The sequence below is a fragment of the Malaclemys terrapin genome, chromosome 21, assembly GCF_027887155.1.
Source record: "Malaclemys terrapin pileata isolate rMalTer1 chromosome 21, rMalTer1.hap1, whole genome shotgun sequence".
Taxonomy (NCBI): domain Eukaryota; kingdom Metazoa; phylum Chordata; order Testudines; family Emydidae; genus Malaclemys; species Malaclemys terrapin.
The window spans coordinates 15,445,720-15,515,108 of NC_071525.1; the positions used below are offsets into that span (position 1 = coordinate 15,445,720).

Here is a 69,389-nt window from a genome sequence, read left to right on the forward strand (position 1 = left end):
CAGTGGCCTACATGGTATTCTGAGGCTTTTTGGCTACACTATGTGGCTCAAAGTCAGACCTTTTCCCCTGTCACTCCCCACCCCCCACTCCCCTCCACACACACTCTGTCACTCTGTACAGTGTGTACAATGTAAAACTTTTTTTATCTTCTTACCAAGAATCCACCTTTGACCTTAGGTACTCCATCCTCCACGAATGGGTTCTGAGATCTTAACTGAATAAAAATAGAGAAATGTATATTAGACATTAGGGAAATCTTCCATGCATTTAAAGAGAGATGATCGGGCAATGGGAGTATCTTGTCTTCTGAAAGTGACCAGTGCCAGGTGCTTCAGAAGGAATGAACATTACTGGGCAATTTCAAGTGTTGTACAGTCCCAGCTTCTAGCACGAGAGGTTTAGGATACCTGGAGCATGGGGATTGAGTCTCTGACCAACTTGACTAATAGCGACTGATGGATCTGTCCTCCATGAATTTATCTAATTCTTTTTTGAACCCAGTTATACTTTTGGTCTTCACAACATCCCTTGGCAATGAATTCCACAGGTTGACTATGCATTGTGTGGAGAAGTACTTCATTTTGTTTTAACTCTACTGCCTATTAATTTCATTGGGTGACCCCTTTTTCTTGTGTTATGTGAGAGGTAAATAGTACTTCCCTACTTTGATAGGTGGATAGAGAGATGTTATGGTGATTGGTGCTCTCTCTCTCTCTCTCTCTCTCTATATATATATATATTTAGGATCACTGGCTAGACAAAGGATTATTATTGACTTGTGAAGATAGGGCTGTTTTTCAGGTTGGTACTCATCTCATTAATGATAGGGCAAAGGAATTAATTAAACAATGAGGTGATCTCTGCAGTTGAAGATGGCCTTAAAACTGTTTCCATATCTCATACAATATCCCTCTGTTTAAGAGACTGATTAAGTCCTATTTAGGTTAAGATTCTTTCAGGCTTTTCTTTGTTAGCTTTGTTTTCATTTGGAATCCTCTAGGTTCAAAGTTACAGGAATAATCTATATAATGCCCACTGAGAACTAGGCTGAAACCCCGGTGGCCCCACAACTCCATTCATAAAAAAACTCACACAGTTCTATTATATTGGGTACATGGAAAAACTCACTTACTTCTGAGGTCTGAATGCCAAATCTTGTATGTACCAAAAACTCAAAATTGCTACAGTATAGCACGGCACCAACTGTCTCTCTCTGAGGCCAAGTTGAGCACTGACTTTTGTTCATTGCCTCAAGAGCTTTGCTTGGGCTAGAGGATGTCACAATGAAGGCTGTGGTGCAATTGCCATGACAACCAGGTGTTAACTCACAAACAGGGGGTGATGTAGTGGCTGTTATAGATGTGTGCATCCTGCCTGCCCCTGCCCTGCCCATTTGTTTATGACTATGTGCCCTCTCTAGAGACTAGCCCAAAAAGAAAAATAAAACCTTCAAGTTTAGGGAGAACTGGTGGTAATTCTCTTTGTGCTCAAGTGACAGAGGCCTATTTTTGGAGCTGAAGATCCCGAGTTCTGCTTCCCATGCTTGGCTAACAGCCGGCGTCTCTGGTGTCTGTCTGCAGTCAGCCCTGGTTCAGTAAAAGTAGTCCATCACAGAAGGTGTAGTTCATCACATGACAGGTAGCTAGAGAGAGGAGGATAGAACAGGTGAATCAGGAGATCTGGGTTCTTTTTATGGTTCCGCTTTGACTGACTGTGACTTGTAGAAATTGCTTAACATCTGTGCCCCAGGGACTGACTCCAGAGAATATTTTGTAGGGATATTAAAGATGGTACTAACAGTGATTCTCCCAAGTGACAGTGACCCCCTCATAATTTGTCCCGCACACTTTGAAATCCAACAGTTTCACCCAGTACAAAAATGTCTTGGGTCTTCTGTTAAAACTTGTAAGCTACTGTCTGTAGAAACCATTGATTATATCTAGGGTGACCAGATCACCCAAATCAAATATCAGGACGCGGGGGGAGGGAGGAGGGTGATGCGGGCGGGGGCGTGGCGGGGGGGCGTGGCAAAAACAAAAAAACAACCCTTCCTCCACAAGCGCTGGAGGGAGGCCCAGGCTACTATCGCGCGGCGGCCCCGGAGTGAGGGCAGCAGGCCCCAGCCCCCCCCCCGCCCGCTGGTGTCCCGCAGGGGAATGAACGGGGCTGTCCCTTCCCCCACTGCCATGTGCTGCTCCTGCCCTATGCCTTGGAGCTGCTCCCAGAGACTCCTGTTTGCTGTGCGGGGAGGGGAGTAAGGGGGGCTAATGTCAGGGTGTCCCCCTCCTCCCTGCTGCTGCACCCCGCTTACCCCTTCTCCATGTAGAGCAGGGAGGGGACACCGGCAGAGAGAGACAGAGTGCTTGGGGCAGCAGCTGCTGTCTCAACTTCCTGATCCACTTCAAAAGACAATGCACTTAAGAGTGGGTCAGCTTCCTGAACGGGGCAGTGTGCATCTCTCTCTCTCTCCCCCAAACAAGGTGTGTGTCTGTCTCTGTCTGCTGTGCTGTCTCCCCTCCCTCCTGTTCGTGCTGCCTTGTGTGAGAGGCTACATTAACAACAATGTGTTAACCCTTGAGGGCTCAGCCGAGTGCTAGTTTAGGGTCACCATCCGGCCGGGTTTCCTCGGACATGTCTGACTTTTTCAGCTGTAAATGGCCGTCCGGGGGGATTTCTAATAAAGTAGAAATGTCGGGGATTTCCCCCTTCCCCTCATGCAGAGTGCGGCGCGGCTGATTGGACGGCTGGGCCTGATTGAAAGCTGCTCGCAGCCACTGGGGCCTCTAGCAGCCAGAGTCCCTGCCCCGCGCCCGCTCCCTCCTCCCCCGCAGAGCAGCGCCAGTGTTTGGCTGCACGTGGAGCTCGCAGCTCTCCCTCGGCCTGGGGGGGGGGCAGACAAGGGACAGGGAACGGGGGGGTTAGATTGGTCGGGGGTTCAGGGGGCTGTCAGGAGAAGGGGGTGTAGAGAGCGGTTGGGGCAGGCAAGGGACAGGGAACGGGGGGGTTAGATTGGTCGGGGTTTCGGGGGGGCTGTCAGGAGAAGGGGGTGTAGAGAGCGGTTGGGGCAGGCGGGGGACAGGGAACGGGGGGGTTAGATTGGTCGGGGGTTCGGGGGGGCTGTCAGAAGGGGTGTAGAGAGCGGTTGGGGCAGGCAAGGGACAGGGAACAGGGCGGTTAGATTGGTCAGGGGTTCGGGGGGGCTGTCAGGAGAAGGGGGTGTAGAGAGCGGTTGGGGCAGGCGGGGGACAGGGAACAGGGGGGTTAGATTGATCGGGGGTTCGGGGGGGCTGTCAGGAGAAGGGGGTGTAGAGAGCGGTTGGGGCAGGCGGGGGACAGGGAACAGGGTGGTTAGATTGGTCGGAGGTTCTGGGGGGGCTGTCGGGAGAAGGGGGTGTAGAGAGCAGTTGTGGCAGTCGGGGGACAGAGAACGGGGGGGTAGATTGGTCGGGGGTTCTGGGGGGGCTGTCGGGAGAAGGTGTAGAGAGCGGTTTGGGCAGTCAGGGGACAGGGAGCAGGGAGACTTAGACAGGGGGTGGGGTCCTGGGGGAAGTTAGGGTGGGGGGGTGTCTCAGGAGAGTGCAGTCAGGGAACAGGTAGGGGGTAGGGGAATTCCGAGGGGGGCGGGAAGTGGGAGGGGGCAGGGCTAGGCGGCACCCCGTGTCCTCTTTTTTGATTGTTGAAATATGGTAACCCTATGCTAGTTCATCATTTAGCAGCAAGGCATTCCCTGGGAAATATCCCTCCCTCTTCCTCCCTCTAACTTCACCACCTCAACCAAGCTTCACAATCATCATAGCTGTGAACAGTATTAAATTGTTTGTTTAAAACGTATACTGTGTGTATATCTATATAATATATTGTTTCTGTCTGGTGAAAAAAATTTCCCTGGAACCTAACCCCCCCTATTTACATTAATTCTTATGGGGAAATTGGATTCGCTTAACATCGTTTAGCTTAAAGTCGCATTTTTCAGGAACATATCGACAATGTTAAGGGAGGAGTTCCTGTACACTTTGCGCCTAGAAAGTGATGGCCATTCATATGTAAGCATTTGTTAACAGTTATTGCATCATGGCATCTGAGATTATTTCTTGGCATCTGTTAACTTTTAGTACCTTCTTGGATAGGTAGAAAAATAGAAACAATAAAAAATTCTATTTGGACAATTCCTAGCAAGGCAGCAAGAAAATGGAGGATTGTGAACAATCCGGACAAGAAGGGCAATAAAGAAAGCAGACAAAGAAATGCAAGTGTGATGGGGTGTTCACCCCACACTTTCCTTGAAAGGGTTAATGCAGACTGAGAAGAGGGCTAATTAACCCACTAGGCCACAGCTGAGAGGAATCAGGTGACTAAGCAATCCACTGATTGAATGAGGAAGCCAGCTGAGGAGGGGATTATAAAGGCTGGAAATTGGCAGCAAAGGAGGGGAAAGTCTGTAGTCACTCCCTGGGAGAAGGGGGGGGTGTTTGGGCTGGCAAACCCAGTGAGAGGAGAAGCCAGGACAGGGCTCAGGGAAAGGCAGTAAGGCCGAGAAGGGAACAGGCTTTGATTGCTGGCTAGAGGGTCCCTGAGCCAGAACCAGTGTAGCGGGCTGGCCCGTGTTTCCTTGCCAGCCATTGACGGAGTGGCACTCCAAGAAGCGGCGGCTCCGGACACCAGCACTCCAAGCGCGTGCCTGCCGGTCGCCGTGGGGGCAGCAGTCAGGCTGCCTTCGGTGGCATGCCTGCGGGAGGTCCGCCGGTCCTGCGGATTTGGCGGCAATTGGGCGGCGGGTACGCCGAAGCTGTGGGACTGGCGGACCTCCCGCAGGCATGCCTCCGAAAGCAGCCTGCCTGCTGTGCTTGGGGCGGCAAAAAAGTTACAGCCGCCCCTGACTACAAGGCAGTGAATGGGAAGACTGCTTAGGACTGCTGAAGGAAGACCGGCTCTCTTCAATATCTTCATTAACAACTTAGATATTGGCATAGAAAGTACGCTTATTAAGTTTGCGGATGATACCAAACTGGGAGGGATTACAACTGCTTTGGAGGACAGGGTCATAATTCAAAATGATCTGGACAAATTGGAGAAATGGTCTGAGGTAAACAGGATGAAGTTTAACAAAAACAAATGCAAAGTGCTCCACTTAGGAAGGAAAAATCAGTTTCACACATACAGAAGGGGAAGAGACTGTCTAGGAAGGAGTACGGCAGAAAGGAATCTAGGGGTTAGACCACAAGCTAAATATGAGTCAACAGTGTGATGCTGTTGCAAAAAAAGCAAACATGATTCTGGGATGTATTAACAGGTGTGTTGTGAGCAAGACACGAGAAGTCATTCTTCCGCTCTACTCTGCACTGGTTAGGCCTCAGCTGGAGTATTGTGTCCAGTTCTGGGCACCGCATTTCAAGAAAGATGTGGAGAAATTGGAGAGGGTCCGGAGAAGAGCAACAAGAATGACTAAAGGTCTTGAGAACATGACCTATGAAGGAAGGCTGAAGGAATTGGGTTTGTTTAGTTTGGAAAAGAGAAGACTGAGAGGGGACATGATAGCAGTTTTCAGGTATCTAAAAGGGTGTCATAAGGAGGAAGGAGAAAACTTGTTCACCTTAGCCTCTAAGGATAGAACAAGAAGCAATGGGCTTAAACTGCAGCAAGGGAGGTTTAGGTTGGACATTAGGAAAATGTTCCTAATTGTCAGGGTGGTTAAACACTGGAATAAATTGCCTTGGGAGGTTGTGGAATCTCCATCTCTGGAGATATTTAAGAGTAGGTTAGATAAATGTCTATCAGGGATGGTCTAGACAGTATTTGGTACTGCCATGAGGGCAGGGGACTGGACTCGATGACCTCTCGAGGTCCCTTCCAGTCCTAGAATCTATGAATCTATGCAATAAGGACTGAGTAAGGATGTAGTAAGAACTGAGTAGGAAGGACTGAGAAGGCATCTAGTAAAGAATGATTAACCATGTAGTAAGGACTCAGTAACCAAGTAGTAAGGACTGAACAGCCACATAGTAGGGACTAAGGCCCAGCTTTATGAAGGTATTTAGGTGGCCAATGTTGCAGAGAGGCCCAAGTAGGACTTACCAAGTCTTACACAGGTTAGGTGCCTGCAGCTCATGGCAGGTCAATGGGAGTTAGGCACCTAGCTCTGGCACTTTTGTCAAGCCCAAGAGGCACCTACCTGCATTCAGGTGTCTAAATACCTTTGGAAATCTTGGCCTAAGTAGACGTGTAGTCATATAATTATCATCCCTAGCTCTTAGTAGCCTTTGTCATCAGTCAGTCTCAAAGTACTTTACAAATGAGGTATGGTGGGGAAACCGAGTCACGGGGAGGGTAAGGGACTTGCCTATGGTCACCCAGAAGGCCAGTGGCAGAGTTGGGAATAAAACACAAGTCTCCTGAGGCTCTGTCTAGAGGCTTTATCCTCTCGTGAATGACAAGCCAAAATACAGAGACTGTAGTAGAGTCTGTGGGGTCACCATGTGGTAGGGATGGAGTAACCGTGTAGTAGGGACTGAGTAACTGTGCTTCCCCGCTCTTTGAGCTGTGGTCAAGTGAAAAATTCTCTTAGTTCTCCAGAATGCAGCTCCTGGCCAGTAACATGTTATGCCCCATGGTGTCTCGGCAGATCACAAAGATACTCATGGGCATTGGGCAGGTAGCTTTCGGCATCATCTTCACCCTGGCGAAATGAGCACCAGCTAATAGCGATACATGTGGGGACCCCCTTTTGGACTGGGATCCTGGTAAGTCCTAGTGGTGAGGGCTTCGGGGTGTGTGTGTGAAAAGAAGGAGGACATCGTCTCCAAATCCTCACTGTAGCGTGGTTTAGCCAGCCAGCACCGTGCCCTGAACCCGGCTTCCCGGAGCATAGCCAGTGGTCTTTGGAAGCCCAACTGGCACAGCCAGGGGTGGCAGAGTGGTGACTGAGGCACTGGCTGTGGGGCTTGGAGAGCCCCCTGACCTGCCGCTGACCTGCTGGGTGAGCTCGCATGTCCCTTCTGTGAGTCCTCCGGGTGGCCACTGGCTGTGTGTCTGTGCAGAGCCCCGACCTATCACAGGGGCTTCTTTGGTCCCCATCCCGCAGCACCTGGACCCCTCCCCCATCTTCAACTGAGTCCCTGTGGGGCAAACAGAGCCTCTGGCATGGGGGGAAAGGGAAGAATGTAGAACCCAGAAACCCCCTGGCATGGAAGGGAGGGGAAGTGGGGGACACATAAGGCCTTTGGCATGGTGGGAAGGGAGCCTCTGGGATGTGTAATGAGCTTGAGTAATGTGTGACCTCTCCCCCTCCCCCCCCCGCCGTGTATTGATCCTCACCCTGCCTGTGAGGGAGGGAGTGCCATTATACCTAATGCATGGAGGGGAAACTGAGGTACCAAGCGAGTGGGGGGCACTGGGATGGTCTCACCTGTTGGGTGAAGAGTGGGCGGCAGCTTTCACCCATCTCTGCTTTTCCCCCAGTACATCCTTTCGGGGTTCATTTGTGTGGCGGCTGCCAAGAACCCCAAGATCTCACTGGTAAGGAATGAGGTTTTTGTCCCCTGTTTTTTGAGCCAGTTGGAATATATTGGGGTTTCCGCCCAGGGAAAGTTAAATGAAACATGAAAAATTTGGGGGGGAATTCACTGCAAATTCCAAAGGAAAATTTTGACTTTTTTCCCAACATTGAAAATTCTCATTCAAAAACTGCCCAAACGGATGAAAATTGAAACATTTTACTCAAAAACTGTCACAAAAGGAAGAATTTCCAGGGGGAAATTGCCCAAAATTGAAAAATTTCAGCCCAAAACAGCCACCAAAAATTCTCCCCCCCTCCCAAGTTTTTTCAGACGGAAACAGCAGCCCACCCCAAAAAGCTAAAAACGGCCAATTGACTGCCAAAATTTGCCCAAGAAAGAGCAAATTTGTAGCTGGAAGGTGCTAAAAAGTGCAGGGAAAATGAAAAATGTCTACTCAAAATTGCCCCAAAGCCCAAAACGTTGCTACTGAAAACTGCAGCGAATGGCTGAAAGCCACCCGTTTCGGGCTGAAGATTGTAACGAGGAACAGAAGAAGAGCTCTGGAGATTAGGCTGGCTTGCCTCTTTCCCCAGCGGAAGCTGGGATCTCACCTGCCTTGTCTCTCTAGACACTAAAATCTCCACCGACCTGCTGTACCGTGGAGACTGGGCACAGGCCAAGGGCGTCTGGAGGGGTGCAGGATTCAAGGGCAGGAGGGTGGCTGGGGGGATGCAGGGGTGGGAGGTGTGGGGTGCGTGGATGACATAGCTGGGCCTCCTGGCCCCACGTCTCTGACGCCTTCTCTCCCAGGTGAAGGCCATGCTGGCTATGAATACCCTCAGTGCCATAGTGGCCAGAGTGGGCATCATCCTCTGTTCGCTCTCGTTTATCTTCTACTACCCGCACGGAACCTACCAGTGGATCAAGGAGTCCAAGTCCTGCGCGCCGATCTCCCGAGTGCCTGCGGTGAGTCCGGCCGCCCCCCGGGCCTGCCCAGCTCTGCCCCGCGAAGCTGGGGGCACTGGTGCTATCTGTGACCCTGCTCATCAGGCCGTGGCCCAGGAGTTGGGACTGATGCCCTGAACGCCATTAGGGGGCGCCATGCTGTAGAGACGGGGCAGGGGCTCAATGAAGGGCACAGCGCTGCAGGGAGCAGGGTGGGAGGTCCCTAGCGGGCGCCATGCTGAAGGGAGCAGGGCGGGAGGATCAGCAGGGGGCGCTGTGCTGTGGGGAGCAGGAGGCTCAGCAGGGGGCGCCGTGCTGTGGGGAGTGGGAGGCTCAGCAGGGGGCGCTGTGCCGCGGGGAGCGGGAGGCTCAGCAGGGGGCGCTGTGCCATGGGGAGCGGGAGGCTCAGCAGGGGGCGCCGTGCTGTGGGGAGCGGGAGGATCAGCAGGGGGCGCTGTGTGTATTGTCAGTCAGTCCCTTGTGGATCTCCCCTGGCCAAGATACCATGCCTGGGGTGGCCACGATTCTCCTCGCCTTCACCATCCTGGAGTTCTGCATCTCCATCTCCGGTGCTGCCTTCGGGTGCAAAACACTCTGCTGGGACAGCTACAGCGACATGGTGACAGCCTCTGTGCGAGGGGCTGGGGGGCTGGGAGCCAGGACTCCTGGGTTCTATCCCAGGCTCAGAGAAGGGAGTGGAGTCTAGAGGTTAAAGCCAGGGGTGAGGACTCCTGGGTTCTATCCCTGAGTATGTGAAAAATTTGTCATAGAATCTCAGGGTTGGAAGGGACCTCAAGAGGTCATCTAGTCCAACCCCCTGCTCAACCCCAACTAAATCGTCCCAGCCAGGGCCTTGTCAAGCCTGACCTTAAAAACCTCTAAGGAAGGAGATTCCACCACCTCCCTAGGGAACCCATTCCAGTGCTTCACCCCCCTCTAGTGAAAAATTTCAGGTTTCAGAGTAGCAGCCGTGTTAGTCTGTATCCGCAAAAAGAACAGGAGTACTTGTGGCACCTTAGAGACTAACAAATTTATTAGAGCATAAGCTTTCGTGGACTACAGCCCACTTCTTCGGATGCATCCGAAGAAGTGGGCTGTAGTCCACGAAAGCTTATGCTCTAATAAATTTGTTAGTCTCTAAGGTGCCACAAGTACTCCTGTTCTTCTAGTGAAAAAGTTTTTCCTAATATCCAACCTAAACCTCCCCCACTGCAACTTGAGACCATTGCTCCTTCTTCTGTCAACCCATCTTCTTTTTAGGTCAGTTGACAGATGTAGGAACCGCCCCCGCTCCCCCCGCCCGTACTTCCCTAGGGGAGTTATTCCATGAACAATTTGTGTCTGTGCACTGCCCTCTAGGGCTGCATGGGAGTGTGGGGAGATGGAGGGAGGAGTAGGGGCTACAGGGGAATGTGGGGGGGCAGGGGAGTGGTTGTCCCAAGGGCTGTCCCTCATGCTCTCCTCCTGTCTCTCCCTCCAGTCTGTGGTGATTTATCAGAACATGGGGCCCCAGCTGTCTTCGCCAATGACCCCCCGAAAGCCCCACCCCCTTACCAGGACACCCAGACCCCCTGAGCCGTGCCCCACGCCAGCTGCCAGCCGACCCCAACCATTGCGAGCTGCTGCTGGCCCTACAGTGGCCCCCAGGGGGCAGCGCAGCATCTGCGTCAGCATCGTGGCTGCTGACAACTGGGACTCGCTCCTGATGGTGCCATCTACACTAATGGTGTCACAGCTTCCTGCTGCGGATTTAAAGAGACAGTTCGAGACTACAGTGTGGAAAATTACAGCTTCTTTCTTTCTTCTCCGCTGCCGACAGGATCTGATTCCTCTCTGCTGCACATTCACCCCTGATCTCCCGACACCCAATAAACGTGTTTCATACGAACGACCAGCCCCAGTTTCTGCCTCTCTTATTCATCAGGGTCCCTAGACTTGGTGTAGGGACAGGGGCAGCCGAGGCACAGCCAAAATGCTGGACCTGGGGTGGGCACCTGAGAACAGGTGAGCTCGGTGCATGGCACAGGCCTGCGGCGCAGAGAGAAAGGCAGCGAGCTGAGAACAGGTGAGCTCGGTGCGTGGCATAGGCCCGCGGCGCAGAGAGAAAGGCAACGAGCTGAGAACAGGTGAGCTCGGTGCGTGGCACAGGCCTGCGGCGCAGAGAGAAAGGCAGCAAGCTGAGAACAGGTGAGCTCGGTGCGTGGCACAGGCCCGCGGCGCTGAGAGAAAGGCAGCGAGCTGAGAACAGGTGAGCTTGGTGCGTGGCACAGGCCCGCGGCGCTGAGAGAAAGGCAGCGAGCTGAGAACAGGTGAGCTCGGTGCACGGCTCACACCCGCAGTGCTGAGACAAAGGCAGCGCGCTACGTGCTCTAAAATCCACGTGGGAACTTGGATTGCCTTGAGAGCTGGTGTTCCTCTTGGGGCTACAGGGTAGGTTTAGAGCTATAAATCTTGGGCAATTTGAGCGAGGGGTTCCCGAGAGGCACCCCTCCCCCAAGAAAACAGCTTTGCTTAAGGTGAACAGATTCTCCCCATTCTCTTTGCACCCAGACAGGGGTCAAGCCAGCGGTTGGTTCCTGCCCTGAGCAAGCTCAGTCACTCACCATTTATCCCGGCTAGTACGTGGCACCAACCTGCCCCTCGAGGGAGCAACGCTGAGCCCGGGGTTCACCTGAGAGCCTGCCCCTGGAGACGGGGGTGTGGTTACCAGGCACGTGCCAAGGGAATGATGCGGAGCCGGCGGAGTCAGCACACCCAGCTGGGCTGCCAGCCGGGCCGAGCTCCCCGAGCTGGTGGAGGTTAAAGGAGCATGTTATGGGCATGAAACCTGAGCCAGCCCCAGGCGCTGGCAGTTCAAATACAGGCACGGACTGAAATCGGGGGGTGAGGGAGTAAACCTGTTGCTAAACTGTACCTGTGTTAAAGGCGGGCAGGGGAGATTTGGGCACAGCAGCAACTTGGGAAGGGCTCAAAGGAACTCAGACATGCAAAGGCTGGTGGAGAAGGGAGTGAACATTAGGGGCTGGAAGGGGGGGAGCGGAGATTAGAGTGGAGGTGGTTATGGGGAGGGGGCTAGGTGGTAGGGGACAGGAGTTAGGGGGATCCGAGGATGGGGTGGGGATTATGGTGACACTCCTCTGTGCTGGTTCTGAAAAAGTGTGTGAGTGGGGGGGGCTCTAGTGGTTAGAGCAAGGGAGCCAGGACTCCTGGGTTCTCTTCCAGCTCTGGGAGTGGAGTGGGGTTGAATAGTTAGAGCAGGAGGGAAGGAGATAGAAGTTAATTGCAGGGAAAATCTTCCCCTCCCCCCCAATCTGGCTGCCCCTGGAGGGGACTGTTGAGAACAAGCTGTTCTCTCCCTGGGGCGGGAAGTGCCTGGTCTGGGGAGGAAGAGGAACTAAGGAGAGTTGGGGAATGGGGGGAGCCGAGGAACTAGCCCTCGGGTGGGGCAGACCAGGATCTGGGCCCTGAAGGGTTAATATTGAGCAATGGTTTAGCAATGACTCCTGCCAGTAACTGTGACCCTGGAGCTGTGCTCAGCCCCCCGCATCCCGATGCCCCCTGCCCCACTCCCCGCAGCCCAGCGCCCCCCGCCCCACTCCCCGCTGCATGGCCCCCCCGCCCCACTCCCCGCAGCCCGGTGCCCCCCACCGCACTCCCCGCTGCATGGCCCCCCCCCGCCCCACTCCCCGCAGCCCAGCGCCCCCCGCCCCACTCCCCGCAGCACGGCGCCCCTTGCCCCACTCCCCGCATCCCGATGCCCCCCGCCCCACTCCCTGCAGCCCGGCGCCCTCCGCCCCACTCCCCGCTGCATGGCCCCCCCACCCCACTCCCCGCAGCCCGGTGCCCCCCACCGCACTCCCCGCTGCATGGCCCCCCCCGCCCCACTCCCCGCAGCCCGGTGCCCCCTGCCCCACTCCCCGCAGCACGATGTCCCCTGCCCCACTCCCCACATCACAGCGCCCCCCGCCCCACTCCCCGCAGCCCGGTGCCCCCTGCCCCACTCTCCGCAGCACGATGTCCCCTGCCCCACTCCCCACATCACAGCGCCCCCCGCCCCACTCCCCGCAGCACGGCGCCCCCCGCCCCACTTGGATTTGAGAGGTGAATATCAGTGCCTGGCAGCCATCCCTGTGTGGCGTTATGGCCCCCCCAGAGGTGGCTGCATCTCAATACCAGGCAAGCCATCCCTGTGTGGCATTATGTGCAGCTGATCCCTGGCTGCCCCTCCCCAGAGGTGGCTGTATCTCAGTGCCAGGCAAGCCATCCCTGTGTGGTATGTGCAGCTGTTCCCCGACTCCCACCCCAGAGGTGGCTGATCTGTTGTTTCTAATCTCAGTTCTTTCTTTGCATGACATGGCCAGATGGAGACCAAGATGCAGAGGGGGAAAACACATCTAGCGCAGGGAGTGGGCATCATGTGGAAGATGGGGTGACCAAGGGTGGGAGCTTCCCACTCCAGGCCAAACCAGATCCCCTCCACGTAGCCCCAGTCATAGAGTCATAGAATCAAGGAATATCAGGGTTGGAAGGGACCTCAGGAGGTCATCTAGTCCAACCCCCTGCTCAAAGCAGGACCAACACCAACTAAATCATCCCTGCCAGGGCTTTGTCCACGCCCACAATCATACAGCAGGTAACTGCTCTGCCCTCCAATGTGCCCCCCAGTCCCTCCAGTGGCAACAGCCCAGTTAGGTGTGACTTGGCTGGGAAAAGCTCCCTACATAAGAGCTCAGACTGAAAAGAGTGACAGGGATGTTAAAAATGGAAGAAGGACCAGCTGGGAGAGCAGGGGGCTGTGGGTCAGGAGTGAGGGCCACGGCCGAGCTGCTGAGGGGAACCCCAGGGCTGGGATAGCAAGGGCTGCAGGTTGGGAGTGAAGGGCACCGGCAGAGCTGGCGGGGGTGGGGGGTGGGGCAGAAGGGTCCAAGATCTGAGTCTCACCCTCCTTTGATCTCCCTGCAGCCACCACAGGGTCTGGAGGCTCCAGTTCCAGCAGCACGAGCACAACCGCTTCAGGTAGGAGAAACAACCAGCCCCCACCCCCATCCCACCACCCCAGAGGCAGCCGCATCTCGGTGCTAGGCAAGGGCTCCCTGGGTAACCAGCCCCAGAGGTGGCTGCATCTCATGGTCGGGTGAGGGCTCCCTGGATAACCAGCCCCCCACATCCCACCCCTGTTACCAGATTTGCCTGTTACTTTGGGGTACGCTCATTTATTAGGGTTACTCTTCTGGGGGGAGTGTCGGTAATTCTATCAATGTACTGCTTGTGTCACTTGTGTTCTCATACAGAGCTCTACTTCTCCCTTCTGCAAGTTCCCCAGGACCTAGGTTCCCCAGGGCTGGGTTCCTCCAGCCCCAGAATCAGACACACGCACACACAGACACACAGACATACACACAGTCTGAGCGGACCGGGTCAATCAGCACTTTCAAGCTGATCCCCTCTATGTCCCTGGACTCAGCAGGCTGGGTCGAGCAGCACCTCCGAGCTGTCACCCTCCTAAGCCACAGGTTCAGCACGTCCCTATCCCCACTTTCACGTTACAATCGTTCCGGTCAGAACCCACTTGATGAGCAAACCCCACAGGATTTTTGGGCGCTGCAGGGATCTGTAGCTTAGGTCAGAGAGGCGTAGCTGCAGAGCGAATGGGGAAGCCAAAAACACAAAAGAGAGAGGGCGGGAAGCAAACAGCTTAACCATAAAAGTTATTTATTGCCAGGTAGTAACAATACAAGGGGAGCCAAACAAAGAAAACAGTGACATTATTGAATCTAGCTTAAATTTGATTACAAAAGTCCGGTTTAGAAAACTATAAGTGATCACACAAGTCAGGGTCAGAAGGCTACACCTAGAGAGAGAGCTGGGTTCTCGCCACTCTGTGAAGCTTGAACCCGTCGGGGGTCCCAGGTGGTGGTGGTAGGGGAGGGTCCAGAGTGCTGGAGACAGGCAGAGCCCCCAGCACGATCAGTCAGGAGAAGACGTCTCAATGGAACTGATGCAGATGTTGGATCCAGGCATCAGAACACTTACTTGAGCGTGGGTAGGGGTTTTTGTAGGGAAAGAGCAATGGTGTCTGGGCGGGAGGGTGGTGTCCTTCATGAATCAGACAGGCTGGATACTGCACCCTGGTTCCCCAAGAACATAGAGCTGACAGGTAACACCCCAGAGGCGGCCGCATCTCAGGGCTGGGCTAGGGGTCCCTGGATAACCCCCCCCACATGTCCCACCCCAGAAGCAGCCGCATCTCAGTGCCAAGCGAGGAGTCCCTGGATAACCAGCCCCCCATACATCCCACCCCAGAGGCGGCCGCATCTCGGGGCCGGGCGAGGGCTCCCTGGATAACCAGCTGCCCTGTGCCCCATCCCAGAGGCAGGTGGGGGGGAGAGCAGGTCTTAGCTGGGGTCTCTGGATCCTTTGCACCCCAAAGCTTGTTCTTTCTAGGCTCCAAGAGGCCTGTTACCCACAGAGAGCCCGGGAGCTCGGCCAGATCAGGTGAGTGCCCTGGGGCCGGATCGGAGCCGGAGCCCCCCAGAGGGGAAAGGTCCCTGCCCTATTCCTCCTCCCCCACCCCCGAGCTGGGCATTTGGGGTAATTCTCTCTCTGCCCCCGCAGGAGCCGGCCAAAGCCAAGAGGAAATCTTCACTTACGGTGGGTAGCAGCTGTTCCTGCCTCGAGCAGCAGGGGGTGCTGCTCCTCACCTCACTCGACTCACAGTCGCCCCCTTCCCTCCTCCCTTCCAGATTACCACTCCCTGCGCAAGTGGGGCCTGAGAGCCTAGGGTTACCATTCGTCCGGATTCTGCCGGACATGTCCGGCTATTTTGAGTTAAAAATAGCATCCGGGGGGAATTTGTAAATGTCCGGATTTCCCCCCCATGCAGAGCGCGCGCGCTGACAGGGCAGCCGGCCGGATCGTGCCACTCACACGGGGCTCTGGCAGCCAGAGCCCCTCCTCCGCTTCCCCCTCCCCTCCCCTGCGACTTGAGACCACTCCCCTCCTCTCTCCCCTCCCTCCCCCTCCCTGCATTCGCAGATCGCCGGCCGGCCGTTCGCATCGGGCCTCCGGCAGTCTGGAGCTCCTCCCGCTCCCCCTCCCCTGCTGCCCAGCGCGCCGCCCGCAGCACTCTGTTCTGAGCGGCACGGTAAGGGGGCCAGGGGGTCGGAGAAGGGGCAGGGAGGTTCTGGAGGGGGTAGTCAAGAAACAGGGAGCAGGGTTGGATGGGTCGGGAGTTCGGGGGGGGGCTGTCTGGGGGTTGGGGGTGTAAGGTTTTGGGTAGTCAGGGTACAGGTAGGGGGTAGGGTCCTAGGGGGGCAGTTAGGGGACAAGGAACAGGGAGGCTTAGGTAGGGGGTGGGATTCTGGAGGGCAGTTAGGAGCAGGGGTCCCAGGGGGGGCAGTCAGGGGACAGGGAGCAGAGGGGTTTACATGAGTCGGGAGTTCTGGGGGGGGGCTGTCAGGGGGTGGGGAGTGGTTGGATGGGGCGTGGGAGTCCCTGATGTCTGTCTGGGGGTGGGGGTGGGGGTGTGGATAAGGTTTGGGGCAGTCAGGGGACAGGTAGAGGTAGGGTCGTAGGGAGCCAGTTAGGATGGGGGGAAGGTCTCATGAGGGGGCAGTCAGGGGACAAGGCCTTTCAAAGTTGATAGCTCTGTTACCTCTTCTTCTAAAGAAAGTTTTGAATAAAATAACAGTTTATCTTTTACAAGAGCTTTGAACATCTCTTTTTATTATGCATTCAAAACAGTGCAGTTTTCCTTTAATCCAGCCCTGCAGGAAGCACTCTCCAGTCAAACAATACCAAAAGCACTGGTGCTAACTCATCCCCTTCCCCTTCATTAACCTCAGCCAGGTGTTAATTTCAGTGTTAATATAATTGAGGGTGTGCTCCAAAACCCACTGAAAGCCATGAAACTCCTTTGATTTACTTCAGTGTGTTCTGAATTAGATAACAGGTAATAGATTTAAAAAATAATTAAGTGGCTATTATGAGGTAGCCAGCATTGAGATTTTTACTCTAAAGAAATCTAATATGATTTAATAGAAATGTTTCCACACACAAATACAAACAATTCAGAGAATGCATGTGTTTTTAATGTAAACGGTCCTTTGCAATGTTTATAACCCTAACAATTTTGAGTTGCAAGAGAACCAGAGAATGAAATTGACTGAAAACAAGGAAAATTAACTGATTGATTATTTTCTAGATAAATGCAACATGTAAAGAGCATACCCTTGAAAAGTAAATTAGATTTTTAAAACCCTCTTACTTTCAGCAATCAAAGATGTAACACGGGGAGAAGTCAACATTTTTAATGACTTCTTAGCTGACAGTGGTTTCTAATATTACTTTCAGGTATAGCAAGATACAGAGGTGGATTACATACCAAAACCACCTTCAAAATAAACCTTTAAAATGGTTTTAAGATCTTGTCACTGAGCTCTTGATTTGACACCTCCCCCACCACCAGCTTTAAAAACAAAACAAAAAACTGAATTGGGATCAAACTTGGATGTTATATTTATTTTTAAATATCCACACCCAAATACAATCTTCAGAGCCTGATCCTGCAAAGAGAACTGCAGGGGATGGCCACCCTACACCTGAGGTGAAAGACCAACTCCACTGAAGTCAATAGCAAAACACACATCAATGGGGCCAAGATCTCACCCTTTGGCTTCAGTGGGTTCCAGGTGGGTGTGAGTTCTTTTTTCAGCACTGGAGAATCATATCTAAAATTAATATGCTATTTAGCACTTCCCCCTCTAGTCCCTTTGTTTTGCTCTTGTTTCATTTTGTTCCCCCTCTCTCATTTTCTATTAAGAGTAAATGGATTGAATGTCTGTTTAAAAAGGATTATAGGGTGGAGGATCAAGAGAAGCCTGGTCAGGGCAAAGAACCTGCAATGTTTGGACAAAGCCCTGAGCATTAGGGACAATAAAATGAATAAATTATACCAGGTGCTACATTACCTGACCCCACAACATAATTGTGGGAAGGGCTATTGGCAAGGTTATAAGAGATACAACCATTGCTTCCAAAAGCAGGCAATGTTTTATATTATCTTAAAATGAATCATTATTCCTGTTTCTAGCATTAGCATAGTTCAGCTTAACTGAAACTTCTGTAGCATGTATTCATGATTAATATGATCACTTTCACCTGCGACTCAGTCTATACTGGCATATAGAAGCCCAGTAATTCACCACCATGTTCACTGGTGTAGCAGCAAGACTGGGGTAGCAAAGGTCTACTTCTCTACTAGAAGCACTAGTTAAGGCATTTTACCACCGAGTCATATAAGTCTACTCTGTCAATTTAAGAATTATACCTCTGTCTGAATCTTATAACCTATTGTTAAAGAAATTATTCAAACTGAAAGAGATGAGAAAATGGGGAGGGAGGGTGTTGTTTCCTTTGTCCATTTGGTAGACAACACCGAATAGAATGAAACTGACTCTTTCTCCTGTAGAAGCAGTTAGTGCCTGATCTTGCATCTGGGCGTGCTACTGAACCTGACTATATAGATGCAGGGGCCCACATTAATTGAGCTGAGTGCAGAATTAGGCCTTAGACACTGTCCCCATTTTGCTTGTGTGAGTCTTTTATGGGGAAAGACAAATATTTCGGGTGTACTTTTTAAATTTCCCTCTGAACAGAAGATTAGTGAGCTGCACAGTTACATGGAGCTGAGGTGAAAATCTCCTCAGAATTTGTCTGCAGTGGAGGCAGATTTGTGTTGGCTCCAGTAACATACAGTACATTAGCAGCAAAACAATGAAGCAGGCATTCCTGGAAAATATATTTGGATGCAGTGTTTAAGTAAGGTACATAGAACATGGCAAAATGGTTTACAGTTTTACTCACACACGCAGAGCTGGTACGTAGCTTTTTCCACAATTTTCAACTTTTCCTTGTTTTTTTTCCCACAAGTTTCAACTATCCCTGCTCATCTGTGTAAATTCCATGCAGATCATTGGCTCGGTCCTCTTCCCATCTCTTATTTGGCATTAAACTCTCCATGGAAAAGGCATCACCTCTGGAACAATAGACTTGGGTGTGTATTCTTCCAATCAAATGGCTAGTCTGTCAAAAGTCTTTCTACTGGAGATTTATATTTCTCTCTCTTCTCTTGCCCCAGGTCATTCACAGCCTGGAAGGTTGTAGGATATAGTAGCCAAGTATCCTGCTATATCTAAGGTGAAGTTGTCATGTGATGGCTGCACTGGTTCCCCTTTGTGCTGGCGACCAGAGTCACATCTATGATCTGTAGGAGACATGCAGTCACCCATAAAACACTTTGGAAAACATTTCATGTAGAGACCGTATTGCTTCAATATCAGATTTCTTTCTCCTCCCTTGTTTTTTAACTCCGGGGGACATAGGGTGTTTGCTAGGTAGAGGTCCTGCTCACTTCAAGTCATAATCACCTGTGATACTGCCATTAATTGCTCTGCATTTGATGATGTCACATCACAGACAGAATTCTGACTCTCAACTCTTTCTATACATTTACCAAAGTTGCCAACACTGGTTCTACTCCACTGGGAGCTCTAGTATAGATGGGGCATTTTGTATTTCTGTTGTTTGGGAGGAGGTTTTGTTGTTTTTGAGTTTTAAGACACTATATATTTCAGGCTTATTCTGAGCAGAGGTAGATGACATGGCTCTTAAAATGTCTGGCAGCAAAAGACCCATCCACATGAGGGCTCGCCCAGTGTTGCCATGCTGATGTAGATGGAGATTAATGTGTGTAAAAGCTGGTCTGCGCACAGAATTTACCTTGTTTTAACCAAAGGGGGTTTAATCTGATTGGTTTGCACAAATTCAGTCCAATGTAGACACACTTATCAATTTAAAACTGATTATAACAACTCAGCTTGTGCCTGTAAAGCCTTGGCTGACCACAAAAGTTGTACCACTTTAATTATACCATTATAACTACGTCCACACTAGGGGGTGTAGTGGTTTGCCTACATTAGTAAGAAATTACATCCCTACTGATTGTAGCTCAAGCCTAACTTGTTTCAAATCCATCAACCCTACCCCCTGTGGACAGTTCCATTGATTTAAGACACTCAAACTGATTTATCTTAAGGGCTGGTCCACCCTTCAAATCTTATTGAAAAGCTCCTCTTCAGATACAGCAAAAACTAGAGCAGAACAAGGCACCTTTATACTGATATAACTGCATTTCCACTAGGGGAATGGTACTGTTTAACTCTCCTGGTAGAGTTAAAGCAGTACAACTTTTTAGTGTAGACAAGGTCTAAATTGAGCACAAACTGATTTAAACTAAGATGATTTAAGACACTCTTAAAACTGTGCAGAGATGCTCTTAAACCAGTTTATCATCTGCTCACTGCAGGAACTGACTCTAGTTCCTCACACCATATTCTGAAGCCCTTTGCCAACTCTAGAGAGTCAAGGACAATGGAGATTCCACCACTTCCTTTGGCAGGCTATTCCCTAATCTATTAGATCCTGAGGCTTTCCTGACATTCAGCTGGTTTTCTTTTTTCACTTTTCATCCTAGTTACATAAACCTCTTCTATCACCATCAATGATTATTTCCCCTTCTTGGCGTGAAATCCTGGGCCCATTGAAGTCTATATGGCAAAACGTCCATTGACTTCAATGGGGCCATGATTTCACCCTTGCTATTGCACTAATAGTGATACATAGTGATGATGACAAAGATTTACTACTCTTGGTGGTGGTTTAGCCAAGCTGCACATACCTAGCGGTTTTAATCTTTCTCCATACATCAGTCCCATCTATGTGTCTCTAACAGAATGTTGTCCAAAGTTTCTCTTGGGACCAAGGTGGTTCTCTGAGGACAGGTATAGGATCATGTGTACACACAGGTGTTTGAGGGTCCTGTGGCACCTTTGCATCTGAAGAAGTGAGGTTCTTACCCACGAAAGCTTATGCTCCCAATACTTCTGTGAGTCTCAAAGGTGCCACAGGCCCCTCTGTTGCTTTTTACAGATTCAGACTAACACGGCTACCCCTCTGACACTTGACACAGGTGTTTGTATATTGGCTATGAATTAACTGAATGAATAGTAGGAGCTCGTTTTAAGGAGAGAAAAATAGTGGTGGTTGATGATACCTGAATGTGTGAAGACAAAACTACAGTGGAAAAAAAGTCTCAAACACTAGGTAAAGATCAAAAGGTATCTGACTCAGAGTAGATCCCCATCCTGTTTTGAGAAGCCTCCACTCCTCCGTCCCTCCCCACCATTGTGGGCTGGAGCTACAAAGAGACACAGCCGTAATAAGGAGCCTCCGCGCTTATCATCAAATCTGCATCCAAAGGCGCGATTCACACATTCTCCACAGCCTGCCTCTCCCTTTTTATAATTCTCGCCTGGTCATCTGTGAGCCAGTAGAGGGCGCAATTACTCCGCTACCAGCGCGGAGGGACCAGGCGTGAGAAGCGTTTTGCAGCCAAAGCCAGGAGTGGTGCAGTGCTGAGTCCCTGGCTAAGAATGTTTGTTTCCTGCAGCGAACCAGAGGCCTCGGATTGTTTTTCCTGCAAGCTCTGAGTGTAGCATTACACGTCACAATATTTTAACCAATTGGTCTGATAGCACTTTCCCCCTCATTGCTTCCCCGAGGTTTGTTTGTAAGTGCACAGGAGGTAAAGGAAAGTTTGTTAAGAAGACGCAGGGGGAGCAGTTTAATCTGAGCAGCAGGGAAAGGACCGGGCTCGTCTGACCCTTTGAAGCCAGCTGCATTTTAAAACGGTGCCAATCACTCTCAAGTATTGGGTCTGTCTCTCCCCGGTTGGCTGTGAAAGGATCTCATGCCAACCAGGTTAATACGTAAGAGACAAAACAGGCCAGAAAAAGCGTAACTAGGGGACAACTCGGTGACCCTGTGAAACAGGGCGGGGCAGTGTGAAATAAATGGCACGTTGGCAATCCCAGGTGTCTGCAATAACTGGGCAGGTAGAGTATCAGTAGCAGAGAATAAAGGAGCCGCCAGCAGGCAGGGATTTTTGCGTGGTAGAGAAAGGAAAGAGTTAACGGTTTTCCCTCCCTCCCTTTACCTGGGAGATGAACCTGGCGGAGCCGCCCGTCTGCTGGGATAAGGGCAGGCTGAGCCGGGATCCATTTCCCTCTTTGCAATCTCCACGGAGAAAGCTTTGCACCCGAGTCTGTCATTTGGGCGGAGCCAGCTGGTTTATTAAGATCCCACTGTTTTTCCCCAGAGGGGGGAAGATACTTTTAAATTAAAAAGGACATCGAGGCTGGGGCGGGGATACCAGATTGCAGCAGCCATTTGGGGAGTCAAACCAATTGTCTCTTGCCCCTCTGCTTGGGTTTGCTCCGTCTAGTACAGGATCTTTTCAGGGGGAATAAGGCAGAACACCACATTTATTAGTAATAGATGTATTCATTAACACTGTATTATATGCATATAATATATTACACTTACACTCACACTCACACACACACACAAACACACTCCGTCTTGTTGTTACCAATTAGTTGCTCCCGTTAACTTCACTGGCCAGGTGAGTTAGATGGGGGAGGGGGTGGAGCCGGGCTTCTGCCGATCCGGATCGATGCTCCCATGTTGACAAGACGAGACCCGGGGTCCTCTGCAAGACACCTCACTTTTATAGCAGCTTTCCTCTTATGCAAATCTATACCAGATTCAAACTCTGTGTCTGTGTCCATTGGTCCTTTGTGCTGCTTTCTTTTGAGTGTTGTCCCAATGCTGCAAAGAGGGTGTTTCCAAAAGAACAAGTTTCAGAGTAACAGCCGTGTTAGTCTGTATCCGCAAAAAGAAGAACAGGAGTACTTGTGGCACCTTAGAGACTAACAAATTTATTTATTTATTTATTTATTTATTAGAGCATAAATTTGTTAGTCTCTAAGGTGCCACAAGTACTCCTGTTCTTCTTTTTCCAAAAGAAGGTGCTTGCTTCTAACCCCCGAGGCCGTCGGTATGTCTGCTTGTCTTTAATGAGCCCACTTGACACGTTTTATTGTCCTTGGGTCTGGCTCCCAGCCCCTCTCCAACAGTTGAGGCTGTCTGGAGGTGCTGCCTTCCATGCCTTGCTCATCCACACCTTATTCATTCAACAGGGCAATTGATTAAGAGGGGGGGGCGGGGGGGAGAGAGCTCTTGTTCTACTGCTAGCAAAAAGAATTTTTTCTTCTATCTTATTCTATTCTTAGGGGCTATAATATTATACCAAGGGTAATGCAAAGTTTCTAAATGAGGCTTTGATACAAAGTTCCATGAAAACAGAGGTCACACGTGGGTAGACCCACCACAAGGTTATATGAAGAGGCACAATGTAAAGTCATATGAAAATTATCAGAGATTTATCTACAGCACCGCACTGGGGTATTGGAGCCAGTCCTGATGGAGGGTACAGTGTCTCTGCCCCGCTGTGGCTCATCCCACCTCTCTGCCCACGCAGGACATCGTGGGTTCCCACCCTCCCAACCACGGCCTGTCAGCCCTGGAGCACCTGGCCCTGGAGAACACCCTGCAGATGCTAGAGCTCACCAGCCGCATTGACATTCCCCGCGACGTAGAGGCGCTCAAGTGGGTACCACTAAGGGGGTGGCAGTGTGGGTGCATGGTGCTGTACGGAGCCGTCGCCCCCCAGTGGTGGTGGCTTGTACTGGGGGGCGGGTAGGGTGGCAGAGTCAGAGCTTGGGAGAGGGGCTGCTGTGGGGCTTTGGCCCCCTGGTGGTGGCAGTTTGTACTGCAGAGGGCAGAGTCAAGGCTCTGGGGGGCTGTCACCCCAGCAGTGCTGCAGTGACCCATGGCACCAGTGCGGGGGCCTGTACCTCTGCCCTCTGGCCTGCAGGTTCCGCTACGAGAGCGCCCGCCTGGAGACCTGACAGGGCCGCCAGCAGCCCTTCCCTCGGTCCGGGGCCTGATACAGGTGAGTGGGGACATGGGGAGGGGCAGGCAGGGCTGCATCTGGGGGCTGGGCAGTCCCAACGGGTAGGATATAGCGTGGTGGGAGGGGAAGGCACATCTGGGGGCTGGAGGTTCCGGGGGCTGGGATATAGCGGGGGAGGGGAGTGTATCTCAGTGCTGGGGGGCCACAGGGACTGCAGGGCCATATCTCCAGCTGGGATATAGTGGGGGAGGGGGCAGTGTCCCCTGGCCCCTCCTTACCTGCTCCCTCCCCCTGGCTGCAGGAAGGCTGGAGCAGGTGTGAGGAGCTGTGGGTGCAACAGCTCCCCCTACAGGCCCGGGAGCAGCGCGGCACGGCCCAGCTGGCCTCCCTCCTGCAGGAGATGCACCGGCTGCTGGCGGACGGCTCGGAGTGCGCCATCCTCGCCAGGTAGCTGCCCCAGCCCCTGGGAGACACCCTGCCTTCTGGGCTCACCCCTGCACAGTTGGTGACCACCCACTCCTGGGAGACCGTCCCCTGCTGGGGAGACTTCCCGCTCCAGGGGTCCCCCTGCGCTGTGAGGGCCCCCTGGAGAGCGCTCCCTGTTGGGGAGACTACCCTGTTCCGTGGGGTCCCCCGTGCTGTTGGGGCCTGTGGTGGGCACCCCCTGCCGGGGAGACATCCCCACCACCCAGGGTCCCTCCTGCACAGTCTGTGACCACCCACCCCCGGGAGAGTGCCCCCTGCTGGGAAGATTCCCTGCCCATGTGGTCCCCCCCGCCCCAGACCTACAGAGTGCGCCCCCTGCTGGTCCCCATCCGCCCGCTGAGCCGGCCTATCCCGCCCGGCCCCCAGGGCAGTGCTGGAGCTGGAGCTGCGGGCTGTGCGGCTGGCGGGGCTGCCGGGAGCTGGAGCGGGAGGCAAGTGCCCGCCACGCCGAGCTGCAGGCCTTGCAGAGCAAGCGGCAGCGCATCTTGGACTTCCGCCACCTGGTGGTGAGTACGTGGAGGGGGGGAATCTGGGGGTTAGAGCAGGGCAGCCTCTGGACATGGGATCTGCCTGGGGGGTAGGGGGACAATAGGGCACACACTAGGATATGGGCGGGGTTGGCTGGGAAGGGGCCCATGGGTGGGGGATTCTTGGAGGGGGATCCACAGGGTACCTGGCTGGCCTAGGGGCTCAGGATTGCTGCTCTGTAGCTCTCTTTCCCACACCTCGCTGGATTCCCTCGGGGCATCTTCCCAGTCAGGGACGTCACTCTGGGGATCAAAGTCCCACTCTCCTGCCCTTACCGCTGCCATCTGGCGGTTTGCGAATCCCAGCCTTTGTTTAAGGTGCTGGATAAGGGACTCGCATCGGCTGTGATTAGCGGGGAGAGCTTTACTTTGTTCTATGGTTAACCTCTTGACCATGCCTTGCAATATTTGATTTTCTTTTTCTATTTTTTCCTTTTCCCCGACCTGTTCCTCTAACTTCTTTTCTCTTTGTTTGCCCTCCCTGATTGCCTCCCGGAGAGGGTCTAACTGGCTTTGCACCCCTGTCGCTACCACTTTCCATCTTTCTGCCTCTTTTTCCATATGAGTGAGTTTTTCATGCAGGGAGGCATTCTCCTCCTGGCAGGATGCCAAGCGGGAGTATAAATCCCTGCATGCGTCCCACAAAAGCCAGATTGCTGCTGAATCCCTTTTAGTTGGAGTAGGCTTGTACAGGATTATATACCTTGCCAGCCTATCCTCCAAATCTGAAATAGTACACACATCTCCCAGCCCCCCTTCCGTCCACGGGCTGTGTCCAAACCTCTGTAGTACTTGTTTAAAGGGTGTGGGCTCTTGGACAAAAGACAGCGTTCCCTGTTTTTCTCTAAAGATGTCTTTAGACTGTGTCTTCCCAAACATTTTCCCTAACAAGTGTGCCATAGCCAAGTACAACACAGGAAACCAAGCTGATAAATATCAGAACACTATAACCTCCAATTCCTAAAGAAGTGACTTACAAATAGCAATTTTCCCTTTTTAACTCCTGAAGGAACAACTTAACCCTTTCTGGGCCAGAGGAAGAGACACCAAGTCTCCCTCTGTATTACTCTGTCTGCTACCACCGAGGGTTCATACATCAATTATACAAATCCTTCCCCGGATTAGATCCTTCCCCGGATCAGAGTGAGAAACACTAAGTTCTCCTCTTTAGCTCAGCCTTGCTACGGCTGAGGGTGTATGTACCTCTACAACACAATTGAAACCTAAACTCCTATATCCTTCAGAGTTTGGTTAGATCCTTCCCCGGATCACAGTGAGAAACACAATTTAAACCTAAACTCCTATATCCTTCAGAGTTTGGTTAATCCTTCCCCGGATCAGAGTGAGAAACACTAAGTTCTCCTCTTTAGCTCAGTCATGAACACAATTTAAACCTAAACTCCTATATCCTTCAGAGTTTTGTTAATTAACTGAAAGTTTACGCTCTTTTTCCTCTAGTGCCAGGCTTGCTAAAGCTGGCGGTGTGCACACCAGTTTATAATAACTGTGGATTCTATGCTTGCTCCCCCTTTCGCATTCTCCACCAATAATGTTGTCCCACAAACTTATACAGGATCGTTTTAGGGGTCAAGGCAAAGATGCCACATTTATTATTAATCTGTAACTATTAACAAATACCTCAATGCAGGCGTGACTGTCAGCCTGGGACCTGGCTTTGATCTTCCTTCTGTTGTTTCTTTTTAAGGTGGAGGCTTCTTGCTTGAGTTAGGGCTGTTGTCTAGTTCTTCAGCCTTTGGTATTTGAACTTTATCTCATCAGGACGGGCTGGTGCTGGAGGTTGATTCTATCACCCATACATCCCTCATTCACACATCTTAACTAGACTAATAAAATTACAGCAGGGTTTGCAAAAATGAAGGTTGCAGCAAGCCCTTACAAAATGGAGTAAGCGTTTTAAAATGGGGTTTGAATTACAATATGGCACAGAAGTTACAATGTAGCAAAATGGCAAGTGTAATGAAAGTTACAATGTAGTAACAGAAGTTACAATGGTACAGTGGATAACTTAAAAACAATTTCATTCACATTGGTTCTACAGTACCAATGCTGTACTACCCTGGCAGGCGGCTGTGATGACGGGGCCCCGCAGCCCTTCCCGGGGAGCAGGGGGGGAGGTGGGCTGGGGTGCCTGGTGAGGATGGGGGGGTGCCGGAGAGTGGGGGGTTCAGGGGCTGATCCTTGGCTGCCCTGACCCAGTCGTCCCCCGCCTCCAGGTCCCAGCAGGTCCCGGCCCACGAGCTCTCCATCCATAGGCTGGGCCGGACGGCGCTCGCCCAGCACCGGGCCTTCCTCACTGTGTGCCAGGCTTCTGGCTTCCCTCTCTACAAGGTGAGACGCACACTTGGTGGAGCAATGGGGCAGGGAGTGGGGAGGTCTCCGCACAGGGCAGGAGTGAGACCCTCTTCTGGGGGGAGATGGGATGGGGGGCCCTGGAGGAGGGGGTGGGGCAGGAGCACCTCCCTAGTTTATTCTGCATTAAACCTCTCTAGAGCCCCATGGGGAGTGATCTTGGGCGGGAGGGGGAAGGCCCTGTCTCCCCTCACCCCCCGTCTCTGTCTGTCTCTGCCCCAGGCCCTGGAGCACCTCCTGCCCCACATGGCTGAGCTGAAGAAGGAGCTGCTGGCCCTGCGTGCCCAGCTGGGCTACAAGAGCCAGGCGCTGGCCAGTCTGCAGCAGCGCCAGGGCTCCCCAGGGACCGACGCACAAGGTGAGATCCCCTCCATGGCTCCAGACGGACAGGGGGACGCCCCCCCCCCGCCTGAGGACCCTTCCCAGGGTCTGCAAGGGGCACGAGCCGGCCTGAGGGGCGGCAGGACCATGGCATCCACCCAGCAGCTCAGCACACCCCTCCCCCCGCCCCCCAAAGCCATAACTCCTCCAGGCCTCACTGACGTCTCTTCCCCCAGCCCTGGTGCAGGCCCTGCGGGACCACGACCGGGAGCAGGCCAGAGCCCTGGGGCCGCGGATCCAGCTGGTGATGGAGCAGTGCAGGCAACGCATCGAGCGTTATTATTCTCTAATAAAATTTAAATCTTGATTTTTATCAGTTTAATCCTCATTTATTCATAGAATCATAGAATATCAGGGTTGGAAGGGACCTCAAGAGGTCATCTAGTCCAACCCCCTGCTCAAAGCAGGACCAATTCTCAGCTAAATCATCCCAGCCAGGGCTTTGTCAAGCCAGGCCTTAAAAACCTCCAAGGAAGGAGACTCCATCACCTCCCTATGTAACGCATTCCAGTGTTTCACCACTCTCCTAGTGAAATAGTTTTTCCTGATATCCAACCTGGACCTCCCCCACTGCAACTTGAGACCATTGCTCCTTGTTCTGTCATCTGCCACCACTGAGAACAGCCGAGCTCCATCCTCTTTGGAACCCCCCTTCAGGTAGTTGAAGGCTGCTATCAAATCCCCCCTCATTATTCTCTTCTGGAGACTAAACAATCCCAGTTCCCTCAGCCTCTCCTCATAAGTCATGTGCTCCAGACCCCTAATCATTTTTGTTGCCCTCCGCTGGACTCTTTCCAATTCTTCCACATCCTTCTTGTAGTGTGGGGCCCAAAACTGGACACAGTATTCCAGATGAGGCCTCACCAATGTCGAATAAAGGGGAACGATCACGTTCCTCGATCTGCTGGCAATGCCCCTACTTATACAGCCCAAAATGCCGTTAGCCTTCTTGGCAACAAGAGCACACTGTTGACTCATATCCAGCTTCTCGTCCACTGTGACCCCTAGGTCCTTTTCTGCAGAACTGCCACCTAGCCATTCGGTCCCTAGTCTGTAGCAGTGCATGGGATTCTTCCGTCCTAAGTGCAGGACTCTGCACTTGTCCTTGTTGAACCTCATCAGGTTTTTTTCGGCCCAATCCTCTAATTTGTCTAGGTCCCTCTGTATCCGATCCCTACCCTCTAGTGTATCTACCATGCCTCCTAGTTTAGTGTCATCTGCAAACTTGCTGAGAGTGCAGTCCACACCATCCTCCAGATCATTAATAAAGATATTAAACAAAACCGGCCCCAGGACCGACCCTTGGGGCACTCCGCTTGAAACTGGCTGCCAACTAGACATGGAGCCATTGATCGCTACCCGTTGAGCCCGACGATCTAGCCAGCTTTCTATCCACCTTACAGTACATTCATCCAGCCCATACTTCTTTAACTTGGTGGCAAGAATACTGTGGGAGACCGTATCAAAAGCTTTGCTAAAGTCAAGGAATAACACATCCACTGCTTTCCCCTCATCCACAGAGCCAGTTATCTCATCATAGAAGGCAATTAGGTTTGTCAGGCACGACTTCCCCTTCGTGAATCCATGCTGACTGCTCCTGATCACTTTCCTCTCCTCTAAATGTTTCATAATTGATTCCTTGAGGACCTGCTCCATGATTTTTCCAGGGACTGAGGTGAGGCTGACTGGCCTGTAGTTCCCCGGATCCTCCTCCTTCCCTTTTTTAAAGATGGGCACTACATTAGCCTTTTTCCAGTCATCTGGGACCTCCCCCGATCGCCATGAGTTTTCAAAAATAATGGCTAATGGCTGTGCAATCACATCCGCTAACTTCTTTAGCACCCTTGGATGCAGCGCATCCGGCCCCATGGACTTGTGCACGTCCAGTTTTTCTAAATAGTCCCGAACCACTTCTTTCTCCACAGAGGGCTGGTCACCTTCTCCCCATGCTGTACTGCCCAGTGCAGCAATCTGGGAGCTGACCTTGTGCGTGAAGACAGAGGCAAAAAAATCATTGAGTACATTAGCTTTTTCCACATCCTCGGTCACTAGGTTGCCTCCCTCATTCAGTAAGGGGCCCACACTTTCCTTGACTTTCTTCTTGTTGCTAACATACCTGAAGAAACCCTTCTTGTTACTCTTAACATCTCTTGCTAACTGCAACTCCAAGTGTGATTTGGCCTTCCTGATTTCACTCCTGCACGCCTGAGCAATATTTTTATACTCCTCCCTGGTCATTTGTCCAATCTTCCACTTCTTGTAAGCTTCTTTTTTGCGTTTAAGATCAGCAAGGATTTCACTGTTTAGCCAAGCTGGTCTCCTGCCATATTTACTATTCTTTCTACACATCGGGATGGTTTGTTCCTGCAACCTCAATAAGGATTCTTTAAAATACAGCCAGCTCTCCTGGACCCCTTTGCCCTTCATGTTATTCTCCCAGGGGATCCTGCCCATCTGTTCCCTGAGGGAGTCAAAGTCTGCTTTTCTGAAGTCCAGGGTCCGTATTCTGCTGCTCTCCTTTCTTCCTTGTGTCAGGATCCTGAACTCGACCTTCTCATGGTCACTGCCTCCCAGGTTCCCATCCACTTTTGCTTCCCCTACTAGTTCTTCCCTGTTTGTGAGTAGCAGGTCAAGAAAAGCTCTGCCCCTAGTTGGTTCCTCCAGCACTTGCACCAGGAAATTGTCCCCTACACTTTCCAAAAATTTCCTGGATTGCCTGTGCACCGCTGTATTGCTCTCCCAGCAGATATCAGGGTTATTAAAGTCTCCCATGAGAACCAGGGCCTGCGATCTAGCAACTTCTGCTAGTTGCCAGAAGAAAGCTTTGTCCACCTCATCCCCCTGGTCTGGTGGTCTATAGCAGACTCCAACCACGACATCACCCTTGTTGCTCACACTTCTCAACTTTATCCAGAGACTCTCAGGTTTTTCTGCAGTTTCATACCGGAGCTCTGAGCAGTCATACTCCTCTCTTACATACAACGCAACTCCCCCACCTTTTCTGCCCTGCCTGTCCTTCCTGAACAGTTTATATCCATCCATGACAGTACTCCAGTCATGTGAGTCATCCCACCAAGTCTCTGTTATTCCAATCGCATCATAGTTCCCTGACTGTGCCAGGACTTCTAGTTCTCCCTGCTTGTTTCCCAGGCTTCTTGCATTTGTGTATAGGCACTTAAGATAACTCATCGATCGTCCCTCTTTCTCAGCATGAGACAGGAGTCCTCCCCTCTTGCGCTCTCCTGCTTGTGCTTCCTCCCAGGATCCCATTTCCCCACTTACCTCAGGGCTTTGGTCTCCTTCCCCCGGTGAACCTAGTTTAAAGCCCTCCTCACTAGGTTAGCCAGCCTGCTGGCGAAGATGCTCTTCCCTCTCTTCGTTAGGTGGAGCCCGTCTCTGCCTAGTACTCCTTCTTCTTGGAACACCATCCCATGGTCGAAGAATCCAAAGCCTTCTCTCCGACACCACCTGCATAGCCATTCGTTGACTTCCACGATTCGACGGTCTCTACCCCGGCCTTTTCCTTGCACAGGGAGGATGGACAAGAACACCACTTGTGCCTCAAACTCCTTTATCCTTCTTCCCAGAGCCACATAGTCTGCAGTGATCCGCTCAAGGTCATTCTTGGAACTTTCAGAGTAACAGCCGTGTTAGTCTGTATCCGCAAAAAGAAGAACAGGAGTACTTGTGGCACCTTAGAGACTAACAAATTTATTAGAGCATAAGCTTTCGTGGACTACAGCCCACTTCTTCGGATGCATATAGAATGGAACATATATGTTCCATTCTATATGCATCCGAAGAAGTGGGCTGTAGTCCACGAAAGCTTATGCTCTAATAAATTTGTTAGTCTCTAAGGTGCCACAAGTACTCCTGTTCTTCTTATTCTTGGAACTATCATTGGTGCCCACGTGGAGAAGCAGGAAGGGGTAGCGATCCGAGGGCTTGATGAGTCTCGGCAGTCTCTCCGTCACATCGTGTATCTTAGCTCCTGGCAAGCAGCAGACTTCTCGGTTTTCCCGGTCGGGGCGGCAGATAGATGACTCAGTCCCCCTGAGGAGGGAGTCCCCGACCACCACCACCCTCCTCCTCCTCTTGGGAGTGGTGGTCGTGGAACCCCCATCCCTAGGACAGTGCATCTTTTGCCTTCCAATCGGTGGAGTCTCCTTCTGCTCCCTTCCCTCAGATGGGTCATCTAGTCCACTCTCCGCATTAGTACCTGTAGAGAGAACATGGAAACGATTGCTCACCTGTATCTCCATTGCTGGTGCATGGACGCTCCTCTTTCTTCTTCTGGAGGTCACATGCTGCCAAACCTCCTCACAATCCTTCTGTCCCTGCTGCGCCTGCTCTGAATCTTCAGAACATTGTGGCCGTAGAAGCATCTCCTGACGTCTGTCCAGGAAATCTTCATTTTCCCTTATGCAACGCAGAGTCGACACTCGTTTCTCCAGCCCTCGAACCTTCTCTTCCAATATGGAGACCAGCTTGCACTTTGTACAGACAAAGTCGCTTCTGTCCTGTGGAAGAAAGACAAACATGGCACAACCTGTGCAGGTTACAACAGCTGATCGCTCACCTTCCATATCACCGTCCTCTTAAGAGCTTCCTCAACTGTTGCAGGAACTACTCGGAGAAACCTGCAGATGAAAGCCTCAGTGAGCTCTCCCCAAGCGAGCTCCCAGTCAAACTCCCGCTGTTAGCCTCTGCTGTTCGCCGCTCAGCTGGTTCGCTGCTGACTGCCCTTATATACCAGTCAGGCCCACTCAAGGCCCACCTGGAACAAAGCACTCCCAATTCACACTTTTCAAACAAGCAAGCAAGCAATCAAGCACACGGTCAAACTGACCAACTGTCCCAGCAGCAGACACTCAGATACTCACCAACACAGCCCCCCTAATGCAGCACTTAGCGTACCTCCTATACGATTCTATACGATTAAGCCGCTACCTTAATCTATATAGCACTATATCTGCTACACTAAGCACAAGCAGTGGGAATGAATCCTACTACTCCTAAAACTCAGCCCAAACTGCTGGCCTCTACTCCAGCATGCCACCGGGCCCCGCCACTGCCAACTCTACCGAGAGTGGTCCTCAGGGCGCTTCCCGAGAAAGACCCCAGGGGTCTCCAAGCCACAGCAAGTCACCAGCTGCAGAGGAAAAGAGGGAGTGGGGGAAAGACCCCCCAGATGCTACCACAGGAAGCTCCCGTATCCTGAGACCAGCCTGCAGGGACATCAGGGAGAGGAGGAACATCCACCCCGCTCCTCAGCCACAGCGAGGTCACCCCGCCGTGGTCCTGCCGCCGGTAGACTCTCCGGCCGACCAGCAGCTGCAACCACCTGGAGCCTGCCCTGCCGTACTTCTGCCGCCAGGGAAGCCCCTCGCAGATGGCCAGCTGCAGGGTGCCCGCCACACCATGCGGCTATCACGGACCGGCCGCCGGAGAACCCCGCTGCCCAGCTGCTGCTCCTCCCGCCAGGGGACTGCTTCCTTGGATCCCAGCCGCCTGGGAAACCCTCCGGCGCCCAGCTGCTGCTCCGGATGCCGGGTAAGTGCCCCAGAGAACCCCAGGACTTACCCGCACGTGGAGACTCTCCCACAGCCCCCCCACCGCCCATGCCGCCGGGGGACCCCTGCCCTGCGTCCCAGCCGCTGCCCCATGTGCGGACTGGGGACCCCTGCGGCGTGTCCAAGCCGCCGCCGCCGCCTGGGACGTCGAGCGACCTCAGCTCCGCTCCCCGGCTGCCGCTTCCTGAGCAGTCCGGGGAGCCATGCGGCGAGCTCCAGCCGCCGCCGCCCGGGACGCCATGGGACCCCTGCCCCGCGTCTGGACCGCCGCTCCCTGGGCAGCCCAGGGAGCCACGTGGCGCGCCCTGGCCGGCGCTGCTGGGGCCACCAGGGGACCCCTGCCCCACTCCCTGCCCGCCGCCGTCCCTGCCCGGGCTGGCGTGGGACCCCTGCCCCGCTCCCCGGCTGCCGCTTCCCGAGCAGTCCGGGGAGCCATGTGGCGTGCTCAGGGAGCCCTGCGGTGTGCTGCCACCGCCCAGGACTCCAGGTGACCCCTGCCCCGCGCCTTGGCCGCTGCCCCCCGGGCAGCTAGGAGAGCCCCGCGGCGCACTTTGGCTGCCGCTGCCGGGGCTGTTGAGAGACCCCTGCCCTGCTCCTTGGCCGCTCTGGCCCGAGCGGACCCGTGGCGCGCCGCAGCCGCTGCCGCCCGGGTCACTCTGGGACCCCTGCCCCGCTCCCCGGCTGCCACTGACCGAGCAGTCCGGGGAGCCCTGCGGCGTGCCCTGGCCGCCACCCGGGACGCCGGGGGACCCCTGCCCCGCGCCCTGGCCGCTGTCCCCCAGGCAGCCCAGAGATCCACGTGGCACGCTCCGGCCGCCGCTGCCGGGGGACCCATGCTCCGGCTGCCTCTCCCCGAGCAGCCTGGGGAGCCCCGTGGTGTGCTCCAGCCGCCGCCGCCCCTCGGGACGCCGGGCAACCCCAGCCCCGCTCCCCAGCCGCTGCTGCTCGACCGCCATGGGGAGCCGCACCACCTGCCCCAACCATCGCTGCCTGAGCCCCTGGGGGTCTCCTGCACCGTGCCGCTGCAGCCTATGCAGCCAGGGGACCCCCACCACCTGCCCCGGCCGCCACCGCCCGAGCGGCCGGGGGCTTCCCACCCTGTGCTCCAGCCACCAATGCACACAACGTCCGTGGAGCTCCCTGATGCGCCCCAGCAGATGAGACCCCGGCCCGCCGCCTACCAGCTGCCACAGAGTCCGAGAGAATCGCCCACCCGCCACTCGACGCTCCAGCTGCCGAACGATCCCTACGCAGTCCATCAGCCACTTCAGCCGCCGGGAGACCTCGCAACCACTCCACTACTGCCCCAGCAGCTAGGGACCCCCCCCACGCTCCTGTTGCCCCAGCCAACAAGCGACTCCCACACCGCCCAGCAGCAGCTGCACCCATCGACCACTCCCCCCCCATGTCCCTCAGTCACCTCGGGAACTCTGCGCTTGCACACTAAGAAATGGGCAGTAGCCCACGAAAGCTTATGCTCTAATACATTTGTTAGTCTCTAAGGTGCCACAAGGACTCCTGTTCTTTTTGCGGATACAGACTAACACGGCTGCTGCTCTGAAAACTGCCTGCGTGCAAGCCATCGTTCTTGGGAAGTCCTTTGCTGGCAACATTTGCAGTGCTGACTCACAGTCCTCAAGATCAAGCCCTTAGAAGAGAGAACTGTGACTGCAAATCAGAGGTCATCTAGTCCAACCCCCTGCATCCTTCCTGGGACTCTCAGTCCTCTTCTAAGGGCTTGATCTTGTATTATTGAAGTCAGTGGGAGTTTTACCACTTGTTTTGCTTGGATCTGGACTGGTTCCATACTGGAGCTCCTAGAACAGTCCTCTCTCCTCCATGTGATCTCATCCTGCTCCCTGCATAACAACAGAAATATTTTCACAAGGAGAAAAGAATGGAACAGTTCTCTCCTATGGGGGGGGGGGGGTAACACTACTGAGAGACAGTGACCCAAAGACCCCACTTCCATAACATGAGAAAGCCAATCTTTTCAAAATTTTATGAAAGAGTAGAATAGAAATGAAAAAAAGCAGCTGCTCAAGTAGGTAAACCCCCATCAAAAAAAAAAACATACAAAACAGTCAAACAGTTTGAGCACCAATAGATCACAAAAGATTTTTTTTTCTATTTTTTTCAACAACCATGTTCTCCCCGGAGGGAGGCGCACCACACCTGGAAGTACTGCAATACCAGGCTGATGCATGGAGTGGAAGGAGCAAGCTCCTATTCCATCTCCCTGTTCCAAAAATCTGTTTAATATAAAGTTCTCACATCGAGAACATATCAGATATTAAACTGATAAGAACAGATTTAAATTTTATTAGAGAATATTTAAAGAAATAAACGATACAGAAAATTTGAAGCGTTAGTCATTGGTCATTGGGGGTAACATGCAGAGTAAGGGGGTATGTTGGTGTTTTGGGGCTGGGCAGCACACATAGTATATACACACTGCAATGTCCCCAATGAGGGGTGGGTAACCGGTGGGCGGGGTCAGGAGACAGTCGATAAACGGTGAGGGTCCACCACCCATACGGGAGGCAGGGACAGTCATGGGTATAAGCAAGCGGGCTGGATAATGGGGATGGGGTGACCCTCACGTGGCGGGATTCAGCTAGGTTTGGTGGGTTTAGGGCTCAGGGGATAGGGTCCAGCAGGGGGTGTGCGTGGGTGCACGAGGTCTCCCCGGCTCACTCTTGGTATTGGCGGTGGCCGGTGATGTGCTCGGTGTAAATGTCCCGGGACCAACGGATAGCGTCCGAGACCATTAGGCGTCTCATGAGCCGCGCGTAATGACGGCCCACCCCACAGGTCCTCAGCACGCGTTCGTTACACGGGTCCCAGGCACCCAGGGCCCCAACGAGCAGAGCGTCGACGTGCACCTCGTAGCCCTTAGTCCGCAGGGTGTCAGCCAGGGGGGCATATTTTTCGAGCTTGCGGGCTCGGGCTTCGCGGAAGGCCGGGGTCCTGTTATCGAACGGAATCGCTACGTCGACCAGGATGATCTTTTTCCCCACCTCGTCCGTGACGACGATGTCCGGGCGCAGCGGGCTGTCAGTGCCAGGGACGGCGCGGTTGACGGTGATCTCTCCCAGACGCGGGTTGATGGCCTTCACTAGACGGTCCTGGACGGCGTTGTGGCGTAGCTGCCAGGCTCTGGCGTGGGGCTTGCAGCAGCACAGGACGTGGGGCAGGGTTTCGTTGACGTACCCGCACTTCCTGCAGCGTTTGTCCCGGTTCCCGTGGCGGATGGCACCGTTGAGCGGGACGCAATTCAGCCGGGCGCGGTGGATGAACCGCCAGTCGGCGAACCGGGTGAAGCTGCCTGTGGGGAGGAAGTGGTTGCTGGAGTCCCACTTGCTGGTTACTTCGAAGACTTTACCCTGGTCCGGCTTTTTCTTCAGGGCGTCCACGTAGAGCGCGTGGAAGGCGGCCTTCAGGGATCTCTCCAGCACGCCTCTGGCTCCCGGGGTGACGACGATGTTGTCCTCCGTTCCGATCCGCGGTATCAGGACTCCCAGCTCCTGTCGTTCCTCGTTCCATTCCCAGCGGCAGCCCAGGCGCTTTCCCAGCCGGCGCGTGGCATTGCGGGCGCGGGTCCACAGCGAGGCGAAGTCTCCCCTGTCCCGGGCGAAGTCGCCGTCCAGGGAGCCGCTCAAGAAGGTGGCCACATCTCGGTCGGAGGGAGGTCTGCCGATTCGTTTCTCGGTGGCGGCGTGCAGGGCGGTCGTTGCAACGTTCTTTACCGTGGCGTCCGGGCAAGTCAGGAGGCGGAAGGCGTGTGTGAGGACCGCGATGTCGCAGAGGTCTCCCATACGGGGGACGCCGGCACCACCGTGCCTGTGCTTGATGTATACGAGTTCGTTGCTGGCTCTCCGGGGCAGGGACATCCAGTTTTTGACCAGTTTCCGGATGGCGCTGTCCGCCTTGTTGAGGGGCACCTTTGCCACGGCGGATCCCCTCAGGACGAAGGCGATGCGGGGGATCAGGAAGGTGTTGAGGGCGTTGATCTTCTGCCACGGCGCCAGCAGGGATGTGTCGATTTTGGCGGCGTCTTGCAGGATCTCCCCGATGGTGTCCTCGGGGGTCTGCCGGACGCGGAAGCCTGTCGGCGTGCCGAGGTGTTGGTACGCCTGCCCCTCCGCCAGGGGAACGACGGACTCGCCCTGGATGAGGAACTCCGTCATCAGTACCGAGTCCCTCTTGCTCCCGTCGACGTGGAGGGACGCACACTTCTTGGCATTGAAGCGGAGTCCCGCCCAGTCCGCGGCTCTCCCGATGGTGTCAAGCATGCCCTGGAGCCTCTCGGGGTCGTCCGCGATCAGGACCAGGTCATCCGCGTAGGCCAAGATGCTCACCCTCTCGCCGTGTAGGTCGAAGCCGTCGGCGCCGTCAGAGATCGCCCGCAGGAGCGGCTCCATGGCGAGGTTAAAGACGATGGGGCTGAGGGGGCAACCCTGCTTCACGCCGCTGTGGATCGGTATCTCTGCGGTCTCCCTTTCTACCGATCGGATGGTGGTGCTGCAGCCCTCATATAGCTCCCGGATCAGGTGGAGGAAGGTCTCTGGCATCCCAAACTCCTGTAGAGTGTCGAAGATGTGATGGTGGGGGATGGACCCGAAGGCGTTGGCCAGGTCGAGCCACGCTATCGAGCACTGCCTCCGCGTTCTCCTGGTCGTCTGGATGACGGTCTGGAGAAGGAAGTTGTGCTCGTAGCACCCCTCCGACGGCATGAAGCCCTTCTGGGCGGGGCTGATGGCTCCCCCGGTCGTCGCCCACTCCGTGATCCTGGCTGCCAGGCAGCTGGCGTACAGTTTGTACATGGTGGAGCAGAGGGAGATGGGTCTCCAGTTGCTGGGGTCGTCCCGCTCGCCCTTCTTGGGAATCAGGACGGTCATGGCCTTCTTCCAGGAGGTGGGGGATCGGCCGAAGCGCTTGCACAAGTTAAAGATGTTGGAGAGCAGGAGGCAGCCGGGGTCCCGCTTCTTGAGGAGGCTGTAGGGGATGCTGTCTTTTCCGGGTGCAGTATTCTTGGTTCTGGAGAGCCTGGCCGTCACCTCTTTAGGGGTGAAGTCGGCCTCCAGGCCGTCCGCGTCGGGAATGCGGGGCAGGGGGCGGAGGCACTCCGGGCGCTGCGCGTCGTTCCTGGGCACGCCGCCGAACACTCCGAGGAAGTAGTTGTAGAGGCGCTCGGGCGGGATCGTGCAGTACGACGGGGGCCCGTCGAGGATCTCCCTCACGGCCTTGAGGCGGTTCGTACGGTACATCTTCTGGATCCTTGACGCGGCTGCCGGGTCGAAACGGCGGCCGGTGTTCCTCCTTCCAGCTCCCCTGGTGTTGTTGTCACGGTGTGGGGCGGGCCGTCTCGGGGCAGGCCGGGTGGTCTCCTGGTTCGGTGTCCTCTTGAAGGCAATCTCCGCGGACAGCTCGCGGGTGAGCCTGTCAACGAGCAGGTCAAATTCCGCGAAGGAGGCTGCCGCTTGGAGCTCCTTGATCCAGGCGGCCTGCCAAGGCGTGGCTGGCCTAGGCTCCGGCCGCCGGTCCTCGGGCTCCTCGGTCGGCGTGGGCAGCGAGTTTGTCGTGTGGTCGATGGGTTGTCCCACTTGTGGGTCGGGGGACTCCGCGGTTGGGTCCCGGGGCGTAGTCGCTGGTGGGGTAGGATCGCCACTGGTTGTTGGCGGAATCTGGACAGGGTCAAGGGGGGCGGGGGTGATGCCAGGTCTTCCGTGTGCGGCTGCTGTCTGGGGGGTTGTCGCGGAAGCGTGCGACCTTCTGGCAGTAGGGATCGGCCTGGGGCCTCTGGCAGCAGTAGTTTGCAGAGTGGGCTGGGGGGTGGACCCCGTTCCCTCGGTAGGCGGGGTTCGAGGTGCAGGTTGAGGGGTCGCATTGGCTCTTCCTGCGGTTGGCGCCCGTAGGGTGGCCTGGCGACCGGCGTCGGTTCCGCGGGGGGCAGGGGTTCGGGCGGCCACGCGTGGCGGGGCGCTGACCCTTCTTGGGATGGGGTTGCGCTGGTTGGGCGTCGGGAGTGCACTAAGACGCCTCAGCTCAGAGAGCTTACGGGCCACCTGGGTGGATGTGAAAGGTGTCCAGCTGGCAGGGGCTCGGTTAACGTTGCCTGCTGTGGGAGGTGCCGTCTCGGTGGTGGGGCCCTGGTCCAACGGCTCGGGGGTTGGAGTGGGTTTTAAGGTGGCGGTTGGCGGGGGTGCCCCGTTTCCACGCGGCGCGGGAGCAGCGGGCCGGGGCACAGGAGGGCGAGAGGCCGGGACCAGAGTTGTCGCTGAACGGGCTCTCTTGCAGCTGGCCTGGTGTGCCTTGCATCTCTTCTGAGTTTCAAAGGGCAGGCTGCAGAGGGCGCAGCTGAAGGTGGTGGATTTGCCATGGCACCTTTTCAAGTGTCTGGTGACTCCTCCGAGGAGGCGGAAACGCCGGGGCGGCGAGCAGATGGGGCAGGTGAGCGCATCAGCGGCAAGGGGGTATGTGAGGTAGATGGTGTCATCGTCACCCCCCTGCGGAGCGGGGGTCTCAGTGGTAGTAGAGGTTTCTCCAGCAAGGGTGTCCCGCTGGGGGTCGGGCGGGGACTGCTGGGGGCCAGGGGGTGTGACTGGTGCCCGCCGGGGGACAGGGGAGCCGTCTCGTGGCGGCTGGAGCAGCTGGGGAGCAGGGGGCGTGTCTGGGTACCGCAGGAGAACCGGGGAGGCATCTCGTGGTGGCTGGGGCGTGTGGCAGAGTTCCCTTGACAGCCGGGGGACGTGGGGTGGGGTGTTCAGCAGTTGCGACTGCTGTGGGGCGGTGTGGGGGTCTCCCGTTGGCTGGAGCAGCAGGAGCGTGGTGGATGTCCCCGGCGGTTGGGGTGGCAGGGGAGTGGTTGGGGGGTCCCCCGGTGGCTGGAGCAGCTGGTGGACAGCGGGGGAGTCACTCTGCAGCTGGAGTGCCAGGTGATGGGGGGGCAGGTCTCCCAGGTTCCGCGGCAGTCGGCGGGCAGCGGGTCGGGGTCCTGTCCGCCGGGGCGCATCAGTGGGCTCCTCGGTCACTGCGAGCGGTGGCGGCTGGGGCGCAGGGTGGGAGGCCCCCTGCGGCTCGGGCGGTGGTGGCTGGGGCAGGTGGTGGGGATCCCCTGGCTGCATAGGCGGCAGCTGCGCGGGGCAGGAGACCCCCGGGGGCTCAGACAGCGGCGGCCGGGGCGGGTGGTGGGGATCCCCTGGCTGCATAGGCGGCAGCAGCGCGGAGCAGGAGATCCCCGGTGGCCAAGGCAGCGGTGACTGGGCCACGTGGCGGGGCTCCCCGAGCTGCCCGAGTAGTTGCAGCTGGGGAGCGGAGCAGGAGTCCCCTGGCGGTGGGACCAGCGGCGGCTGCGGGGTTCCGCGGGGCTCCCCGGGCTGCCCAGGCAGCGGCAGCCGGGGAGCGGGGCAGGAGTCTCCGGGCGGCAGCCGGGGCACGTGGCGGGAGTCCCCGAGCGGCGGCGGCGGGGGTGCGCCGCGGGTCTCCCTGGGCTGCTCCGGTAGTGGCAGCCGGGGAACGGGGCAGGAGTTCCCGGGCGGCGGAGGCGCGCCGCGGGGCTCCCCGGGCCGTGTAGGCAGCGGGCCGGAGTCCCCGGGCGGCGGCGGCGGAGGCGCGCCGCGGGACTCCCCGGGCTGCTCAAGCAGCGGCAGCCGGTGAGCGGGGCAGGAGTCCCCGGGCGGCGGCGGCGGAGGCGCGCCGCGGGGCTCCCCGGACTGCTCCGGCAGCGGCAGCCGGGGATCGGGGCAGGGGTCCCCGTGCGTCGGCGGCGGAGGCGCGCCGCGGGGCTCCCCGGGCTGCTCCGGTAGTGGCAGCCGGGGAACGGGGCAGGAGTCCCCGGGCGGCGGAGGCGCGCCGCGGGGCTCCCCGGGCTGCCCAGGCAGAGGTGGCCAGGGCGTGGGGCAGGAGTCCCCCACCGGTGGCTGGGGTAGGGGCAGCTGGAGCACGTGGCCCGGCTCCCCAAGGTGGACACGCGGCAGGGGCTGGGGCTCGAGGCAGGGATCCCCCGGCGGCCGGAGCAGCAGCGGCTGGGGCGCGTGGCGGGGGTCCCCGGGCTGCGCCAGGGGGGGCGGCCAGAGCGTGGGGCATGGGTCCCCCGGTGGCAGGGGCAGCCGCTTTGGGGAGGGGGGGGAGCCGCGGGAGAGTCCCCTGGAGGGAGTAGGTGCTGGGGCTCAGTGGAAAGGATACCTGGCCCCAGGGGTAGCAGATGGCCAGCGGGGCTCCTCTCCGGTAGCTGGGACGCGTGGGGACGGACTCCTGGCGGCAGCAGCAGCTGGGCGGCAGTGGATGTCTGGGGTAGCAGGGGCGTGGGGAGGCAGTCTCTCCGCGGCTGCGGCTCTTCCCGCGGCAGGAGCGAGGTGGAGCAGACTCCCGGTGGTTGCAGCTGCTGGCGGTCGGCTGCAGGTTCGTCCAGCGGCTGGAGCACTGCAGGGCGGCCTCCCGGCGGCTGGGGACCGGGGTCTACCTTCCTCCTCTCGGTGGTGTTCCTGCAGGCTGGTCTTCGGATGGAAGAGCTTTCTGCAGCAGCATCTTGGGGGCGATTCTCCTTGTCTTCGCACTTCCCTCTGGATCTGCTGGTTTGCCATGGCTCTGAGACACCGAGAGACTTCTTTCGGGTAGTGATCTGAGAAGATCTCCGGGGAGGACCAGGCGTAACAGCCGGGAGCCTGTGTCGAGCAACAGGCTGTGCTGGGACAGTGGTCAGAGCTTTAGGTTGCGTGTTAGGGGTTGCAGGATGCATTCCAGAGCACCATGAGCTCGTCAGGATAGCTGATACAGTGTATCAATAGTGATTCAGATTAAACTGATATAGATCTAGGTAGTAGCTTATCAGATGCAATTAATAAAGATTAAACTGATAAGAACAGATTTAAATTTTATTAGAGAATATTTAAAGAAATAAACGATACAGAAAATTTGAAGCGTTAGTCATTGGTCATTGGGGGTAACATGCAGAGTAAGGGGGTATGTTGGTGTTTTGGGGCTGGGCAGCACACATAGTATATACACACTGCAATGTCCCCAATGAGGGGTGGGTAACCGGTGGGCGGGGTCAGGAGACAGTCGATAAACGGTGAGGGTCCACCACCCATACGGGAGGCAGGGACAGTCATGGGTATAAGCAAGCGGGCTGGATAATGGGGATGGGGTGACCCTCACGTGGCGGGATTCAGCTAGGTTTGGTGGGTTTAGGGCTCAGGGGATAGGGTCCAGCAGGGGGTGTGCGTGGGTGCACGAGGTCTCCCCGGCTCACTCTTGGTATTGGCGGTGGCCGGTGATGTGCTCGGTGTAAATGTCCCGGGACCAACGGATAGCGTCCGAGACCATTAGGCGTCTCATGAGCCGCGCGTAATGACGGCCCACCCCACAGGTCCTCAGCACGCGTTCGTTACACGGGTCCCAGGCACCCAGGGCCCCAACGAGCAGAGCGTCGACGTGCACCTCGTAGCCCTTAGTCCGCAGGGTGTCAGCCAGGGGGGCATATTTTTCGAGCTTGCGGGCTCGGGCTTCGCGGAAGGCCGGGGTCCTGTTCTCGAACGGAATCGCTACGTCGACCAGGATGATCTTTTTCCCCACCTCGTCCGTGACGACGATGTCCGGGCGCAGCGGGCTGTCAGTGCCAGGGACGGCGCGGTTGACGGTGATCTCTCCCAGACGCGGGTTGATGGCCTTCACTAGACGGTCCTGGACGGCGTTGTGGCGTAGCTGCCAGGCTCTGGCGTGGGGCTTGCAGCAGCACAGGACGTGGGGCAGGGTTTCGTTGACGTACCCGCACTTCCTGCAGCGTTTGTCCCGGTTCCCGTGGCGGATGGCACCGTTGAGCGGGACGCAATTCAGCCGGGCGCGGTGGATGAACCGCCAGTCGGCGAACCGGGTGAAGCTGCCTGTGGGGAGGAAGTGGTTGCTGGAGTCCCACTTGCTGGTTACTTCGAAGACTTTACCCTGGTCCGGCTTTTTCTTCAGGGCGTCCACGTAGAGCGCGTGGAAGGCGGCCTTCAGGGATCTCTCCAGCACGCCTCTGGCTCCCGGGGTGACGACGATGTTGTCCTCCGTTCCGATCCGCGGTATCAGGACTCCCAGCTCCTGTCGTTCCTCGTTCCATTCCCAGCGGCAGCCCAGGCGCTTTCCCAGCCGGCGCGTGGCATTGCGGGCGCGGGTCCACAGCGAGGCGAAGTCTCCCCTGTCCCGGGCGAAGTCGCCGTCCAGGGAGCCGCTCAAGAAGGTGGCCACATCTCGGTCGGAGGGAGGTCTGCCGATTCGTTTCTCGGTGGCGGCGTGCAGGGCGGTCGTTGCAACGTTCTTTACCGTGGCGTCCGGGCAAGTCAGGAGGCGGAAGGCGTGTGTGAGGACCGCGATGTCGCAGAGGTCTCCCATACGGGGGACGCCGGCACCACCGTGCCTGTGCTTGATGTATACGAGTTCGTTGCTGGCTCTCCGGGGCAGGGACATCCAGTTTTTGACCAGTTTCCGGATGGCGCTGTCCGCCTTGTTGAGGGGCACCTTTGCCACTGCGGATCCCCTCAGGACGAAGGCGATGCGGGGGATCAGGAAGGTGTTGAGAGCGTTGATCTTCTGCCACGGCGCCAGCAGGGATGTGTCGATTTTGGCGGCGTCTTGCAGGATCTCCCCGATGGTGTCCTCGGGGGTCTGCCGGACGCGGAAGCCTGTCGGCGTGCCGAGGTGTTGGTACGCCTGCCCCTCCGCCAGGGGAACGACGGACTCGCCCTGGATGAGGAACTCCGTCATCAGTACCGAGTCCCTCTTGCTCCCGTCGACGTGGAGGGACGCACACTTCTTGGCATTGAAGCGGAGTCCCGCCCAGTCCGCGGCTCTCCCGATGGTGTCAAGCATGCCCTGGAGCCTCTCGGGGTCGTCCGCGATCAGGACCAGGTCATCCGCGTAGGCCAAGATGCTCACCCTCTCGCCGTGTAGGTCGAAGCCGTCGGCGCCGTCAGAGATCGCCCGCAGGAGCGGCTCCATGGCGAGGTTAAAGACGATGGGGCTGAGGGGGCAACCCTGCTTCACGCCGCTGTGGATCGGTATCTCTGCGGTCTCCCTTTCTACCGATCGGATGGTGGTGCTGCAGCCCTCATATAGCTCCCGGATCAGGTGGAGGAAGGTCTCTGGCATCCCAAACTCCTGTAGAGTGTCGAAGATGTGATGGTGGGGGATGGACCCGAAGGCGTTGGCCAGGTCGAGCCACGCTATCGAGCACTGCCTCCGCGTTCTCCTGGTCGTCTGGATGACGGTCTGGAGAAGGAAGTTGTGCTCGTAGCACCCCTCCGACGGCATGAAGCCCTTCTGGGCAGCGCTGATGGCTCCCCCGGTCGTCGCCCACTCCGTGATCCTGGCTGCCAGGCAGCTGGCGTACAGTTTGTACATGGTGGAGCAGAGGGAGATGGGTCTCCAGTTGCTGGGGTCGTCCCGCTCGCCCTTCTTGGGAATCAGGACGGTCATGGCCTTCTTCCAGGAGGTGGGGGATCGGCCGAAGCGCTTGCACAAGTTAAAGATGTTGGAGAGCAGGAGGCAGCCGGGGTCCCGCTTCTTGAGGAGGCTGTAGGGGATGCTGTCTTTTCCGGGTGCAGTATTCTTGGTTCTGGAGAGCCTGGCCGTCACCTCTTTAGGGGTGAAGTCGGCCTCCAGGCCGTCCGCGTCGGGAATGCGGGGCAGGGGGCGGAGGCACTCCGGGCGCTGCGCGTCGTTCCTGGGCACGCCGCCGAACACTCCGAGGAAGTAGTTGTAGAGGCGCTCGGGCGGGATCGTGCAGTACGACGGGGGCCCGTCGAGGATCTCCCTCACGGCCTTGAGGCGGTTCGTACGGTACATCTTCTGGATCCTTGACGCGGCTGCCGGGTCGAAACGGCGGCCGGTGTTCCTCCTTCCAGCTCCCCTGGTGTTGTTGTCACGGTGTGGGGCGGGCCGTCTCGGGGCAGGCCGGGTGGTCTCCTGGTTCGGTGTCCTCTTGAAGGCAATCTCCGCGGACAGCTCGCGGGTGAGCCTGTCAACGAGCAGGTCAAATTCCGCGAAGGAGGCTGCCGCTTGGAGCTCCTCGATCCAGGCGGCCTGCCAAGGCGTGGCTGGCCTAGGCTCCGGCCGCCGGTCCTCGGGCTCCTCGGTCGGCGTGGGCAGCGAGTTTGTCGTGTGGTCGATGGGTTGTCCCACTTGTGGGTCGGGGGACTCCGCGGTTGGGTCCCGGGGCGTAGTCGCTGGTGGGGTAGGATCGCCACTGGTTGTTGGCGGAATCTGGACAGGGTCAAGGGGGGCGGGGGTGATGCCAGGTCTTCCGTGTGCGGCTGCTGTCTGGGGGGTTGTCGCGGAAGCGTGCGACCTTCTGGCAGTAGGGATCGGCCTGGGGCCTCTGGCAGCAGTAGTTTGCAGAGTGGGCTGGGGGGTGGACCCCGTTCCCTCGGTAGGCGGGGTTCGAGGTGCAGGTTGAGGGGTCGCATTGGCTCTTCCTGCGGTTGGCGCCCGTAGGGTGGCCTGGCGACCGGCGTCGGTTCCGCGGGGGGCAGGGGTTCGGGCGGCCACGCGTGGCGGGGCGCTGACCCTTCTTGGGATGGGGTTGCGCTGGTTGGGCGTCGGGAGTGCACTAAGACGCCTCAGCTCAGAGAGCTTACGGGCCACCTGGGTGGATGTGAAAGGTGTCCAGCTGGCAGGGGCTCGGTTAACGTTGCCTGCTGTGGGAGGTGCCGTCTCGGTGGTGGGGCCCTGGTCCAACGGCTCGGGGGTTGGAGTGGGTTTTAAGGTGGCGGTTGGCGGGGGTGCCCCGTTTCCACGCGGCGCGGGAGCAGCGGGCCGGGGCACAGGAGGGCGAGAGGCCGGGACCAGAGTTGTCGCTGAACGGGCTCTCTTGCAGCTGGCCTGGTGTGCCTTGCATCTCTTCTGAGTTTCAAAGGGCAGGCTGCAGAGGGCGCAGCTGAAGGTGGTGGATTTGCCATGGCACCTTTTCAAGTGTCTGGTGACTCCTCCGAGGAGGCGGAAACGCCGGGGCGGCGAGCAGATGGGGCAGGTGAGCGCATCAGCGGCAAGGGGGTATGTGAGGTAGATGGTGTCATCGTCACCCCCCTGCGGAGCGGGGGTCTCAGTGGTAGTAGAGGTTTCTCCAGCAAGGGTGTCCCGCTGGGGGTCGGGCGGGGACTGCTGGGGGCCAGGGGGTGTGACTGGTGCCCGCCGGGGGACAGGGGAGCCGTCTCGTGGCGGCTGGAGCAGCTGGGGAGCAGGGGGCGTGTCTGGGTACCGCAGGAGAACCGGGGAGGCATCTCGTGGTGGCTGGGGCGTGTGGCAGAGTTCCCTTGACAGCCGGGGGACGTGGGGTGGGGTGTTCAGCAGTTGCGACTGCTGTGGGGCGGTGTGGGGGTCTCCCGTTGGCTGGAGCAGCAGGAGCGTGGTGGATGTCCCCGGCGGTTGGGGTGGCAGGGGAGTGGTTGGGGGGTCCCCCGGTGGCTGGAGCAGCTGGTGGACAGCGGGGGAGTCACTCTGCAGCTGGAGTGCCAGGTGATGGGGGGGCAGGTCTCCCAGGTTCCGCGGCAGTCGGCGGGCAGCGGGTCGGGGTCCTGTCCGCCGGGGCGCATCAGTGGGCTCCTCGGTCACTGCGAGCGGTGGCGGCTGGGGCGCAGGGTGGGAGGCCCCCTGCGGCTCGGGCGGTGGTGGCTGGGGCAGGTGGTGGGGATCCCCTGGCTGCATAGGCGGCAGCTGCGCGGGGCAGGAGACCCCCGGGGGCTCAGACAGCGGCGGCCGGGGCGGGTGGTGGGGATCCCCTGGCTGCATAGGCGGCAGCAGCGCGGAGCAGGAGATCCCCGGTGGCCAAGGCAGCGGTGACTGGGCCACGTGGCGGGGCTCCCCGAGCTGCCCGAGTAGTTGCAGCTGGGGAGCGGAGCAGGAGTCCCCTGGCGGTGGGACCAGCGGCGGCTGCGGGGTTCCGCGGGGCTCCCCGGGCTGCCCAGGCAGCGGCAGCCGGGGAGCGGGGCAGGAGTCTCCGGGCGGCAGCCGGGGCACGTGGCGGGAGTCCCCGAGCGGCGGCGGCGGGGGTGCGCCGCGGGTCTCCCTGGGCTGCTCCGGTAGTGGCAGCCGGGGAACGGGGCAGGAGTTCCCGGGCGGCGGAGGCGCGCCGCGGGGCTCCCCGGGCCGTGTAGGCAGCGGGCCGGAGTCCCCGGGCGGCGGCGGCGGAGGCGCGCCGCGGGACTCCCCGGGCTGCTCAAGCAGCGGCAGCCGGTGAGCGGGGCAGGAGTCCCCGGGCGGCGGCGGCGGAGGCGCGCCGCGGGGCTCCCCGGACTGCTCCGGCAGCGGCAGCCAGGGATCGGGGCAGGGGTCCCCGTGCGTCGGCGGCGGAGGCGCGCCGCGGGGCTCCCCGGGCTGCTCCGGTAGTGGCAGCCGGGGAACGGGGCAGGAGTCCCCGGGCGGCGGAGGCGCGCCGCGGGGCTCCCCGGGCTGCCCAGGCAGAGGTGGCCAGGGCGTGGGGCAGGAGTCCCCCACCGGTGGCTGGGGTAGGGGCAGCTGGAGCACGTGGCCCGGCTCCCCAAGGTGGACACGCGGCAGGGGCTGGGGCTCGAGGCAGGGATCCCCCGGCGGCCGGGGCAGCAGCGGCTGGGGCGCGTGGCGGGGGTCCCCGGGCTGCGCCAGGGGGGGCGGCCAGAGCGTGGGGCATGGGTCCCCCGGTGGCAGGGGCAGCCGCTTTGGGGAGGGGGGGCAACCCCCCGGCGGCATGGGTGGTGGGGGAGCCGCGGGAGAGTCCCCTGGAGGGAGTAGGTGCTGGGGCTCAGTGGAAAGGATACCTGGCCCCAGGGGTAGCAGATGGCCAGCGGGGCTCCTCTCCGGTAGCTGGGACGCGTGGGGACGGACTCCTGGCGGCAGCAGCAGCTGGGCGGCAGTGGATGTCTGGGGTAGCAGGGGCGTGGGGAGGCAGTCTCTCCGCGGCTGCGGCTCTTCCCGCGGCAGGAGCGAGGTGGAGCAGACTCCCGGTGGTTGCAGCTGCTGGCGGTCGGCTGCAGGTTCGTCCAGCGGCTGGAGCACTGCAGGGCGGCCTCCCGGCGGCTGGGGACCGGGGTCTACCTTCCTCCTCTCGGTGGTGTTCCTGCAGGCTGGTCTTCGGATGGAAGAGCTTTCTGCAGCAGCATCTTGGGGGCGATTCTCCTTGTCTTCGCACTTCCCTCTGGATCTGCTGGTTTGCCATGGCTCTGAGACACCGAGAGACTTCTTTCGGGTAGTGATCTGAGAAGATCTCCGGGGAGGACCAGGCGTAACAGCCGGGAGCCTGTGTCGAGCAACAGGCTGTGCTGGGACAGTGGTCAGAGCTTTAGGTTGCGTGTTAGGGGTTGCAGGATGCATCCCAGAGCACCATGAGCTCGTCAGGATAGCTGATACAGTGTATCAATAGTGATTCAGATTAAACTGATATAGATCTAGGTAGTAGCTTATCAGATGCAATTAATAAAGATTAAACTGATAAGAACAGATACTACACTTGATCTTAGCTCATAGAGCCGAGCCACACACACACACACAACTGCCCCCCCCCACAGCTACACAAACACCCATCCAGACACAACCCCTGCAGAACCCAAGACATACAGAAACACGTGCATAAATCCATCCACACACCCACACCCACCCCCCTCCTATACACACCCCTTGGGTCACTGCGACACTTAACACTTCAGTTGGATGCGGTGCCCAGGACCGTGTCTATTCTCTGCCCCCCAGAGCCCGCAGGGGACAGATTGGGGGTGTGGCCGGGCACTGTAGCTATTCCCTGTCCCCCAGGGGCCATAGGGGACGGATTGGGGGTGTGGGCGGGCCGCACTGAGCTGTGGCTATTCTCTGCCCCACGGGACCTGTAGGGGGTGGATTGGCAGCCCAGGGGGCATGATCCAATGCCAGTCAAGGGGGGATAAGAGGTGGGGAGGGGGACGAGGTTTCTGCACCACCCCGTTCCTGGCACAGGCTCCTTCGAGGATTTGCATTTCTTGGTAGTTTTCACCCCATCGCCACTTCCTACCCAGCCCCCTCCTGCTGTGCGAGATGGTTAAGGGGGGGGATGGGAAGAACCCAGGAGTCCTGGCTCCCAGCCACAGCTGTGCTAACGTACCAGACCCCACTTTAACCCAGAGCTGGGAATGGAACCCAGGAGTCCTGACGCCCAGCTTCCCTTCCTCTAACCACTAGACCCCACTCCCGCCCTTTTCGGGAGCCAGGACACCTGGGTTCCATCCAGGCTCTGGGAGGGGAGTGGGGGCTACTTGATAGAGCAGGAGGAGCCAGGACTCCTGGGTTCTATTCTCAGTGCTGCTGTGTGACACTGGGCCTCTGTTTCTCCTCCCAACTTTTTGGGCATGGAGCCTGTAAACTCTTTGGGGCAGGGCTGTCTCTCGCTGCATCTGGCCCAACAGGGCCCTGATCTCAGCTGGGGCAGTGCCTGTCTCTGTGTCTGCGCAGCCCCCAGCATAACGGGGGCCTTGATTCTGCCCCGGTGTCTTTGGGTGCTGATGTTGTACAGATCAATAGTCCTGAATAATAAAGGCGTTGCACCGCCATTGCTATGCAAGGGCTAAATGTGATTCTTATCCCTGTGACACCCCCGTGCACCCTTCCCCCCCGCTCCCCGATTCTCCCCCCCGAGCCCCTTGTGCCACTGCTCTTCAACAGCAGCACAGAAAGCCACCCAGCCCTAGCGCCAAAAGAAGAAGAAGACCAAAAAAAAAAAGCTTTGCAAAAATCGGTCACACCAATAGGAAACCAGCCCCGGCGGTTAGTGACTTCACTTCCCAAAATTAGACGCACACACACACACACACACACACACACACACACACAGCTTCGCTCATCCGGCCCCCTTTGCCAATGCACCACCTCTCCTCGTCCATGGAGGTCTAGGCGGGGAGCTCCGTGCGGGAGCAGCGATGGACGGCACCATCAAGGTAGGTTCTGGAGATGCTCCTCCAGGTGCGGGTGTCTTGGCTCCAGCTGGCGCTGGGCTCACGCTGGGCTGCGTTCAGTTCCTCTCTCTGGTGCGTGCCCCGGCTCCACAAACGCCCCCCCCCCTCCGCTCTTTCCTTCTGGTACAAAAAATTTCCTCTTCCTTCCCGTTCGTGGCGGTCGATGTCGCTGAGCTTAAATAACCCAAACCAAACCGCCCCAGAGAGAGACACCCACGACACTGCTCAGCCAAAGCCCCACAAAGGCACATACCTCCCCCTGCCCCCGTTCCCAGGAGCGTGCGGGAAGAGGGTCAGGATCGGGGAGAGCCTGCGTTCCGAAGGGAGGAAATGGGGCGCTCGCCCCCTCCATGGAACATGGGGGTGCCATGGGGCACCTATGGATGGTCCCCCCAAAGCAGGGCAGAAAGGATCTCAGGCCAGGATGGAAATGGGGGGGCCTGTGCCCCCAACTTGGAGATTCTGGGGTGCAACCTTGCTTAACAGGTCAGTCTGTCCTTCTTTCTGTCACTGTCCCATTCTAGCTTTCTCTAGCACTCGTTCGTTCATTCATTCTTTTTCGTTCCTTTCCTTCTCTAGCTTGCATGTTCTTGCTTTCTTTTGCTTTTTTCCCCTTCTACCTTTCATGCTCTTTCTTTCCTTTGTGTTCTACCATTTTTTCTCTCCCTTTATTTCTTTCACTGCTTTCACATTCTTTTCTCTCTCGCTCGCTTGCTGGTTATTTTTTTCACTCACTCCCTTCCGAGCCAGGCAGGTTCTTCTCGCACACAGATTTCGGGGCAGGTGGATTAGTGTTATGTGTTACCCAGCAGCTCCGCTGACAGGTCCATGGCTGGCCTGGGAAGCTGGGAATCTTGTGCACTGCATCAAACCGAAAACCTGTTGGTATCAAGGGAACGAGATCCGTGGCCGAGCCCCCGTTGGATTTTGGAGGCTGCGTTGCATCTTTACCCGAGTGGCAGGGCAGGCATTTCTAGGACTCAGAGCCACTTTGATGGTCTCCAGAATTCTAAGCTCTTTGGGATCGTGCTCGGATACTACATTTGTTCCTCAGTAGGGAGAGACGGGGCTTAAAGCCGGTTTGTACAGTGGGGAGCAAAAGGGGGGCTGCAAGGGGCGGGTGTCCCAGAGCCAGCAAGGAAATCACCAGGTCTATTAATATTGATCCACTGTCATTCCTGGAAATCAGTGGCAGTGAGGCACTGAAATGCCTGGGAAGGTCTGGGCCTGTTGGACGAAAGCTGCTGCACCCGGAGGATGCTGGATCCCCCGGACCTGGTTCTCCAGCCACTTTAAGCACCGTCCGGCGAGACGGAGTTTTAACCAGCCAGGCCGCGACTGGGCTGAGGGGAATTAGCAGCCTTGGCAATGACAGTGGGGGCCCGTCGTCTCCTTGGCCAGCGGCATCTTGGCCGTGCCCAGGGGAATTGTCTGATTTGCACGGTGCTGCGGGGCTTTGCTGGGGCAGTTTCCTGGGGATCGGCCTGGAGCCTGCATATGCCGAGGCAAATGTGCCCAATTGGCTCTTTCTGACCCGGGCGCTGCACAGACAGGCAGGGGGGGTAGGGTGACCAGATGTCCTGATTTTATAGGGACAGTCCCGATTTTTGGGTCTTTTTCTTACATAGGCTCCTATTACCCCCCACCCCCGTCCCGATTTTTCACATTTGCTGTTTGGTCATCCTAAGGGAGAGACAGGTCCTGCCCGGCTGAGATCAGGGCCCTGTTGGGCCAGGCGCTGCCCAGACACAGCGAAAGACAGGCCCTGCCTAAGGACCTCACGGTCTGAACAGATAAAGGGCAGGAGTAGAAACTGAGGCCCAGCGAAGCAGTCAAGATGACATGGTAGGTCAGGGATCAGTCCTGGCTCCCAGCCCCCTTGTTCTAACCCATTGGACCCCACTCCCAGGGCTGGGGACAGAACCCAGAAGTCCTGGCTCCCAGCCCCCTGCCCATTCTAACCACTAGACCCCTCCTCCCAAGGCGGGGGATAGATCCCAGGAGTTTTGGGTCCCAGCCCTCCTCCCCCATCACTAGCCCTCCCTCCCCTCCTAGAGCAGAGTGCAGATTGCTAACTGACAGCACACAAATTCCCCCCATCCAACCAGCTCCCAGCAGACATGATTTGCTTTCACGCAACTTTTGACATCTCTGCCAGTTTCTCCCCAAGTCCAGATTCAGCGTCTGGGCTGTTATCAGGGCAAAACCCGCTTATCACACGGGGGTGGGGTGGGGTGGATCTGAAATGGAAACCGCACAGTCTGTGCCACTCCCTTATTACACGGACTCCCTTCTCCTTGGCTTCCTGGGCTGTTCCGTGGTTCTGGGGACGATGCGGGGAGAGGGGGGGTTCTGCCTGTGTGTGTCTGTCTGTCTTTGTGTGTATATATCGTCCTGTCTCCCTCCCTCTCTCTGGCTCTGTGTATCTGCCTCTGTGTGTGTGTGTGCGTGGGAGGGGGGTTACATCTCGCTGTATTTTAGTTTTCAGGTGACAGCAAATGAAGTCGTGCAAGGTGTGGAAAGGTTGGGTGTTTCATTTGCAGGACGGTGCGGCCTGCTGTGCATGCCGTACAAACACAAAGGGAGGGTCATTCTCAGTGTATGGGGGAAACTGAGGCACGGAGTGATGTAGCAACAGGCACAAGGTGACCTAGGGAGTCTGTGGGAGAGCTGGGCATAGAATTCAGCACCTTCCCCACAAGACCTGCCTTCCTCCCACACAGTGTCCTGGAGCAGGGGAGGAGGGCAAGTTGGGAGCCAGGATTCCTGGGTTCTCCCGCCAGCTGTGGGAGGGGAGTGGGGTCTAGTGGTTAGAGCAGGGGGCGGGTGAGTTGGGAGCCAGGATTCCTGGGTTCTGCCCTGGCTCTGGGTGGGAGCTGGAGGGGAGTGAATAGCTGTGTGTGCAGGAGGGCATGCCCCCCCGCCCCGCAAACCGGTGCCCCAGCCCCCAGCCCATTGTCTGGCCGGATGGGGAGCTATTTAAAGCAGCTCAGGCCAGAGCCTCACTCCCCATCAGGTGGCCTTATCAGGAGCCTAAGAGGCTTCCGGCTTCGTAGCCTCAGGCTTCCTGCCTCGGCTTCCTGTGCTGCTGCCCAACGCAGCCCCGCGCACTGCACACAGCCCCACCCCCACCCCCTGCCAGATCAGACCCACGGGCCCCTCTACCCCGGTATCCCGCCCTGGGTCACATCCACGGGCCCCTCTACCCCAGTATCCCGCCCTGGGTCAGACCCACAGGCCCCTCTACCCCGGTATCCCACCCTGGGTCACATCCACGGGCCCCTCTACCCCAGTATCCCGCCCTGGGTCACATCCACGGGCCCCTCAAACCCGGTATCCCGCCCTGGGTCAGACCCACGGGCCCCTCTACCCTGGTATCCCGCCCTGGGTCACATCCACGGGCCCCTCTACCCCGGTATCCCACCCTGGGTCACATCCACGGGCCCCTCTACCCCAGTATCCCGCCCTGGGTCACATCCACAGGCCCCTCTACCCCGGTATCCCGCCCCAATCAGACCCCTGGGCCCATCTATCCCAGTGTCCTCCCCTGGGTCAAACCCACGGGCCCCTCTACCCCGGTATCCCACCCTGGGTCACATCCACGGGCCCCTCTACCCCGGTATCTCGCCCTGGGTCACATCCACGGGCCCCTCTACCCCAGTATCCCGCCCTGGGTCAGACCCACAGGCCCCTCTACCCCGGTATCCCGCCCTGGGTCACATCCACGGGCCCCTCTACCCCAGTATCCCGCCCTGGGTCACATCCACGGGCCCCTCTACCCCGGTATCCCGCCCTGGGTCAGACCCACGGGCCCCTCTACCCTGGTATCCCGCCCTGGGTCACATCCACGGGCCCCTCTACCCCGGTATCCCGCCCTGGGTCACATCCACAGGCCCCTCTACCCCAGTATCCCGCCCTGGGTCACATCCACAGACCCCTCTACCCCGGTATCCCGCCCCAATCAGACCCCTGGGCCCATCTATCCCAGTGTCCTCCCCTGGGTCAAACCCACGGGCCCCTCTACCCCGGTATCCCACCCTGGGTCACATCCACGGGCCCCTCTACCCCGGTATCCTGCCCTGGGTCACATCCATGGGCCCCTCTACCCTGGTATCCCGCCCGAATCAGACCCCTGGGCCCATCTATCCCAGTGTCCTCCCTTGGGTCACACCCACGGGCCCCTCTACCCCGGTATCCCGCCCTGGGTCACATCCACGGGCCCCTCTACCCCGGTATCCCGCCCCAATCAGACCCCTGGGCCCATCTATCCCAGTGTCCTCCCCTGGATCAGACCCACGGGCCCCTCTACCCCGGTATCCCGCCCTGGGTCACATCCACGGGCCCCTCTACCCCGGTATCCCGCCCCAATCAGACCCCTGGGCCCATCTATCCCAGTATCCTCCCCTGGGTCAGACCTATGGGCCCATCTACCCCAGTATTCCGCCCTGTGTCAGACCCACGGGCCCCTCTACCCCAGTATCCCACCCTGGGTCACATCCACGGGCCCCTCTACCCTGGTATCCTGCCCTGGGTCAGACCTACGGGCCCCTCTACCCTGGTATCCAGCCCCAATCAGACCCCTGGGCCCATCTATCCCAGTGTCCTCCCCTGGGTCAGACCTATGGGCCCATCTACCCCAGTATCCCGCCCTGGGTCAGACCCACGGGCCCATCTACCCTGGTATCCTGCCCTGGGTCAGACCTACAGGCCCCTCTACCCTGGTATCCAGCCCCAATCAGACCCCTGGGCCCATCTATCCCAGTATCCTCCCCTGGGTCAGACCTATGGGCCCATCTACCCCAGTATCCCGCCCTGGGTCAAACCCACGGGCCCATCTACCCTGGTATCCTGCCCTGGGTCACATCCACTGGCCCATCTACCCTGGTATCCTGCCCTGGGTCACATCCACTGGCCCATCTACCCTGGTATCCTGCCCTGCATCAGACCTATGGGCCCATCTACCCCAGCATCCTGCCCTGGGTCAGACCCATGGGCCCATCTACTCCGGTATCCCATCCCCTCCCTGCCCCCCATATCAGAGCCCTGGGCCCATAGCGATGGAGAGAGGGGTTCATATGGGGATGGATCTATAGCGTCCGGTCACTCCATGCTGTACAGGGTTAGGGTGGTGATGCAAGGCGCCCCCAGCACCTTGTGCCGAGCCAAGTGGCTTGTGCCCACTGCCTCAGGGTATGGTACCTGGCTCCCCCCGTCCCGGGCACACGTGGCATAGGGTAACCCGTGTCCCCTTGCCGTGCTTCTATCTCCCTCAATTACAGGGGCACGGTGTGTAGCCAACAAGGTATTTGCACCCCTCACCAGGCACCGCAGTGCCTCTTCCCCTGTGGTTTGAGTCACATGGGACCCTCCATGGTGTGTGGGGTTTCCAACATTGCAGCTACCTGGTGCCTCGGGGCTTTGATTGCACTGGTCATCATGCGCTGACTGTAGCGCAGCGGTCAGGCAATTGCACTGATTGTGTGTGCTGCATTTGTGATGCACGCAGCACAGCTCTTATGCACTGGGTATGCAATTGCACTGATTGTGCATGTTCTGATTTTGATGCACACGGCACAGCTGCTGTGCAATGACTGTGCAAGTACACTCGTGCATGCTCTGATTGTGATGCAACTGGCACATTCATCGTGCAATGGCTGACAATTGCACTGATCATGCAATTCTCTGATTGGGATGCATGTGGCATGGCCTTGCAATCAGTGTGCAATTGCGTGGATTGTGCATGCTCCGGTTGTGATACGTGCGGCGCATCCTTGGGCATACGCTGACTGTGATGCAGCTGGCACATCCCTTGTGCAATGGGGCCACATTTGCATTGGTTGTGGTGCATGTGGAGTTTGTACTGCTTGGGCAGACATAGGTTGTGATGTGAATGGCGCCTCTGTTGCTGGGAGGGCTGACTTTGTGCACACAAGGGCTTGTGGGGCACGTGTCGCATCCGTCGTGCAATGCGGGGGCCACGATTCCACTGCTTGTGCGTGCACAATACGGGGCCCCTCCGTCATGCTCTGTGCTGCACGACATGGCCCCTGCTTTGGGCCCAGGCAGATGGTTCCACGCATGGGCATCTGCGTCCGCAGGCCGCCTCACCCCAGATGGGCACCCAAAGCTTGTGAAACGTACCCAACCTGCCCTTTGTATGCCACCCCGGCACCTCTGCTGTGCCCTGTGCCAGCTGGCATGCAAGCAGGCCTTGCTTGGAGCCCCCTAAGTGTGCTTTATGCCATTCATGCACATGCTATGCCATGCCCCCTGTGCCCCATGGGCCAGCTGCATGGTACCATGTGCCCCAGTGGCCTTCTGGATTCCTGCGCAGCTTGGGCATCATCGGTGGCCCCTCCATGGCACCCCACGACGAATGGCTTGTGCCACGTGGGATGCCACCCTGCAATGTACTGCATCCCCCCCATTCAGCACTGCAGGGCTGGCACCCAGCTGGCACCACCCTTGGGCACCGCGTCTGGTGCCACGCAGGCACTTCCACGCCACGTTGTGTGGGCATTGTGCCGCTCATGCAACCTCGCCCCGCGTGGGGCACCCTCCGGCGTGCCTGCTCCAGGTGGGTTTTCCTCCATTCCCTGGAGCCCCCCCTTGCCCCTCACAGCTCCTACCCGCCTTTGCAAGAAGGAATGCTGCCTGCAAACTCCGCACAGCGCTGTGTAGAGCAACAGCCTTGGGGGCGGGCGGGCACGGCAAGGGAGTAACCGCAGCCAGGCCCCCCTCCCCCCAGGTCTACTTCTGGATTCACAACTACGAGGACCTGCACGGGGCCCCTCTCAGCAGATTGTCTCACGGGGGCAATTACACCTGCATGAAGTGGGTCTCCGACATAGGGCATGCCTACCTGGCCATATCCCCCACCACCTATGTGGCCATCCTTGGTGAGTAGCCAGTGCCAGGGCGGGGCCACAGCCCTGGGGGTGGAGCCAAGGAGCACAGATGGGAGGTGTCCTTGTCTCACCTACATTCCAAATGGGGGCGGGACCACAGGCCTGGGGGCAGAGCAGGAGAGCACAGATTGGGGGGGTCTTTCTGTCACTGACATTCCAGTTGGGGGCAGGGCCACAGCCATGGGGGTGGTGTAGATAAATTTCTGATAATTTTTATATGACTTTACATTGTGCCTTTTCATATAACCTTGTGGTGGGTCTACCCATGTGTGACCTTTGTTTTTATGGGACTTTGTATCAAAGCCTTCTTTAGAAACTTTGCATTGCCCTTGGTATAATATTATAGCCCCTAAGGACAGAATAAGATAGAAGAAAAATTTCTTTTTGCTAGCAGTAGAACAAGAGCTCTCCCCCCGCCCCCCACTCTTAATCAATTGCCCTGTTGAATGAATGAGGTGTGAATGAGGAAGGCATGAAAGGCAGCACCTCCAGACAGCCTCAACTGTTGGAGAGGGGCTGGGAGCCAGACCCAAGGACAATAAAACGTGTCAAGTGGGCTCATTAAAGACAAGCAGACATACTGACGGCCTCGGGGGTTAGAAGCAAGCACCTTCTTTTGGAAACACCCTCTTTGCAGCATTGGGACAACACTCACAAGAAAGCAGCACAAAGAACCAATGGACACAGACACAGAGTTTAAATCTGGTCTAGATTTGCATAAGAGGAAAGTTGCTATAAAAGTGAGGTGTCTTGCAGAGGACCCCGGGTCTCGTCTTGTCAACATGGGAGCATCGATCCGGATCGACAGAAGCCCGGCTCCACCCCCTCCCCCATCTAACTCACCTGGCCAGTAAAGTTAAGGGGAGCAACTAATTGGTAACAACAAGACGGAATGGGTTTGTGTGTGTGTGTGTGTGTGAGCGTAAGTGTAATATATTATATGCATATAATACAGTGTTAATGAATACATGTATTACTAATAAATGTGGCATTTTGTCTTATTCCCCCTGAAAAGATCCTGTGCAGTACTTTAAGTACAACATTTTGGTGGAGAATGCGAAAGGGGGAGCAAGCATAAAATCCACAGTTATTATAAAACTGGTGTGCACACCGCCAGCTTTAGCAAGCCTGGCACTAAAGAAAAAAAAGTGTAAACTTTCAGTTAATTAACCAAACTCTGAAAAATATAGAAGTTTAGGTTTCAATTGTGTTGTAGAGGTACATACACCCTCAGCCGTAGCAAGACTGAGCTAAAGAGGAGAACTTAGTGTTTCTCACTCTGATCCGGGGAAGGATCTAATCCGGGAAAGAATTTGTATAATTGGTGTATAAACCCTCGGTGGTAGCAGACCGAGTAATACAGAGGGAAGCTTAGCGTCTCTCCCTCTGGCCCAGAGTGGGTTAAAAACATAAAATGCAGATCTTGTTCTGTTAAACCAAACTCTAAAGAATATAGAAGTTTGGGCAGTGTAGTGTGGTTTATGTTTGTTTGTTTTATTTTGTTTTGGTAAGTAATATTGTGGTAATTTCACAATTTTAAAAAAAATGTTTAAGGAACGGAACCAGGAAGGGTGGGGGCTAGTTAAAAACCCCACCCTCCTTGCTAAATTGGTAGTGGAACAAGGCTTGTGCCCATGAAAAAAAACTGTTTATTAAAAAAAGCAAAATCGGGCCCAGGCAAGCAACAAATAGAGAAACTAAAAAACAGGTTGAGTACAGAAAGTTAAAACAGCACTCTCAAATCTTACAGCAGCAGTAACATAAAAAAAAAAAAACCATTTAAGACCCCAGAAGGGGGCAGACCTTTGGGACCCCTCTGAAGATTGGAAAGGGGGATATTTGGATAAATTCCTCCTCCCAGGGCCAAAATGCCATTAAAACAGTTAACAACAGTGCCTGCTTCTGCCTCAGATCTCCAGGCCATGGCAAAATGGCTAAAAATTTTAAAACAAAATTTTTTTTTCTAAATAAAGTGTTAACGCCCTTTTACTAAAAAAAGAAAAAATGTACACCCACAAAAAAATGCACCACTTAATTGGCATTTGTGCAGCCCCAAGTACCAAACACACTGTGGCAGAGACCAAGCAGGTTCTGCCAGGGTGAAAGCACTGTGCTAATTTGTTTCCAAGCTTCTATCTTTCAGGTTCTAAACCAAAACATCAGGAGAGCTGGTACCAGCTGAAGAGTTATAAAATACCATGGTTATAGTGTCATGACAAAGTCTGTGTTCAGTGTTCTGTGTTGCATGTTCTGTGTCTGTCTCTGGTGTCCTGTGCTAGCATTGGGTCCAGAAAAAGAGGGGATACTACACTAGACAGGGCAAATGTCTTTTCCTCTCTCTACTTCCCCCATGTCCATCCAATTTATCAATCACCACTTGTGTCCAAAAAACTTTAGTCCCCAGTGCATCAGGGTTATTTTGTTTTGTTTTGTCAGGTTTTCTAATAATCATTTTGTTGTTGGTTTTTTGTTCTTAATACATTTGTATTGTTAGTTACATTTGCCTGTATTATTATTCATTCCACACTTTCCTCTATGCACTCTAATTCTATTTCCCCAAGCCCTAAAGGGTAGTTCTTGGGCCCCCATCACCTGTAAAACCTTGGCCCATAATTGTATGGCCCCATCTTTCATGTCCCTAAAAACCTCTGAAAACAACTGTTAAAAATAAAAAATTCTAAAACATTTTAGCAACTAAATGTTAGTTTAAGTCCAAATCAGCTTAACCTTGCATAACAACTGTGGTACTCCTACAAAATCTTATTTGTTGTGTGTGCTTAAAAATGTCCTGACCTCAGTGACTTTTATTGTTTGATGGCTGTTGCAGCATCAAACTTGGGCCTCATTTTGTTTGTCAATGTACCCAATTTTTGTAATGGTAATGGTTTTGTTGTATTTCCAATTATTATAATTATAATTGTTTGCATTTGTGTTTATGTTATATCTGGTGTTTAGTCAATTGTAATGGTTTTAGTTATATTCACCTGGTTATAATTGTTTGGTTTGTTTGCAACAAATACAAAAAATTTATATGGTGACCACTCAAGAATTCAAGTTTCAGAGTAACAGCCGTGTTAGTCTGTATCCACAAAAAGAATAACAGGAGTACTTGTGGCACCTTAGAGACTAACACATTTATTAGAGCATAAGCTTTCGTGGACTACAGCCCACTTCTTATGGGCTGTATGCATCCGAAGAAGTGGGCTGTAGTCCACGAAAGCTTATGCTCTAATAAATTTGTTAGTCTCTAAGGTGCCACAAGTACTCCTGTTCTTCTTTTTTTCCACTCAAGAATTGTTCTTGAGAGGTCAAAAGGGGGACAATGTAGATAAATCTCTGATAATTTTCATATGACTTTACATTGTGCCTCTTCATATAACCTTGTGGTGGGTCTACCCACGTGTAACCTCTGTTTTCATGGGACTTTATATCAAAGCCTCCTTTAGAAACTTTGCATTGCCCTTGGTATAATATTATAGCCCCTAAGGATAGAATAAGATAGAAGAAAAATTTCTTTTTGCTAGCAGTAGAACAAGAGCTCTCCCCCCGCCCCCCACTCTTAATCAATTGCCCTGTTGAATGAATGAGGTGTGGATGAGCAAGGCATGAAAGGCAGCACCTCCAGACAGCCTCAACTGTTGGAGAGGGGCTGGGAGCCAGACCCAAGGACAATAAAACGTGTCAAGTGGGCTCATTAAAGACAAGCAGACATATCAACGGCCTCGGGGGTTAGAAGCAAGCACCTTCTTTTGGAAACACCCTCTTTGCAGCATTGGGACAACACTCAAAAGAAAGCAGCACAAAGGACCAATGGACACAGACACAGAGTTTAAATCTGGTCTAGATTTGCATAAGAGGAAAGTTGCTATAAAAGTGAGGTGTCTTGCAGAGGACCCCGGGTCTCGTCTTGTCAACATGGGAGCATCAATCCGGATCGGCAGAAGCCCGGCTCCACCCCCTCCCCCATCTAACTCACCTGGCCAGTAAAGTTAAGGGGAGCAACTAATTGGTAACAACAAGACGGAATGGGTTTGTGTGTGTGTGTGTGTGAGCGTAAGTGTAATATATTATATGCATATAATACAGTGTTAATGAATACATGGGGGGAGGGATAGCTCAGTGGTTTGAGCATTGGCCTGCTAAACCCAGGGTTGTGAGTTCAATCCTTGAGGGGGCCACTTGGGAATCTGGGACAAAATCAGTACTTGGTCCTGCTAGTGAAGGCAGGGGGCTGGACTCGATGACCTTTCAAGGTCCCTTCCAGTTCTAGGAGATGGGATATCTCCATTAAAAAAAAAAAAAAAAAAAAAAAAAAGTATTACTAATAAATGTGGCGTTTTGTCTTATTCCCCCTGAAAAAATCCTGTGCAGTACTTTAAGTACAACAGTGGAACCAGGTTCACAAATGGGAGGGGACAGGGGCCCTCCTTACGCCACCACTTGGATATGGGAGCGGAGCTAGAGCACTGGGGGCGGAGCCATGGAGCCCCTCCGCCCCATGCCATGCTGCGCCTAAGCTCCCAGCTGCCGTCCCACGGGAGCTTCATTAGCTCATATCTCATTCCGCTTCCTCTGCAGCCCCCCCATGGTGCATGTGGTGGCCACCCCAGGCCCTCATCGCAGCACAGGGGAACCCCTGTCCCTGACGTGCCGGCTGGACACCAGCGCCTATAGCGGATTGGACTTCTCCTGGTACAAGGATGGCGAGCGGCTGGGGTGGGCACAGGCGGAACTGGCTTTCCCGGGCGTCCAGGTGGCTGATGGGGGAGAGTATCAGTGTGAGGTGCACAACACCCTAGGGAAATCCACCTCCCTGCCACTCTCCATCACTGTTGTGTGTAAGTACTGGGTGCATTTGACTCCATGTTATGCATTACATAGCCTGGGAATGGCTTAGAGTCCCCCATGCACCATGGCTGAACCCCGCACAGTCCTTCTGCAAGGCCATGCCACCCCAGCACCATCCTTCTGCAAGTCCAACCAAAATAAACAAGCTCCCAGCTCGTGCTCCAGCTGGGTCCGCTTTGTTGACCAGGATCCAGTATCTCTTTCCAGCGCACAGAATCATCTAGCGGCCAAATGACATTGCAAATCAACCTGTCATCAGGCCAAGAAACACCCATTCAAATAACATACATTTGGTTGAAATTTAATATTTTTTAATCATCAGGAAAAATGTCTGGTTTGCCCCCTCAAAATTAGCTCTTTGCCGGACTTTTCATTACATTTTTCATGTCAGTTTTTACCTACAGTGTTTTCAAAGAGCAATTCATGGGCGGTGGGTGAATGAGCTGTTGGGGGAGCCTAGCCCCCGGCCTCTCCCTCGCTGCCCGAGAACGACTCCTTCCCTTCCCTGCCGGAGCCCAGAGCCCTGGTGGGCGGGTGGGTGTGTTCCTGCTGCCTCTTGCAGGAGGAGCTGAGCCCTGCTCTGTGTGTCTCTGCCCACCACCTGCGGCCGCCTGCCCCCCTGTGCACCCCCAGTCCCAGAGTGCCCCCAACCCTGGCGCCGGGCAGCGTGGCATGGCCCCAGCTCCAGCGGCCCAGCCCCTGGCCTCACGAGCACTGACCCCAGCCTGCCTGCCCCAGCCTCTCAGCCTCGGAAGAGGGAAGGGAACTGGAAGCAGGCAGGAGGGAGTCTGGGGGCGGAGCGTGGGTGCGGCCACGCCTGGCTGCTTGGGGAGGCACAGCCTTCCCCGTCCTACGGTACCCGCCACCCATGGGGCAATTGTTGAAAATTATAATCAATTAAAGTTAAATAAACTTTTAAACAGAAAATACTGGGGGGGAGATTGGCAAACAAAATTGTTTAGGTTTTTGGGAAACAGACAATTATGATGGCTGAACAGAACCATATTTGATCAAAATGCAGATAAAACAATGGATGAAAATTTGGAGGGAGTGTTTGATTCAAAGTTTAGAAAAGTTTCAAATACCAAATTCCCAAAACTTTTTGGGGCAAAAGTGGGGGAAACGGCTCCATTTTGTACCCAGCAAAATAGAAACACACACTTTTGTGATAATTCACATTTTTTCTTCCATTGGCCTGTGCAGCTGCCCACACAAGGGGGTTCTGGTATCACTTGGGGCAGGGTCTGTGTCTCGCTCTGAGTCTGTGATCTCAGCAGGGACAGGGACTGTCTCTGGTTGTGTATCTGGGCAGCGCCCGGCACAATGGGGCCCTGATCTCAGTGGAGGCTTCTAGGTGCTATTGTAATAAGAGGAGATTGGAGGTTTTATGAACCTGGAAGAAACTCCAATGACCAATAAACACTTGGGAGGGAAATTCTCCTGGTTAAAAACCCAGCTTCCTTCCTGCCCCCTCCACTGAGACTGGCCTTCATTGTCCCCCCTAGGACTATGCTGCCCCCTCAACCAGCTCCCACCTCCCCATCTCCCCTGTGCCTGCCCCACTGCACCCTGCATGACACTGGAGCTAATGACCCTATTCTCCATCCCTGCCCCCCACAGACGGCAGTGACTGGTACCAGCTGAGCCCTGGCCCCATGGGAGGCTTCGGAGCAGGGGTCCTGCTGCTCTTCCTCCTGAGCAACCTCGGGGTTTATTGTCTGGCCAGGAGACTCCGCCAACGGAAAGAACTGGGGGGGAGTCAGCAGGGTAAGGGACCCCCCCGGGGTGGGAATTGGGGGAGGGGCAGGAAAAGGGGCTGCTCTGGCTGTATTGTGGAAAACTGGAGCGTGGGCGTGTGAAGGAAATCAACCCACTCTGTGTGTGTGTGTGTGCGTGCGTTCGCGTCCCTCCACTCTCTGCTGGAGGGGCTGAGCCCTGCACTGTGTGTGGGAGGGTTGGAGGAAGCGGCCTGCTTTGTGGAGGGGCGGGGGTTGCCAGAGGGGGGAAACGATCGATTTGAGGGGAAATGTTTAAAGAAGGAAAATAAACAGTGAAAGGGGATAATTGTGTCTCCTTCCCCAGGGGGCAGCAGAGAGGACCCCAGTGCCCCACAGAGAGACTCGCTCTATGAGGTCAGTGGGGGGGTCTGTTAACCCCTCAGTCCGCACTGCCCCCACATACTGGCTGGAGTTGAGTAGGCAGCTGCAGCCTGTGCCCCCCCACCCCCGCCCCACCCAGGATGAACCCCACTTGGGCCACTGGATCTGGGCATTTCTGGGGCAGTTTAATTGTAGCTTCGATTTTCTAGGCTGTGTTGGCTTTTGGGAGGCAGGTCAGCCTAGCAGATAGAGAACAGAACTGGTAGGGAGGCGATCTGGAGTCTGTCTGCCCATGGGCAAGTCACAGCCCTGCTCCATGCCTCAGTTTCCCCATCTGTGCAAGAGGGGTAATGATCCTGCCCTCCTGTGTGTAGCACTTGGCGATCTCTGGCCGGAAAGCGCTGGACACGGGCAGGGTGTCGTTACCGACCCCACTGCTGTTTTCTTTCAGTTCCAGCCCCTTTCTCAGCTTTAACACAGTTTCCTCAGGGAATTGCCTCTGTTTTGTTTCTTGTTATTGGATAATGAAGCGGTTTTACAAACCCATCAGCTTGGGTGACTGCTGCTGGACAGGGAGGGTTTGCCGAGGGCAGGGGGCTCCGAGGCTCGAAAGCTAAAGGAAAAAATGACGCAGCAAGCAGCCTTCCAAAGCTTTTTTTTAGCAGATTGCGCAAGCGGGAGCCAATCCCGCTCTCTGGTGGGGAATTAAAAAAAAAAAAAAGAAGCAGAAGCCCCTCCCCCCAGTGCCCCAAAAGAAGCAAGGTGCTACTTAAAGAAATGAATAGTCAATTACATACACAAAGAAGCCAATATACTCTTGCTGGGGGCGGCCTTGGCAGCTGGCCCCTACCCAGCGCCGGCTTCCGGCCTCCCTAGGGGGCGGAGTCTGGGGGGAGGGAGAGGAGAAGGCAGGACCACAGAAAGGGGCAGGGCCTTGTAGTGAGGGGGAGAGCACCCCACAATTTTCTGTCTAGCCCCCCTTACCCACCCCACCCCCAGTGGGAAGCGGCTGGCACCCCCCGGTCAGCCCATCACAGAAAACATCCCACTCATTCATGTACCAGGCTTTAGTTTACATCGAAAGTAGTTACTTGTCCCTACTCCTCCATTCCTCGCAATGAGGTTTGCCACCCACCCGGGGTGCCAGACAGGGGGCCAGGATCCCCTCACTTTATACCTGCCATAAGGGGGAGCGATGGGGGAGGGGCAGAGAGGAGCAAGTGGGGGGGGCGGGATCTTGGGCGAAATGAGGGTGGGGACTCGGGGTGAATGGGTAGCATGAGGGCGGGGTCTGAGGGGAAGAGGCAGGGCGGGGCCGGGGCCTGGGGGAAGAGGCGGTGCAGGATAGGCAGGAGAAGGCAAACGCAATGGCGGGAACTCGGGAGAAGGGCTGAGGTGAGGGTGGAGCCTCAGAGAAAGGGGCGGTGCAAGGGCGGGGCCTCAGGTGAAGGGGAGGGGAGTGGGCGGGACGTCGGAGGAAGGGGCTGTGATGGGTTCAGTCACAGAGACCCCCTTGGGACTGTCACCTGATGTGCTGGAATTACCTCTGAGCCTGTTTTTTACAGCCAGTTTGGGACTCCAGAACCCTGCCTCGTTGAACCAGACACACTAGCCTGCGGCAACACAGACCCAGGTCTGATCCACACCCCCAAAGCTGCAGACTTTAACCAAAAACTGCTTAGCAAGTTACCTATCTCCAGCACCCAGACACCCAGCTCCCAATGGGATCCAAACCCCAAATAAATTTATTTTACTCTGTATAAAACTTATACAGGGTAAACTCATAAATTGTCCACCCTCTATACCACCGATAGAGAGATATGCACAGCTCTTTGCTCCCCCAGGTATTAATCACTGACTTTGGGTTTACTAATAAACGAAAGTGATTGTATTAAGTATAAAAAGTAGGATTTTAGTGGTTTCATGTAATAACAGACAGAACAAAGTAAGTTACCAAGCAAAATAAAACAAAACACGCAAGTCTAAGACTAATACATTAAGAAACAGATACAGGTAAATCTCACCCTCAGAGATGTCCCAATAAGGAGGAGGTCTGTAGGGATCAGGTACTGGAGGTAGGTGTAGTCCTCTTCCCCTTCCTTACCCTCTGTGGGGCGGACCTCTGTTGTGCCTGCAGACTCACTGGGTGGTTCCTCTCAATCTGGCAGAGTAGCGAGCTTGTGCTTCCCCTTCTCCTCAAGGCCCTAGCCCTGCACCACCCCTTCCCCCAAGGCAACACCCCCACCCTGCCCCTTTTCCCCGATGCCCTGCCCTGCATTGCCCCTCCCCCGAGACTCCGCCCCTGCACCGCCTCTTCCCCCAAGGCAGGGCCAGATTAACTTTTTGTGGGCCCGGCGCCAAACATATTTGTGGGCCCCCATTGGGGAAGTAGGGCATGCGATGGGGTCGATCCACAGAGCAAGGGGCCGGTTGGGGGGCAATGAGGCGCAGCGGAGTGGCCCCACTCAGCCAGCACAAGGGCACTGTTTACAAACCCAAAACTGCTAGACGCACACTGGCCTGCCAGCCCTGCGCTGCCAGCGTTCCCCTTCCACACTGCCCCCAGCCCGGTGCCCTGCCCTTATGCCACTGCCCCCTCACCCAGAGACTTCCTCCATAGATCCCTATGCCCAGCACCCCCTGCCTAGAGACCCCTCCGGCTACAACTGCACAGCACCCTGCACACCATACCCCCTGCCCAGCTCCCCCACCCACAGATCCCCTCCTGTCCAGCACCCCCATCACAGTCCCACCATCACAGCTGTACAGTGCCCCATATTCCGGAGGGAATTCTGCTTCAAATTCTGTGCATCATATTTTCAAATTCTGATATTTTTTAATAATAAATAAATGTGGAAGCTCCACCATGGCAGTGGGGAGCACAGGCCATTGGCTGCATGGAGGTGGGAGATCACCCTGCAGCCTCCCCCACCTCCCTGGGACAGGGACTTGGCAGTGAGACTGAACCTGACCCTGATACAGCACAAGGGCCAGGCCTGCCACAGAAACACCCTGGGGCCCTGCCCCTTTTGGGCCAGGCTCCCCAGATGTGGGCAGGGAGACGCAGCCCGGCAGCAGGATCCAAGTGCAGAGGGACTTAGTGTGGGGGATCCAGATGGGGGTAGGAGGGTTCTGTGGGGGGGGGTAAGAGGGTTCTGTGGGGGGGGATCTGGGTGCAGGCACCTCAGTGGGGGATCTGGATGCACAAGGAGGTGCCAGGTGCAGGGGCAATGGGAGTCTGCAGGGGGAACCAAGTGAAAGTGGTTGGAGCTTGGGGTGGGGGTGGGGGAGTCTGGGTGCAGGGGAGGTGGGGCTGTTGTACTTAAAGTACGGCACAGGATCTTTTCAGGGGGAATAAGGCAAATGCCACATTCATTGGTAATACATGAATCAATCAATACTGTATCATATGTGTAAGCAGAGTCTGGATGAGCTCTACCCTGACATCTGGTGGGGAATTATGGCGAGGGTGGAAAAGAACTCCAGGGGCTGATCTTGTTTGCATAGGCACACCCACCCGCCAGGCGTGAAACCACAGCAACTCAAAGTGGTTACTTTGGCTGGTGTGGGATCCCCAGTTTCTCTGTTATTGGGGCAGGAGGAATAAAGTTTTGTTACCCTGATTCTGTGAATCAAGGCCAGTGGAACTGTTGTATGACAGAAGGACTGAGTGAGTCCTTCACCATTACCTAAGCAGCACTTGCTTGAGAAGGGGCATGGGTTACAAAACCCAGTAAATTGAGAGAGGATGTTGAAAGGTGTTTATGCCTCATGGCATATGCTGTCTTTGAGGGTCTGAAACACCAATTGCACCATCTCCTCTCTCCACTGTTGAATGTCAGAGCTGTTTTTGATTTTATTAGGAGCCTAGTTACAGTCTCCTGAGCTGAATTCACTTTGGGCCAATGGTGCACTAGCACTGGGGGTTCCCCTACTATCAACTGAAAATGTTAAGTGCTCCAACCACAAAAGAGCTGAAGTTATTAAGAGCAGAGATCACTGAGTGCTGTGTTAAGTGGGCGGGGGAACCTAGAGCTATATTGCTAAGCAGCTGGTGTAGCAATTTGTGGGGGTGACTGGAGGAACAGTGAGCAGCCCAAAGAAGGGCAAGTGGCTCACAGGTTGGGGAGCTGAGCAGCTTGTGGGACAGCAGGAAGTGGACTGGCTCATGGTGAAGGCTGTGGTGGAACCCCATGGAGAGATGGCCAGCCTTGGATCATGTAAGGTGCACCCTATGTGCCCCCCCTTTTTACTCTGGGGCTGTACTGACCAGGGACAGAGCCTTTGGGGGTGTTGGACTTTGGGGACTCTGGGTCATTTTTGGGTTCCTGGATTCAAGAAACCAAAGGGAAAGGACACAGCCCAATTTGCTGGGGTGGGTTTTTTGCTCATGGTTTGTGTTAGGAATCCTGTTTGTGGTGTTTTTCCAATGTAATGCTGAAGTCGTTTACCTCATGTTATTAAACATTTTCTGCTACACTCAGACTCCGTGCTTGTCAGAGGGGAAGTATTGCCTCTTAGAGGCACCCAGGGGGTGGTATGTAATTGTCCCAGGTCACTGGGTGGGGGCTCGAGCCGCTTTTGCATTGCGTTATTGAAACGGAACCCCTAGATACAGAACCCGGCCCTTGTTGCTGCCAACTTAGATGGGCAGAAGGGTTACATATGCATATGATCTAGATTACACACACACACACACAAACACACTCCATCTTGTTGTTGTTACCAACTAGTTGCTCCCCTTAACTTCACTGGCCAGGTGAGTGAGTTAGGGGAGGGGTGGAGCCCTGCTTCTGCAGATCTGGATCAATGCTCCAATGTTGACAAGACCCAGGGTCCTCTGCAAGACACCTCACATTTATAGCAGCTTCCCTCTCATGCAAATCTAGACCAGATTCAAAATCTCTGTCCGTTGGTCCTTTGTGCTGCTTCCTTCTGGGTGTTGTCCCAATACTGTTCAAAGAGGTTGTTTCTAAAGAAGGTGCTTGATTCTAACCCCCCTCCCCCCCTCCCCAGGCCCTCAATATATCTGCTCTACTTTAGTGAGCCCACTTGACAAGTTTGATTGTTCTTGGGTCTGACTTCCATCCCCTCTCCAGCTAGCTGTCTGGAGGTGCTTGCCTTCCACGCCTTGCTCATTCACACCTCATTCATTCAACTTGGCAATTGATTAAGGGAGTGTGTGTTGGGAGGGGAATCTTATTCTACTAGCAAAAAGACATTTTTCTTCTATTTTAACTACCCATAGGGGCTATAACATTATACCAAAGCTTAACACAAAGTTTTCTATAAGTTTTTCTACATAGGGATCTGATACAAAGTTCCTATATCAAAGGACTTGATACAAAGTTGTATGAAAATAGCTTAATACAGAGTTCTATGAAGAGGCATAATACAAAGTCATGTGAAGATGCTTAATACAGAGATTTATCTACAGAGTTCATTTGGATGGGGGTCCAGGTGCAGGTGGTTGGGGCTCAGTAGGGAGGGTGTCTGGGGGGGGCTCATCGGCGTGGTACAGATGCAGGGGAGGTGGGGCTTGTCAGGGTGAGCGTTTGATGGGCCTGCTTAACAGGGGAGCCCCAGCTGCTGCTGGGCCCCCATTTTCCCTATCCCAGGGATTGGTAACCTTCAGCACGCGGCCCACCCAGAGCACACGGACTAAACACATACTACAGCAGCAGATTGTTCCAGCTTTCCCTTGGGAGACAATTCCATCCACACCCCAAGGCAGAGATTGCATTGCTAGGACACTTTCCCCTGATAGCCTCAGTTTCCCTTTCCTACCCATCCCCCCATCCCTCTTCCCCACTGCCTCTTTCCTTCCAGCTCCCTAAGAGGCAGTCACCCAGATGCCAGGGAGGGGAGCCAAGCGCACTACACATGTGGCTACACTGTCTCTGAGAGGCAGGCGTCTCTGCCTGGGGAGGGAGGGCAAGCAAGAGAGACCAG

The 69,389-nt window shown here is 55.8% G+C and overlaps 2 protein-coding genes, 1 long non-coding RNA gene, 1 other non-coding gene and 2 pseudogenes across 5 annotated transcripts in view; 3 read left to right on the plus strand and 3 right to left on the minus strand.

Annotated features, from left to right (window-relative positions):
• Positions 1–6,605: 6,605 nt before the first annotated feature.
• Positions 6,606–10,372, plus strand: LOC128827344 (uncharacterized; annotated as a pseudogene).
• Positions 10,373–16,457: 6,085 nt separating this feature from the next.
• On the minus strand, positions 16,458–22,127 carry LOC128826937 (uncharacterized). Of its 2 annotated transcripts, none has more exons than XR_008442908.1 (2): positions 21,929–22,127; positions 16,458–18,703 (listed from the first exon to the last, which is right to left on the minus strand). It is a non-coding gene; the product is annotated as an uncharacterized LOC128826937 (long non-coding RNA). The 2 variants fall into 2 exon arrangements; XR_008442909.1 differs by lacking the exon at positions 21,929–22,127 and adding an exon at positions 21,494–21,594.
• A 1,625-nt stretch (positions 22,128–23,752) lies between these two features.
• On the plus strand, positions 23,753–27,378 carry LOC128827346 (collagen alpha-1(III) chain-like). Its single transcript, XM_054011203.1, has 4 exons — positions 23,753–23,761; positions 24,167–24,306; positions 26,562–26,676; positions 26,920–27,378. Exon 4 carries the CDS (start codon positions 26,944–26,946, stop codon positions 27,376–27,378), a length of 435 nt encoding a protein of 144 aa, XP_053867178.1. The 5' UTR covers positions 23,753–23,761; positions 24,167–24,306; positions 26,562–26,676; positions 26,920–26,943.
• A 7,432-nt stretch (positions 27,379–34,810) lies between these two features.
• Positions 34,811–34,995, minus strand: LOC128827558 (U2 spliceosomal RNA). The gene has a single exon (XR_008442986.1). It is a non-coding gene; the product is annotated as a U2 spliceosomal RNA (small nuclear RNA).
• A 13,027-nt stretch (positions 34,996–48,022) lies between these two features.
• Positions 48,023–48,139, minus strand: LOC128827580 (U2 spliceosomal RNA; annotated as a pseudogene).
• Positions 48,140–49,434: 1,295 nt separating this feature from the next.
• Positions 49,435–69,389, plus strand: part of LOC128826928 (uncharacterized) — a 303,519-nt gene continuing 283,564 nt past the window's right edge. The window contains exon 1 of the mRNA XM_054010502.1: positions 49,435–49,564. The gene's annotated coding sequence lies outside the window, so the exon portion shown is untranslated. The remainder of the gene's footprint in view (positions 49,565–69,389) is intronic.

What these genes read in the sequence shown, in the direction of transcription:
- LOC128827346 (XM_054011203.1), top strand. Translation starts at nt 26,944, where the DNA reads ATGGCTGAGCTGAAGAAGGAGCTGCTGGCCCTGCGTGCCCAGCTGGGC.